Source organism: Megalops cyprinoides, chromosome 1, assembly GCF_013368585.1.
Source record: "Megalops cyprinoides isolate fMegCyp1 chromosome 1, fMegCyp1.pri, whole genome shotgun sequence".
Lineage (NCBI taxonomy): Eukaryota > Metazoa > Chordata > Actinopteri > Elopiformes > Megalopidae > Megalops > Megalops cyprinoides.
This window is the reverse complement of record NC_050583.1, coordinates 38801264-38872662: the sequence shown is the minus strand read 5'-3', so window position 1 is coordinate 38872662 and position 71399 is coordinate 38801264. Positions and strand designations below refer to the sequence as shown.

The 71399-nt window shown below is 44.6% G+C and overlaps 3 protein-coding genes across 3 annotated transcripts in view; all 3 read left to right on the top strand.

Annotated features, from left to right (window-relative positions):
• The window catches only part of med1 (mediator complex subunit 1), a 12175-nt gene extending 181 nt beyond the window's left edge, over positions 1-11994 (top strand). Inside the window, exons 2-17 of the mRNA XM_036540794.1 lie at positions 668-774; positions 888-966; positions 1191-1245; positions 1406-1538; positions 1811-1839; positions 1979-2050; positions 2773-2847; positions 3396-3469; positions 4127-4216; positions 4315-4426; positions 5302-5426; positions 5567-5691; positions 6177-6378; positions 6783-6878; positions 7164-7269; positions 7531-11994. Of these exons, the coding sequence (XP_036396687.1) occupies positions 668-774; positions 888-966; positions 1191-1245; positions 1406-1538; positions 1811-1839; positions 1979-2050; positions 2773-2847; positions 3396-3469; positions 4127-4216; positions 4315-4426; positions 5302-5426; positions 5567-5691; positions 6177-6378; positions 6783-6878; positions 7164-7269; positions 7531-11374 (5324 nt within the window). The 3' untranslated portion in view covers positions 11375-11994. The remainder of the gene's footprint in view (positions 1-667; positions 775-887; positions 967-1190; positions 1246-1405; positions 1539-1810; positions 1840-1978; positions 2051-2772; positions 2848-3395; positions 3470-4126; positions 4217-4314; positions 4427-5301; positions 5427-5566; positions 5692-6176; positions 6379-6782; positions 6879-7163; positions 7270-7530) is intronic.
• Positions 11995-13411: 1417 nt separating this feature from the next.
• Positions 13412-24162, top strand: LOC118781613 (F-box/LRR-repeat protein 20). Its single transcript, XM_036534619.1, has 15 exons — positions 13412-13874; positions 16356-16417; positions 17190-17244; positions 17616-17690; positions 18032-18126; positions 18502-18570; positions 18661-18756; positions 19522-19648; positions 20929-21003; positions 21621-21751; positions 22246-22306; positions 22625-22669; positions 22767-22823; positions 23444-23656; positions 24007-24162. Exons 1-15 carry the CDS (start codon positions 13833-13835, stop codon positions 24112-24114), a joined length of 1311 nt encoding a protein of 436 aa, XP_036390512.1. The 5' UTR covers positions 13412-13832; the 3' UTR covers positions 24115-24162.
• Positions 24163-40387: 16225 nt separating this feature from the next.
• Positions 40388-71147, top strand: LOC118790167 (SH3 and cysteine-rich domain-containing protein 2-like). Its single transcript, XM_036547029.1, has 11 exons — positions 40388-40721; positions 57291-57648; positions 58678-58772; positions 63456-63540; positions 64113-64228; positions 64508-64577; positions 65194-65234; positions 67416-67504; positions 68871-68922; positions 69570-69707; positions 70647-71147. The coding sequence occupies exons 1-11, from the start codon at positions 40632-40634 to the stop codon at positions 70743-70745; spliced, it is 1233 nt and encodes a 410-aa protein (XP_036402922.1). The 5' UTR covers positions 40388-40631; the 3' UTR covers positions 70746-71147.
• Positions 71148-71399: the final 252 nt, after the last annotated feature.

Sequence of the window (71399 nt, the reverse complement as noted above, 5' to 3'; positions counted from 1 at the left end):
CAACTGCACAATTATGTGGTCTGTATGGTGTCAATAGTGAGAGCTACAGCTAGCTAACTACTACAATGACATTACTTGCTAGGTGGCTATAGTCGAGAGTTAACTGGCTAGTCAGAATTACTGTGGAGTGCAAAATAAAAGTGCTGCGTGTAACGTTGTTATCAGTTAGCTGACGCTATTTCGAGCTACTAATCCGCTGAGTATGTTTTTTTCTTTGTTTTGTAAAACATAAACTCTTTGACTAACTAGATCTCGCTAACTAGACCGATTTGTTTACGTTGAGTAGATAGAACAGACTGGTTGCATTCCAGAACAGTTGGTTTTGTGTCACATTACCACTAATTTCTTCTTTTTCTGCCTCATCATAACGGTTGCAATAAAACTGCATTTTATAATTATTGATCAAATTCCAGATCCACAGAAAGTATTTGTTTACAGTTGTGTCATAACTGACGTGGTGCACGATTAAAATTTGCTTCCATTTTTAGTTGTACGATTGGAATGGCTCTTTTTGATTTGTCAGTGTCTAGTTAAGGTTCTGGTTATCATATATGCTGCATGTGGAAATAAAAAAAATCTTGTGCACATGCATTTTGTCAGGTGTATGTGAGGTTGTGTGGGACACTTGTGTGTGGCAAAGGCGGTAATTTACTCTAACTCTCCCCAGAGGCGGAGAAGCAGAGTCGAGTGAACGCCCTGCTTGAGAGACTGCACGCCAAGCACAACGCTTCTCGGCCATGGCAGGAGACAAGCAAGGTGGTGCGGCAGGCCATGGTAAGAGGGAGGAGCAGGGAGAATCTTCCGTGCGGTCGCATAATGTGGGAGAGTGGAAGGCCAAGGGAAGTGTGGGACGTGCTGAATGAGTTCTGCTTTCTCCTTTTCTGTAGGAGAAGCGTGGAGTGATAAATGCTGCCGGACACCAGCTCCTGCTCACCTGTCTGGAGACTCTGCAGAGAGCACTGAAGGGTAAGGGATGTGGGGAGAGGGGTGGGAGTATTGGGGAATGTGGAAAAGCCACTTTTATATGTGAGCTTATAATCGAAACAAGGAAATGTTTTCTGTGTAGAGTTTGCTCTGCCCTCACTCCTCCCAAAACTATGCAAATCACCCTTGTTTGAGTTTGGGGTTTTGGTGCTCTTTTGTGTCTGTGGATGTCTACTTGGTCTCACCCCTCCTCCTCTTTGTCACAGTGTCTTCACTGCCCTCCATGACGGATCGCCTGGAGTCCATTGCTCGACAGAATGGGTACGCTCCGCCCCGCTGGCCCCTCACCTGTTCCTTCACTCTGTCTCCACCAGCACCTCCACCTCTCCTCTTGCCCCCCTGAGTCCTTCTCTCATTAAACTCTGAGCCATTGTAACAGTTAGAGTAATTACGGTCCCATTGCCCCCTCTCTCTTTAATAGGCTAGGGTCCCATCTCAGCCCGTCTGGGACCGAGTGCTACATCACCTCTGACATGTTCTATGTGGAGGTGCAACTGGACGCAGGGGGGCAGCTAGTGGATGTCAAGGTGGCGCATCATGGGGAAAACCCTGCGGTAAGTACAGAAAAAGAGGAGGGAGAGGGTAGAACAAAGGAATAGAGTGCATGCACAAAGTGAGAATGTAGTGGAAATTTCCAAGAGACTGAGATAAATCAAGTACAGCAGAGCTCAGTGTAGTCCCTGTCCCAGCAGTGGAGCAGTGAACACCAAAAGGGAGAGTGGGGATTAATCCTATTGGTTGATTTCATGTCTTTAGGCTCTAGAGTTTTATTTGTGTTTAATGTCTTTTCACTCATTGTGCTAACTCTCTTTCTCTGATGTGCCAGAGCTGTCCAGAGCTGGTCCAACATCTGAGGTAAGGACTGATGAAAATATTGTTTGCTGTCCTATTGTTGATGCAGTTGGAATTCTTTGGTCTCCTGTATCTTCTATTTGACTGCCTTGAAATTGATGTTTGCATCAGGTTTGCTAAAGGTTTCTCTGTGTCTTCACAGAGAAAAAAACTTTGAGGAGTTCTCCAAACACCTCAAAGGATTGGTCAACTTGTACAAGCTTCCTGGAGACAAGTGAGTCCCGCTGTAACATTTCCACTGTCCTCCTGTATCTAGAGTTTTTGTGACAGCATGCATGACAATATAGAGGCCTTCTTAGTTTCATTCCAGACAAGCTGCTTCACTCCCAGGTTCCCTGAGAAATGCTGATCTCAGATCAGTCTCATATGCAATTATTCTCTTTTGGCAAGAATAAGGGTCATTCTTAATTTACTCCTTTCCTGTCCAAATCCAGGAAGATGAGCACAGAGAGCAGTCTGACTCTGGATGGCATAATGAGATTTTTACAGTATAAATACATTTTCTTTGTGTCACACCCCTGGGGCTTACATTATCAAAATCCTCTTTGCTTTAACATGTCACAATTTGGAAATAAGATCACACCCACTTGTAATACTTACATTATGTCTTCATTAAAGGAAATTATATCTTCATTGTCAGAAAAGAATGTTGAGGACAAACAAACTTTGGGATGGAAAAGATCTGGGGAGGGGGGGTTTAATTTTGTCAGAATTCCTTTATGTGTTATGATGACTTGACATAGGTGTTGTGCTGACTGGAGCAATATATTGTGGTGCAATTAAGAATGGTACTTAATCCACTGTGTTCATATGACGACTTCATTTAATGCTTGTGCTTATTGCTTTTTCGCAGTTGTACTATAGCTTTGTTTTACATACAGTGTTCTGTGTTATTCAGACTTTAATCTCTTTCTCTCCATCCCTCACTTTCTTCAGCAAGCTAAAAACAAAGATGTATCTGGCTCTCCAGTCTTTGGAAATGGACCTCACCAAGATGATGCACATGTTCAGGTGGGCTTGCAATCATTTATTTAACTTATTGTCAACAATAATCGTTTTTCTCAGTTTTTCGAGTTTTCTGTCTGTCTGTCTCAGTGTGTCTCTGTTGCTGTGTCTGTTGTCTACGTCTATGTAAAATATTTGATCCTGGGATTATGAATCTGTGTCTTAGATTGGTATTTGGAATTTTGTTTATTTAGAAAATCAATTTTTTTTCTTAGCAATATCCATAAAGAAGAGCCAGAACTTTGCATAAGACAATGTTATTTATTGCTATTAGCTTCCCTGAAATTTGAAATTACTGAATTTCCTGAAGTTATGCAACATTGGTGCAATGGGTCATTATTCACCTATAAAGAAGAGTTTCATTGATTGATGGGGGGAGGTGGGGAAGAGTTTGATTACTCAAATATCATATTGTTCATAGAATGTTTCTTAAAATGTTGTACACTGTGTGTAATATAGATTAGAATATGAGATGAGTCAATAATGCTTATCCCTCATTTTTGTTAGTCTAGTTTGTTTTGTGTCCTCATTGTGTAGTGGTGTGTGTGTTCCAGGTTGGCCACCAATGCCAACACAGTAGAGACAATTCTGCATGGGAGCGTGGGTCTGCTTACCGCTCGGAGTGGAGGTACACAAACCCCACACCACATGCTGTTAAACATGCCTTCACTATCCGCAATAAACGTACTTCCACTTGCATATCTGCATTTAAACACAACCCATGCCTAGAGTACACCAACGCAAGAAATGATGTAAACAATCTGTGTTAAGTAAACATATATAAACTTGAAGAAAACATACATGTGACAAACTGTATGTAACCATCTGAAATCAAGCACGCTAATACAATAAATGTGAACACATCACACATACTGGACACTGAGCACTAACAGACCCTAGATCAAATCACTGAACGCATAATTTAACAGGAGACACACGTGGTACCAGATATGCCCTCATGACCTTAATCAAAACCACCCAACACACACTTAATATAATTCTTTGGCGCCAAACACACTTTGATATGAAGGCACCTCAGACCTGTCTCCACAAACAAAGTGGGCTGCACCCTCACACCTAGCCTGTGGACAGACTATGTTAACACTTAATATAAAATCTCTATAGCTAAAGAAGTGGTTATATTACACGTGTTTGTAAAAAAATATATATATATGTTTAAAGTTACATTTACTATCACCAATATTAAGTTGCTTATATGTAACTTGATTGTTGTAAAGAAGGTGTGCTCATGCCTGATTCTGTGTGATTCTTCTGTCTCCTACAGGTCACCTAGTGTCCCTGCAGTGCTACGTCTCACCATATGATGTGTTTGAGGAGGGGACAGGCGCGCTGCTGAACTTCACTGACTCAACCGGTCAGTCTAGGAGGGACTGTACCTGCTTATTGAGAAAGATACACTTGTTTCAAGCCAACAAATGGAGTGGTTTTTGTTTTCCCCTGTTTCGTCTGCAGTTCCTCGCTCTTTGGGGGTCAGTGTGTCAGTGACAGTGGAGGGCACCTCCTCTGTCTACAAGCTCCCTATTGCGCCGCTGATCACAGGCTCCCACCCAGTGGACAACAAGGGGTAAGAGAACAGTGTGTACTTCCTCTAGGGGCCAGACCATGTCGTAACACCACAGGGAGCCCACAGCAGTGTTGTGTCTCTGAGAACACGCTGTCTGTGCTGTCCTTTATTTGAACTGAGCGCTGTCTTAAGTTGAATTAGGTCTTTCCATTTGTGATGTGTTGAAAAGAGACAGATGAACAAAAATGAGAGGAAGGTACAGTGTTTAATAGTCTTTCAGAACAAAGATTGCAAAGACATGCTACTTCACAAAGATCAAACAGCAGATTATTGAATACGTCTGCTTCACATCAGACAGTCTGAGTGACTGTGCCATAGAATCTGTGAATCTCAATGTGCAAGTTAGCTGAGGGCATTAAAAGAGAGTGACATGTGGCACTTAGGGTGTAACACCTGCGTTTTTCAAGCAGGAAGTTGAGGTTAACAGATCATCTCAAAATATCTTACACGAGACAGCTTTACGTAGATGGAAGGGCGCATTGTATATGCTCAGTGTAAAGAACAGTAACGTTTATTTTCCCACCTGTCACATAATTACTGGAGAAATTTGTGTTTTGACTTCCAAATGAAATTACAATCAATACGTTTCAAGTTGATTTGATGTGGTCATATGTTTCGAAGGTTTACCTAATGGTGAATTCCTCTTTTTCTTGGGGATTGTCATCCAGCCTGAAAAATGCACTGAGGATTTAGGGTGTGGACCATTTGTGTGTGAGTCAGAAAAGGCCTGGGGCACGTAGACAGCGGATGCTGCTGTTGTTCCCAGCTCTCTATAGATGGGTCTCAGATAAGGTGCACACAGTAATCAGGACTGAATAAATTGTGTCTGTTGAGGCGGTCAGTAATGTTGCTTTCTCCCTGTCTGTTGTTTACAGGACTCCCTCCTTCTCCTCTGTGACCAATTCCAACTGCGTCGACCTGCCAGCGTGTTTCTTCCTCAAGATGAACCGGCCCACTCCCTTCTCCCTGTCCTTCATACAGAGAATGGGCAATGCTACGGGTGAGAGGGGGAGCTGGCGTGGCTGTGTGTATGCGGACCGATTGTTTGTGGTCATGCAGTTAGTCAGAGTGGTTTGCGTGTAAGTGTAGTTGAAGAGCCGGTGCATGCATGTGTTGTCACTCACACTCTCCTCCTATCAGGTATCCCTGTGTTTGAGACCGCCCCCACGCTGGCGCCCCTCTATGAGCTCATCGTACAGAGCCAGCTGCAGGAGGAAGGGGGAGGTGCCCTGCCCCCACACACTCATGCTATGCGCTTCTATGCAGTGAGTGTCTCCAGTTCACCTCTCTGTGTCTGTCGCTCCCTGGTAACTGTTTCTAGGTTTCTGTCACAGACAGCACTATGTTGCATCTTGGAACGCACCGCATAGCAACATGCTTATAACCTTCATTCACTCTAACCAGACTGGATGTCCGTGTGCAGAGAGAGTGCGGTAGTCCAATGTGAATTTTAACTCTTGCTAACCGTTATAAATGTAAATAAATGGAGTGTTTGTAGACTGCTGTTATCAGGTGACTGAAGTGTGGATATGAGTTTATTACAAACAGAAAAAACAGTTATTTAATCTAGTGCTGTGAGTGATATACAGCAACCAAACCATAATAACTAACACGTAAATTATTAACAGCATCGGCCTATCTCAACCGTAGTCTTGAAGCTGACATCAGTATAACATTGACCCCACCTTTGTGTATGGATTGTGTCTCTTTTGCCAGCTCCCTCTGTCTCATTCCTTTCTTCTCCCACCAGTCTCTGCCTGGCCAGCAGCACTGTTACTTCCTGAATCGTGACGCACCCGTGCAGGATGGACGTTGCCTACAGGGGGCGCTGGTATCCAAGATCCCCTTTCGACACCCAGCGCAGGTGCCCGCGCTGCTGGACGTCATCCGGCACCAGGCCGCCTACAACACCCTCATCGGGAGCTGCGTCAAACGCACCCTCATCAAGGACGGTGCGTGTCCCCCCTGTATCCCCAGCTCCCTCCTGTCACGCTCAGCGTCTGTGTGAGCATGACTGCTGATTCTATGCCACAGATATGATGACACCGTTCCTTTTGGTACCAACACAAGTACCAATGGTCACATATTTTACGTAAATTCATAACTTTGTTCAGTAATCTCAAATATAACAATTGCAGCTTTGGAAATTGAAAAAAATAGAAGAAGTTGATTTGTTGCGCAAGATCATATAATTACCTTACCTTATAATTTTATGCACTTTGCCATCATGGGGAATGAATGATTGAATGACCTGTCTGTCTAGTCCTTGAGCACCTCCCAGGCATTTTCTATTTGATGTGTGTCAATTGGATGAATGAATAAGAACTTAATGAGTGAATGGATTTTCTCCCTTCAGACACACCCGGACTCCTGCAGTTTGAGGTGTGTCCTCTGACCGACTCCAGTTTCAGTGTGTCCTTCCAGCACCCAGTCAATGAGTCCCTGGTTTGTGGTGAGGATCTCCCTTTGCATTAACATATAATCAACACGCTCATTAACACACCCTTTCACAACGCATCAAATGGCCTCGTGCACACTCACGTTGTCATGATTCACGAGGTCTCACATCAGTGAAAGGAATTCACTTCAGGACACAGGGTGGCTTTAAGATGATTTACTTGAGTTGATTCAAGATGCATTGCTTTTTTCTCCCCTCATCCCACCTTTACTTCATTCTGATTTTTTCTTCTACTGTTCCTGTCTCTTTCTCCAATTCCCTTCCTTTCTTTCTCTCTAGTGGTAATGGAGGTGCTAGACTCAAGGCAGGTGTCTTGTAAGCTGTACAAGGGCTTGTCCGATGCCCTCATCTGCACAGACGACTTCATCACCAAGGTGGTCCAGAGGTGCGGCTTCCGCCGTGTGCGTCTTCTCACCTTTTTTTCATTAGGCAGCTAATTAGTCGTGCCTGTCACTTCTGTCTTTACTCAGTTTGGTGACACCTGTGTGCAGCCTAGGTTGGGCAGGTTTGGAAGTAGACCTCACAGAGAAGGCAGCCCCACCTGGCTGTCAGTTGTGTGTTCTCTGACACTGTGCCCCTGAAGTGTGCTCCCTCGCACTCTTCCCTTATGATGTGTTCTCTCACGCTTCCTCTCCCCCCTCCACAGGTGCATGTCCATCCCCGTGACCATGCGAGCCATCCGCCGCAAAGCAGAGACCATCCAGGCCGACACCCCGGCCCTGTCCCTGATCGCTGAGACTGTGGAGGACATGGTAAAGAAGAACCTGCCCCCTGCTGGTAGCCCTGGTTACGGCATGGGCACAGGGGGTAGCGGGGGCAACCCCATGGGCCTTCCTGGGCCTGCAGGGGGCAATACGCCCACGGGTGGGGGCGGCAGCGGGGGCAGCGCCGGGGGAGGGGGCTCGTTCAGTGGCACGATGCCCTCGCTGTTTATGACCCGGGGTGCAGGGTCAGGAGGGGAGGGCATGGGGCAGATGGGAGGCGGGGGGCAGCAGCAGCAAATGCAGCAGCAGCAGCAGCAGCAGCAGCAGCAGCAACAGAGCCACTCGGATGACTTCAGCAAAGTGACCCAGAACCCCATCCTGACCAGCCTCCTGCAGATCACAGGCAGTGTGGGCTCCAGCCCAACCCCCCAGGCCCCGTCTTCTGGGTCGCAGCCCCACCAGACCCCGCCACCCACCTCATCCCCTGCCAGCAACACCAAGAACCACCCCATGCTGATGAACCTGCTAAAAGACAACCCTTCCCAGGACTTCAGCACCCTCTACACCTCCAGCCCCCTGGAGAGGCAAAACTCGTCCTCCGGGTCGCCCCGCACAGACACCCTCGGCGGCAGCAGCACCGGAGGCGGCAGCAAGGGCAAGAAGAAGCGCCCGCGAGGCACGGAGAAGGGTGGCGTGGTGGGCGGAGGGATGGGGCTGAAGCAGCAGCCGGGTGGAGCCATGCAGCAGCCTCCGCAGCAGCCTCCACAGCACCACCATCCCCACCACCCCACTGAGGACGACTTTCACCGCGAGCTCTTCTCCATGGACACGGACGCCTCCCACAACATCTTCGACGTCAACCTCCCGGGGGATGGGCTGGACACCCCGCCCAGCATCACCCCGGCGCCCAGCCAGTGCGGGACGCCGCCAGCCGGCCCCGGGGTGCCGTACCACCCCCAGCCCCACCCCCAGTCGCAGACCCAGCCGCAGCCCCCAGGCTCCAGCCTGACCCGCATGGTGAGGCTCTCCAGCTCCGACAGCATGGGGGCCGACATCAACGAGATTCTGTCTGACCTCCCAGAGCAGCCGGTCAAGGGGGGCGGCAGCAGCAGCCACAGCCAGCACCACATGGGAGGGGACGAAGGGGGACCCCTAGGCACCCCGCCACGAGACTCTTCCAGCTCGGGCCAGGGCAGCGCCGTCTTCGAGGCTGACCTGTTCAACGCTGGCAGCAATGAGAACCCCTTTGCTGATCCGGCAGACCTGATCGGCGAGCCTGCCACCGCGGCCACGCCGACCAGTGATTCCTCCTCCACCAACTTCTTCCCAGACACTGTGGATTTTAACCCCGACCTTCTGGTTGGGCCGGGCTTCCCTACCGCTTACTTTGATGACAGCCCCTCCAGCCCTAACGACGACCTGGATCTTGTAAAGGGCTTTGGCGGGAGCAGCCAGCAGAACACCCCAACAGGGACTCCCCAGAACCCCACCCCACACGGCCGCAGCACCCCGGACTCCTCACTCAAGGACCCTTTTGACATAGGAATGGTTTTTGGGGGCAGCGGCGGAGGGGGCAAGCCGCTGCTGGGCCCGGCCCCCGACCTGGGAGACCCCCACTCCTCCCATTCAGGGGGAGGGCAGAGTCCTCTCGTGATGAGCATGGGAGGGGTGGGGGGCGACTTTAAAAGCGCTGACTCCAAGGCTAAGCAGCAGCAGCAGATGATGCGGGGGAAGGAGGAGAATGGCGGCGGGGCCAGCTCCGGGCTGGGAATGGCAGGAGGGAGTTCCTCTGATGGAAAGCAGGCCAAACGTAGCCGTACCCCCTCCAGTGAGGGCAAGCCCAAAGACAAGCCACCCAAGCGTAAGAAGCTGGATCCGGATGGCAAGTCTCCGTCTCACAGCTCGGGGGGTCGGCCTTACACTCCGCCCAGCGGGACCGCAGGCTCAGGAGGCTCCATGGGTGGGGGAGGATCCAAATCTCCTGGCAGCTCTGGCCGGTCACAGACACCCCCTGGGGGTGCCACACCACCCATTCCCAAAATCACCATCCAGATCCCAAAAGGAACACTGACAGGTGGCAAGACCTCCTCCCACGGGGGATACACCTCCAGCAGCTCAGCAGGAGGAAGTACAGGGGGCACAGGGAGCAGTGGGGGAAGCAAAAGCCACCATTCCCACTCCTCCTCTTCCTCCTCAGGCAAGATGAAGGCTAAATCCGAGGGCTCCATGAGTCAGGGCAGCAGCTCAAAGCCAAATAGTGGGGGAGGGGGAGGAGGAGGGAGCTCCCAGTCAAAGAGCTCCTCGCAGGGGCTTGGTGTCGGTAAGCCGGGGTCCTCCCCTATCACCAAGCATGGACTGTCAGGGGCAGGAAGTGGAAGTAGCGGAGGGGGAAGTGGGAGCAAGATGAAGCCTCAGGGAGGCAAGCCTCCTGCATCCCTCATCAACCCAAACATCAAGCCTAATATTTCGCCCTCTCACTCACGCTCTGGTGGTTCCGACAAGCTCTCCTCTCCCATGAAGCTGCAGCAGACCCAGGTTCCCGGCACCCCCCCGTCTTCCAAGGCAAAATCCCCAATGGGCTCTGGAGGTGGAAGCTCTGGAGGGTCCAAATCATCTTCGGGGGGTGGCATGGGGTCCCAGAAGCAGCTGGGTGGTGGTTCTTCGTCCGGCTCATCTTCCTCATCCTCCTCATCTTCCAGTTCCTCTTCTTCTTCCGGTTCCTTGTCCTTCTCTGCAGGTTCCCAGTCACAATACGGTGGCAGTTCAGGTGGGGGAGGTGGAGGGGGTGGGAACAACCCCAATGTCAAGGGCAAGTCACCTAGTCGCAACAAAAAGCCATCACTGACGGCCGTCATTGACAAGCTGAAAGGTGCTGGAGTTGGAGGAGTAGGGGGTGAAGACGGCGGAGAAGGAGGTTGTGGTGCCGGTGGAGGAGGAGGAACTGGAGGTGCCGGAGTTCCCCCCAACATTGTACCCCAGTCCTCAAAGCATGGAATGTCATCCCAGGGCGGGGAGTACCTGAGCAAACGGGAAAAAGTGGAGAAAGAAGGGAAATCCAAGGTGTCTGTGTCAGGGGGTGGCTCGGGAGACAAGAAGCCACTGGATTCCAAGAGCGGGGGTGTGGGCAGCACAGGGGTGGCCAAGATCATCATCAGCAAGCCAGACGGGGGTTCCCCCAGTATCAAGGCAAAGGTGACCCTCCAGAAGCCAGGGGACGGGTCGGGTGACGCCATGCGCTCGCAGCTGTCCGGCCTCAAAGCCTCACCCTTGTTCAGCGGGTCCACGCCCAAGCATGATCGCTCCTCCCCCAGCCACAGCCGCTCCCCGGGGTACACGCCCCTCAACCCTGACAGCGAAAGCGAATCCGGCAGCAGCTCGGTGGCCGAGAAGTCCCACCAGAACAGCCCCAGCTCGGACGACGACCAGGCCCTGCGGCCACTGCAGGCCCCTCACGAGTACATGAGCTCTGCGCCAGTCAGCTCAGGGGAGAAGCACAAGAAGCACAAAAAGGAGAAGAAGAAGCAGAAAGAGAGGGAGCGGGAGAGGGACCGGGACAGAGACCGGGAGCGCGACAAGGAGAAAAAGAAGTCCTCCTCGTCCTGCACCCCCTCGTTGCACACCATGAAAGCTGACAGCTGGTCTCGCTCACCCATTTCTGCCCCAGACCCCTCGCTTTCCATGCTGGGGCCGGACCGCCCCAGCCGCCCCAGCCCCGCCTACCTGCGCACTGAGGATGATGACCTCATGGACTCCGCCCTCACTGGCAACCTGGAACCCTTCAAGTAGAAGCGGTTTTTGTCACTGTGTGTCCCTCAGCGCTCAAATCGCACAGTTGTGTCGGGTGGGATTCAGACTGTGGCTCGTATTCAGCCCCATTGTCGTCTTTCCTGAACAGGCACTCAAGATTGCCTCCAGAACATGTTAAGGTACAAAGAGGAAGGGGAGTTTTACTCTTTTGTTTGGAGTCAGACATTTTGAAGCCTTTCAAATTAGACTTAGAGGTACAAGAATTAGAATACTTAAGTCCTCTACATAATTAGTGTCGACTTTTTTTTAAATGGGACAGTGTTTTAGTCAGTATATGGACAATCACTGTGCTGGACTTAAATTGAGAGAGCATCTTGTTACTGTGCAATTAGTGTTGTGAATCCGATCAAGACTGGCGAACCCACTGATTGAAATTCGTACGTCAGTGTAAATTCAGGAGGTTAGCAGTTTTTCTGTAATAAAGCCTCTCCCAATGTCAACTGTTTTTGTTCTGCACTGTGAAAACTGAAGTGTATGATCCTCTCAGCTAATAATGAAAAAAAAAAGATCTGACTATATTCTATTGTATTTGTAGTTACTAGAGCTTTCATCAAAATACTACTGAATGATTCTCTATTTTAAAAAAAGTGAAACTGTAGCATGCCATCATATTTTTTAAAAAAACTGTATTTTTCTCCCTTTTCCTGAAACATTTTTTCAAGGCTTGTAAAGTTTTATGTTGGCAAATATCTTGTACAGTGTTACAGACTTCCCAATCTCATCGAGACTTTGGATTTTAATACTTACGATCTTTTATCATGTTACTTTGCTTCTAAGAACAGATTAGTGTAAATGATTCTGAAATATTTTACACTGCTCTACAGGAGAAACTAAGTTTTTTGTTTGTTTTTAATTGGAAAAGGAGTAACTTTACTGGTTTTAAATAAATATATAATTGTAAAAATTGTCTTTGGTTTGGTTTGTTCCTTAATCCATGGTTTGTGGCTGATCCTTCTTGTGCACAGTATGTGTATAATGGCTGCTCTTGATGCATATTTGCAGAATCCCCCGATAATGGAAATGTGCACAGGTAATCACACCCCAAACGAAGCAAACCCACCTTTCCTCAAAATTTCATTATATGAAATTTTGAAAATATAACAGAAGGCAAGCTAATCAAAAGCAATTTGTTTATTACAAACTCAATGTGGGAAAAAAAACTTGGTTTTTGAACTGCAATATCACAATTCCTGTTATGGTAAGTATGTAATATTTACAGAAATGCTGTTAAACAGATGATGTGGAGGCAAACTTCAGATATAATCAGGTGGTATTGCAAATTGTTGTATTTTTAAAGTACATAGGCTCATCATTATTTACTGATGTTGTACAACCAAGTACATCTCAATCATTCAACCGTGCAATGTTACATTGCAACGTATAATGAACGCTTCACCCTTCTTTCTTTGTGCCCAGCCCCATGCTTGATTCTCCCGCTGAAATGACATCACAACATCATGCTTGTTCTCCGCTTTCATAGGCCCCAGCTGCTCGGGGGCGGAGATCACCGAAGGCGGAAGTCCTGTTGTTTAAAAATAATAAGAAAAGTTGATACGTTGTATCCGCATTGTTTACCCACAGAGTATATCGAGTGAACATTATGCATTTAGATATGGATTGCATTCAGATAGGAATTACTGTTGCTTGCTCAGAGACTAAAGGTTCAATGATTTGAGACAATCATACGCATACCAGGCCTGTCTTTGAAAGGCTAACAAATAGAAAACATAAATGTGTTTAGAATGAATTGTATTTATAGGTGTTAAAACACCTAATAACCGATGATACAAAATACATAAGTACAATGTAGTCCTAGTTAAAATTTATGGTAGGTTTTGTAGGTTTAAGCGTGTATGGGATTCATGAACAATTGTGTGCGTTGTAAAATACATGCTGTAGGCCTTACAATAAAATCACAATACCCAAGCCCCACATGCAGAACGTATTGTATTACATAAAGAGCATTTAGGCCCGATTATATTAGAAGGGCATCGTGAGAAAGGAGGGGAGGAAGGGGAACAATAAAGTCAGTTTTACGTGGCGTAAATAACCTGTGTAATTACCAACGTTCGAATAAAAACACAAGTTAAACCGGAGAGGTAACTCTTCTATACAATGAACGGACGGTTGTATGTCACTACAAAGCTTATACTACCGATTACCGAATAAAGTCTAATGCGATCGTATATGAGAGGGAGGGGAGAGAACAAGCGAGCAAATGAGATAAGAGGTCGGCTGGTATGGCTAGGGAAGCAAAGCAGTGGCAGTTTGCGTTCGCTGTTTAACACAACCAAGCCTGTAGCAGCAGTGGTAGAAACAACAATAGCATGGTAAATGTTAAACGGCACAGACAGACGGCTACTGGTATTTGCACACTGCTGCGTTTTTAGCGCAGGATTTGATTTTTCGGAACCCGTTGGATCATTCACCGTCCGGGATGGGGAAGGAGGTGAACGGGGTGTCGCGGAGCCGGTTTGAGGTGAGTTTCTGGCCCATTAAAAGGACTGACAATGGCATATTGACTGACAGATACTAGAAATAAAGATTAGTTATAGATAGTAGAGTGGAACTGCTGGGATACGCGTAGCTCACTTATTGTTGTACTTTCTGCTCCTTTCCATGTTTCAGCTAGCTTCCGTAGCCAATATTTGGGTTATAAATTATGCATTTGCTTCCGAATACATCTGCAGTCCGGTCGCTGTTGTTTGGCTTTGTGTTGTTTTGAAACAACTACTGTTCCATGGAGTTGTAACAGATGTTGTTCCACAATAACCGTTTTTAGGACAATTACGCTGTTTTACAGATAGTTTGCGAAACGCACGTATTACTAAATTCTTCCCTCAGTTTTCAGCGTTCGGAATAACACATCGACAACCCAATTTAAACACCTTCCATTTAGTAATGAGCACGTAATAAAGCAGTGTGACAACTGGGCCTTCCCCCACTCCGTCAGATGTAGGCTTTTTTTACAGAGTCCGCGACAGAGTGTTGTTTCTGAGCATGGGACTGTTGTGTGGTGCTAATGGCTGCTGCGGCTCTGGGGCTCTGGGCTGCAGCAAATCAGCCTGCGCGAACCTCGGCCAGAGCGACATTAAACTTCCCCATACGAGCAAAAAACCAAAATAAACTGAACGGAAAGTAAGGCTTAATTAGGACCCAGGGAGTACACATACAAACGAACACATATTGACTTTAAATTAATGTCTCTTACGGACATTCTGGCTGTCAAACTTTCTATTGTGTTGGGGTCTGTTGCTTCCTTGCTACCAGGAATAGCAACAAAATAAAGGATGGTTTTAGAGAAACTATACTCTAAATCCTTTCAGTATTCCGTATCTGTCTTTGTCCATGCCATTTCAGTGCTCGGTCGAGGGCTACCCTGACTCTTGTTCTTTAATCCCCAACCAGGCAGCGTGGGATTTGTGTGGTTTTATTTATTTTTAACGGTGCAACAGCTGACGACTCAGAAGATCCAGGCCGTATACCTTCTGTCCCGACAGCTGCGGCCGACAGATACGTGATCAGTATTAGTAACAAATATTCCAGTTTCAAATTTTATTAATTTCATAGCGTAGTGTTCGGAGTTGTGTCAGTCTTATTTGCAGTTGTTTATTTTACTTAGTTAATCTCTTAAGGTGGCTAGCCTGCTTAAATCGTATAAAGTGCATTACATCCTAGTGTTACACTGGAGTCAGTGTTCTCCTTGTTGGTATCACGGGTAGGATAGCAACTATGTACGTTAGGCAACGCAACTACTGTTCATGTGCTGTGTTGAACATGGTATGTAGTTATTCTGAGGTTTACCTACTTATCCATTGTACAAACAGTAGTTTATTCGCATTCCAATATTTCCACGTTTAAACTCAATTCAGTTGAAAGTATCCGATAACCAGCTCGCTAACATATGAAACCTCGAGTGGGACACAAGTGAATTTAATACTTTATACAGTAGTCGTGGTATCTGTGTCAGTCTGCTGTATAGTCTGGTCTGCTTGATTGTGAGGCCTGGATGTTGTGTAGCCTCTGAACATAAGTCATCCTCTCCTGCTCTGTCCCGATACCGTTTTCAACAATAAATATTTCACATTGAAAAGGCGATGTTCCATAGTGAGTTTCAGTTTTGGCAGCAGTGATGTTTAGCAGCACTAGTCTGGCAGATATGTCTGGGGCAGCGTTTGTCTGTTTTTGGCACATGGAGCAGAACAAAACATTCTTGTGCAGTTTTCTTTACACTTCTTAACATGTATTAACATTTTCTTTTATACAACCTAAGTGGCAAAGTATCCATTGAGCCACAACTATTATTACTGTAAAGTCTCTCATCCATAGAAAGGCAAATAGGGTGGTGGTGACAAGCTGGCGATGGTGAAAATATTGTTTTGGGAATGTATCTTGGCTATCTTGTAACTGGCTCATTGATTAATTGCTAAATTTCTCTTAGCAATCTCTTCTATCAGCATTCGCAATAGATCAACTAACTTCAGACAGTATGTGTGAACATTCAAAAAATTTAGTCCACTCTTGACTTTTCACATTTTCACTGTCTTCTGGCCAAGTAGGCCTACTTGTTGAACAAAAAAAGGTAAATAAATAAATATATAGCTTAAAAAGTGATAAAATAAGTGATTCCATACCTTTTAGGCCAGACTTTGCCTGTACAGGTAATGAATAATTGGCACCCAGGATCATGAGCAGTCTCAGAAATTATTTTATCCATATTGAAGACAAGGCCTCATTCCCTCAAGCTCCCTCAAACTGCAGCATGTCTGGGCAGATAACAAGCCCATAGGTAGTACTGTCTGAGGTCTGTAAAAATGTGTCACTTTTCTGGCATTACTATTAGCATAAGAGGAAGACATACACTATTTCTCCTGTTTTATAAACATTTTACACGTAGGTGTTTGTTACAATATGAGGGGAAAGTATGGGCAAATTTTAACTCTTTTTATTGTTGTTGCAGATGTTCTCAAACAGCGATGAGGCAGTCATCAACAAGAAGCTACCCAAAGAGCTGCTGCTACGGTAAATTACATTGCTTCTCCAGAGGACAGGGCACCTCTCCCAGTCTCTGGAGAGGATATGGGAATGCACCCCCACACTTGACCTATTAGTCCCTTCTCAGTACCTGTGCACTCATTAGACTGCAACCAGATAGAGAAACAGGGCCCTCAAAAGGGGCTGACACCACACCAGTGATCTTCTGTGTAGGACAAAGCACCTTACCTGTTATTTCTCTTAGAGGACCAGGTAGTCTACCTGTGATATTCAGTAAAGAACCAGTCACCGTACATGAGCTGTTATCAGTATTTTCCTGTAATATAACTTTTTTCCTCATCTGAGAATGTAATTAGGACTGTGGCTTTAATGCATTCAAATCAATAGGCCAATAGCCCCGACCAGACACAAAATGAAAGCATAATTCTTGCCTTGATTTGCCAGTTGTGCTGACTGTGTCTCTCTAATGAGTTGTGGGGCAGACAATGTGTGGATGAGACTTTAAATGGATGAAATAAATAGAAACCCAGAACATTCCTGCTGGCTGCTGTCTACAGTATGTTGTGATTTCATTATAACAGCAGCTGAACCTTCACAACTGCTGCCTCAGAATTGCTGTTTGACTGGCTGGCTTGACATGGTGGGGACCAGTATGTGCTACTCAAATATGCCCTGCTATCCCCCATTCGGTATCACTGTCTCCCATTCCTTTCTATCTCCCTTTCTCTCTCTTTTTGTCTGTTTCTTTCTTTTTCTCATGATCTTCATTTTCTCTCTTGCTGTCTTTTTTCCCTTTTAGAATCTTCTCATTTCTGGACGTGGTGACATTGTGTCGCTGTGCCCAGGTGTCTAGGGTGAGTTAGTTTTCCTTTTTGTGGGCATGCCTGTTTTTATGTGCATGCATGCATGTGTGTGTATGTGTGTGTATGTGTGTGTATGTGTGTGTGTGTGTGTGTGTGTGTGTGTGTGTGTGTGTGTGTGTGTGTCTGTCTGTCTCTCTGTCTGTCTGTCAGACACACTCTGAAAAACAGACTAACAGGCTGTCCCAGTAGGAGTGGTCAATGGTAAAACCAGAAGTTTTCATCAGTGACTGTTTTTTTGTTTTGTATATGTGTTTTTGTGTGTATGTATTTTGGTGTGTCTCTGGTGGTTTGGTGGTGTAGGATCAACTGAACGTATTCTCTCTCTGTCTCTCTCTCTATTTATTTTTTTTTCATCCTCACAGTCCTGGAATGTATTGGCTCTAGATGGCAGTAACTGGCAGCGAATTGACCTCTTTGACTTCCAGAGAGACATTGAGGTTGGTGTCCTTACTCCCTCTATTCCACCTTTCTACTCATCCCTCTGGATCTCTTCCCTCTTGTCTTCACCTTCCAGTTCACTTACACCACGCCCTATCTACATGCTGCAGATTTGTTCTTCAGGCTTGTCTTTTTATTTGAGTTAAACATATCCATGTATCCATGGCTACTCTAACTATGATGTTTGGGGCAACTATGCATATGTGTGCTCACAGTGATAGTGCTGCAGGGCCATGTGTGGCGTGTGCGGCCTTCTGACTGCTGTGTGTGCGTGTGCGGCCTTGTGCACGTGTGTGCGCATATGTGTGTGTATGTATGTATGTATGTGTGTATTTTTCAGGGCCGTGTGGTAGAGAACATCTCCAAGCGTTGTGGTGGCTTCCTGAGGAAGCTCAGCCTGAGGGGTTGTTTGGGCGTCGGGGACAGCGCGCTGAGGTGAGGACGAGCAGGGGCGAGAGCTGGATCAGTAGGTGGAAGGGATTGGATTGGGCAGGATGTAAGGAGGGGTGTAGGAGGCAAGTGGGACGAACTTAGGCAAGAGACAATCAGAGAGGCACATGGGTGGCACTGCATCACTGTGAGGTAGGGGAAAAAAGAGAACGGGGCGATGGGGAGGACAGTAATCAAAAGCAGGCATGTCACAGCACTCCATTTTATCTTGTGTAATACACTGTATGTTTTGAACCATGCATTTCGTGTGTTTTGTTAATTTACTTTACTGTGATAGTATAGGCCCTGGGCACTATCGGGAGAGAGCATGAGGATAGACCACAGAAGGCAGAATTTCAGGGTCCTTTTGTCTCTTTGCAGGACCTTCGCCCAAAACTGCCGGAACATTGAGCTCCTCAGCCTGAACGGTTGCACCAAGATCACTGACACGTGAGTGCGTTTGACTGTGAGCATGTTGACCGCTCCTCCCCGGGCAGAACAGAGCTGAGTCCAATGCCCTACCTTCTGCTCTCGCTGCAGGACGTGCACCAGCCTGAGCAAATTCTGTCCCAAACTGAAGCATCTGGACTTGGCCTCATGCACCTCCATCACCAACCTGTCTCTCAAAGCGCTCAGGTGAGCTGCATGTGCGGAGCACTCTGCTCCCAGCACACCCTGCACCTCCTCCCAGTCCCTAGTGTAGCACCTGCATAACAGACCTGCCTAGAAAGATTGAGGTGAGTCATGCAATACTGGGCACACACATGATTTGCACCAGAGCACTGCAGATTGTGGGGAGAGTCATGTACAAAACAAAACAGGGCATCTTAGCAGGGGTCTTTGACCACACTGAAAAAAATGACATTTTGAACCCCGCAGTAAATTGTGAAGCAAAGCAGACCCTCAGAGTGTCTGTGTCAGCTGGAGACCAAGCCTGTACAGATCCACTGATTTTTATTTTATCTAGATTGGCTGATAGTGGGCACAGTGCATTTACAGAGCCATCCAGATTGTGTGGTGGTTCACAAATCTGCCTAGCTTCATCTCCAATTGGCTTCAGAGGCCTCTTGCATTTGGCTTTTGAATTCCGGCTAATTGCCCTCTAATGTATCACCTCGGTGAGAAAACAGATGTGAGAAATTTGTTTGGTATTACAGAGGGGAAATGCTATAGCCTGCAAATGCCGGAGTTTCACAGTAGCCACAGTATCTGCATTTTGATCACAAACAGATGAGTATTCAAATATTGAGGGTAACTGTGAAAGCGCCCAGACACACGTGGGATGTGCTTTGTTTGCTTAATTCAAGGTTTGATTCAAAGCCTGAAAGAATGTACCACCAGTTGTTTTAAAGGTGAGGAATTGGAGCTCCCCTTTAACGTCTCTGTCCCCTCTTACTGCAGTGAAGGCTGCCCCCTACTGGAGCAGTTGAACATTTCCTGGTGTGATCAGGTGACCAAGGATGGGATCCAGGCCCTGGTCCGATGCTGTCCAGGCCTCAAGGGGCTTTTCCTCAAGGGTTGCACACAGGTACAACACAGGACACTGCATAAGAGCTTATGCTTTCTGGGTAAATCTGTGCCAAGGAATCAGAAGCCCCTTTTGTCATTATTGCAACTGGAACTCACAGGAACAAACAGGTTTATCTAGAACTTAAGCACAAAATTGTAAGCCTTGGTGCTAATCTACTTCTTCCTTCTGAGAAGGTAACGCTGGTACAGGATGTCAAACAAGATAAAAAGACTAGCTGCAATGACAATATGATAGTGGTGGATGGAGCACAACAAATCTAGTGTTTGCACAAAATGCACAGTTGAAATATTTCAATGTTTCACTTCACAGATCAATGATGTGTTGTGTTGTTGTTCTGAAGATGTGATTTTTACAGTTGTGCAAACCAAACTAAGCTTAAAAATGAATGACATATAACTAGGTAGATAGCTAGCTGTCTAATCAACTACATCCACTGTATGACCTTGAATGTGTAGAGCAGATGAAAGGGTCAAGTGAGAAAAAGAAAATTTGTGGTTGGCATGTGATCATTTAATGTTGCTGCAGAGGATATAGAGCTCCTAATCAAGCAAGCAGCCCTCACTGTAGCTAGCTATCTACCTTTCAAACAATAAAACATATCAAAAAAGAGTAGCAGTGATAATTACTGCTGTTTTCTGCTACCCCCCTCAACATGAGACGAAATAAGTTCATGAAATAGAAAAGTATAACAGATAGATTCTTTACTGCCAATCTGGCTAATTAGCTTGCTAGTTAAGTTTGTTAAACTGTCAAACATCTGTTTAATGTTTAATCAGTCAAGAGCAGACACTCTGCATTGTAAATAAGCAACTTCATTGGATTTGCACTCCTAGTCTGAATTAGTCTTCAGCTGCATCTTTGTTTATGCTTATTTACTACTGTTAAAGTCAGCTCAACATATGCAGTTCCCTCCTAGCTCGGGAGCATGTGCAAAGCTAAGCAAGAGGCCGTAAAGCTCACTTGTGGCCCTGCTAAGCCCTGAAAAAGACATCTCCTGCAAATTCCAATTCCAAGTATGGAAAATGGGGCTAGTGTCACCTTGGGAGCTGGGAGCTTAGGAGTAGCCTTTAGGAACTGGGCTTGTAACTAGCGAGTTGGGGAACGCTCTCGTTAGCCTGTTGAGAAAGGTATTCAGATTGGTTCGTACAACAAATGCCCAGCTGTATGAAAGAGTTAAGGTTGAACATGTATGGGTATCTGCAAAGCATATAAATGATATTAAAGCCACAATTGCTGTAAGTATCCCATGTCTCATTTTCTTCTTTTCTTCTTTCCAGTTGGAAGATGAAGCTTTGAAATACATAGGGGCACACTGTCCGGAACTGGTCACTCTAAATCTACAGACATGCTCAGTAAGTTCTGGGTCTGACAGAAGCCCTCTGCTGTGTGTCGGGGTTCTGAAAGGGCATCACTGTCCTTTAGAACCACACTGCCTGTGCCTCTAGTCAGCAGCTCATAGTGTAAATTTCATCACCATTTAGGTTCGATGCCCTGCTTGTTGCAATCGATTTATTTTGCTGTCCAGCCTCAGGTATTAAATGGATCATTTTCAGTCTGAAATCTTGTCACTGTTTTCATATCATTGGTTTGCGTAAGGGCCGTTTCAGGCGGCCATTTATCATGCTTGATGACAGAAGCGGAGAGGGGTTGGCCAGAACAGCAAACATTTGCTGTCTAACCTACATAGCCAATAGTGTGTGAAACCACCCTGGATGACACATTTGTTTTCCTGGCTCTGTTTGCTTTCCTCCTCATTCCTTTTATCCGTCGCAGCTCTTTTACCACCCAGCTTGCTCAAAACCTTCACCCCCTGACCTTCCCGCCCTTAGACACTCGCTCTCCTTTTTCAGCGATTTACGCCTTGGCTCTCTTACTCCCCTCTTTTCCATCTTTCATGGTTATCCCAGACCCCTCCATACTTATGCCATGTGTATGTGTGTCTGTTCTCTCCGCCCATCGCTGTGAGCAGCAGATCACGGACGAGGGCCTGATCACAATCTGTCGGGGCTGTCACCGGCTGCAGTCCCTGTGCGTCTCCGGCTGCGCCAACATCACAGACGCCATCCTCAACGCTCTGGGTCAGAACTGCCCCCGCCTCAGGTACTTGCCGCAAGGGTGCTGGCCGACACACCGCAAGTAGCATTATCCAGGGGCACGACTGACACACCAACATTCTTCGCACAATGAACCATGTTTGAATGAAGCAGATTGAAAAAGTTCTGCTGTTGTAACTATTCTTACTACTCCTTTAAACAGTTATGCACAAACATTAACACAAAAATAAAACACAAATAATAGTAATAAACCTTTTTTAAGGGACTCGAGGTGTTTAAGGAAAGACTACAAGGCTGCTTCTTCACAACCATACAGTGTCCAACAGTGCCTGTTCCCTGGCTACGCCCCTTGCTGGCACAGCTGTGCACAAGTACATGCCTAAGTCCAGGCTGTGGCCTGGTACTTTGTATCTGACCCACAGGCTGTATCTCATAGCCATATGTCATCTCAAAATGTGAGCAGGGGCTGTGTGGATAACTCGGAGTATTCCTGCAATCTCTCTTAACTCTCTCTTTTACTTTCCCTCTCCTTGGTGACAGAATACTTGAGGTGGCTCGCTGCTCTCAGCTCACAGATGTGGGCTTCACCACGCTAGCACGGGTGAGTCTTCCTGCGAACAAATACACACACATGTGGGCAAACACACATCAGCACACCGGCAGGCAGGCAGGCTGTACATGAGTACAGTTACATTCTGCTGCAAGTGTGTGATTCCCATTACATCGGTAATACAACCCATCTGACAACTGACTTAGTTCATTTGGAGCGTTTAACACTCTTAGAAGAGAAACAGTATGGCAGTGTTAGAGTAAGCAAGGGAGTGTGGCTCAGGAATCCATCTGTCATTTTTCTCCAATATTGGAACATGCGTGTCCACGGAGTCCACTGCGCTGAATGATTTCTTGTTTTCTCCATCAGAATTGTCATGAGCTGGAGAAGATGGACCTGGAGGAGTGTGTACAGGTAGGCTTCTGAAAATGCCCACGGACCTGACCAATCAGGAAAGAGCGTTGATCTCTGACCCTTCTCTCTCTCTTTCTCTGTCTCTCTGTCTTTTCAGATCACAGACAGCACGCTGATCCAACTGTCCATTCACTGCCCTAGGCTTCAGGTCCTGGTGAGTTCAGGCTGGCCAACCCTCCAGCCTGGCTATTAGCTCATTACTACAGTGTGCCTGTGCTAATGGACATGCTGCGTGCAGCACAGCATGGCTTGGACAAAAAAGCAAGTCACATGACTGAGCCCTTTCAGCTGTTTCACAAGCCAGGGAAGAATCGCAATGGAGGCAGCTCAACCTAGTCCACTTCCTGTATGGAGAAGGAAAAAAAACCACCCTGTGTTGTCAAAATGTGGGAACAGAACCATCTGGTGGACAGTATTGGAATATGTATTTTGGGTTCAGTTCACAATAGGCTGTCATGTTATGTGGATTTTTATTTTAACTTTACTGTTTTGGATGTTTGTTGAAAAAAAATAATATAGCATATCAGACAATAATAATATTTTTATTATGCTAGTGATCTCTGAAGGAAGATATGCTGCTCCTCTGACCATTTTATTATTTTGTTATATGTTAAGCCATGAAATTCCTTCACACCGTCTGGCTTATCTTAGTGTCATTTTCGTTGCGGTTAGTTCAGAGGGACTGAGATCTTGATTTCTGAGATTGCGTGGATCGCATTAATGTCTGTGTGGCGTTCCTGCTGTGTCCCGCTCTTTTGCTCCCCACGTTCTCAGAGCCTGTCCCACTGTGAGCTGATCACTGACGACGGCATCCGACACCTGGGCAGCGGCCCCTGCGCTCACGACCGGCTGGAGGTCATCGAGCTTGACAACTGCCCGCTCATCACCGACGCCTCGCTGGAGCACCTGAAGACCTGCCACAGCCTGGACCGCATCGAGCTGTACGACTGCCAGCAGATCACCCGCGCGGGCATCAAGAGGCTGAGGGTGAGCGGCCGGGTCATTCTGTCACACAGCTGGACACCCTGCAAACACAGTCATACCGTTAGACCACCGCTCTGTCACACGGCACCGCCTTAGCGAACCATCCAGTTAAACCGATAAGCGGTGAAACATAGAAGGAAAAGGTGATTGAGCTAAAGTTTTATTCCACGCACTCAATATGTCTGTGGCTGGCTACACTGGAAAAGGGCCACATAAAACTTCAGAGGGGAAAGAGAAGCCTTTAGGTTGCTTTCATGTTTATTTCCATTACCCAATCGTGCAGACATGTACGCAAGTTTCAAACCACACATTGCTCTTCTCTAAACTGTCTTTTTCTGTGCTTCTCTGTCCAGACTCACCTGCCCAATATCAAAGTGCACGCCTACTTCGCCCCGGTCACTCCGCCCCCGTCGGTTGGGGGAAGTCGTCAGAGGTTTTGTCGCTGCTGTATCCTGCTATGATGTTAAAGCCCAACTCCCCACCTGGGTTATCCCTGCCCCAACACCCCCCCCCCCCCCCCCCCCCTTATTTTGATATGTCTGTCTGCCTGGCCAATATATGGTGTGGGCCTGGTCATGTGGCAGCATGTGCTCCAAGGATCGGTGGAGGGAGATAGAGATGATGTGACACAGTCTGACTGTACGCCTGCCACATTCCTGAATCCACACATTCGCAATGGACGTTGCAACATTCCCCGCTGTCCTGGTGTCATCAAGAACAATGAGACTGCCTCCCCTCCTCTTGCCTCTCCAAAGACACACACAGTCATTTACTTCATCCTCCTTTTATTTGAGCCAGCCATTAGTCAGGTGTTGGACAGCATCCTAGCAAATGCATATCTTGTCCTGTGGCTGTTATAGCGAGTAGAATGTAAGAACCAACTCACTGTTTTACCTTCATTCAGCTGAATGTGCGGTTTTCCCGTGTCTTCTGTCACCGTGTGTATACTCAAACACACACAAAGCATACTCAAATTCTCCCTTGCTCATCCTTATTCCACAGTTTGAGACTCCATTGCGCTTAAAAACGAATCATATTTTTTATAACAGACAACAAACAGGATTTACAAAAAAGGAGGAGTCATGAGATGCCAAATGTTGCATGTTACAATTCTAGTTTTTTAAATATAAATGTGTATATATGTAAGTAACGTAGGAATCTCTGCAGGCCATTTACCCAACTCTGTGGAATACTGTACTGTAGATGGTAATGGAGAGATCAGCCTCAACTGAAAGTAGTTGCACTTGAGGGCAGTAGACCAACGTTGGGTTCAGTGTTGGTCCCTAATCAAGGGCACCAGACCTGGGGCTAGTTGGTCTCTGTGTAGGAAAAACAAATTTCTAAATATGAATAGTCCCTCTGGCCTCTGAGTATGTTGCTGTCTCCCAATACAAGACTGAAGGAGGGCTAAAAATAATGATGGGAAGAAAACCCAATCATTGCCTTGTGTATGTGTATATATATATACTTAAAAATGACTGATCTGAATACAATCAAGTTTTGTTTTGTTTTGTTTTGTTTTTTTAGCCATGGAGTTTTGCAGTGAGGAGAAAAGGAGGACATGCGGCTCAAGTAGGATGGTGCTTGTGATAGGAGATGTATTTGCACTACAGTGAAGCACCAAACACCCCCTTAGAATTGGAGGCAGGCAGCTGGGACCCCCCCATCCCCACAGACACACACACACTATATACATAGTTAAATGGCAATTGTAGCACCTAAATACGTGTGTGGGAGAGGCTTACTTTTGTGTGTGCAGGTGTTGGCATGTCTCCCCGCGTGGTGGGTGCTAGAGGAGTAGTGGTCCCGGTGCCCTGTCTCCGCCCTGAGCTGCCGAAAGCCTTACCTGCAGCAGGACGCCGTGCGAGGGAAGTGAAACAGGGAGGTCGGGACAGAAATGAAAATGGCAGGACTTTAAGAACGTGAGTCCAGGACACGGGGTCCCTCAGGCTGACTGTGGGCCCTCTATTTTTTTTCTGTCCTCACCCAACCTCCTCCCCCTGCAAGTGCAATTTCTCCTGACTGATGAGCAGGGCTTGATGGGATAGAACAGGGACAGAATAACGGAAAAATAACCAAATGGGTCAGCACCTTGGAAAACAACAAAAGCAAAGGGCAAGCTGAGAGTTCCCATCTGGAAAAACCATATCCAGCTTTTACACTTAAGGACTCCGTATAAACATCATTTAAGTCAGCTGTTTGCAGATTGACATCATTTTAGAAGTGCTGTACTTGAAAAAACATCTGGAATGAGTATTGTATAGATATATTTTATGAGGCTGTCAACAGATGTGATTTCTCAGACGTTTTGCTGGTTCGATGCTGTATGGGGCTCTTTTATGCATGTCTGGTATTCGCTGAAAGAATAGGTGAAGGGTGTCATTGTGCAGCTTCTCTGTGTATCCAGAGTAAGCACCCTTACTAATGAATGTGAGTGACTTTCTCACACGTTCTCCATTTTCTTCTGGTCTTTTTTCCCCTCTGTTTTTTCTGCTCCTCTATGATCTGGTGGATAGAAACAGACTTGCTGTAGTGGTAATGGGAAGGTCTGTGTTGCGTTCTCTTCCCTGGAATCAGAGCCTTAGGGGGAAGAGGGAAAAGGGTGAAATGTTTGTTGCCACTGAGCTTGTTGTTACCCTTCATGATCTTTTGGTTTAAGCAGCTCATCTCAGCACTAAGTAGACACCTGTGCTCTAGCCCAGGGGTTTGCAAATTGAGAACTGGGTCGCAGGTTGTCAATCACTGGGTCATTCCCCAGGTATAATGTTGCATCTAATCATGCAGTGGTGACCCCATCAGGTGATAAGTGGCACTGCAGGTGTCTGATCTGCCAGGGTCTGATGCCCTGTGGGGAAGTTATGTCTTTTTCCAGGGCTCCTAGGTGAAGATCTAGGTCTAAGGCTTTGAGAGGAGAGGGCTACAGTGGCTTCCATCTCCCTTATCATTGAATTCAGTCATGGCCCTCTGTCCATAAAGGATATTTATGCAAGAAAATTGGAAGCAATTTTGTTTCAATGATGATTGTGTGTATTGTGCATACTTGTTGATAGAGTACTACTATGATAATCTTCATAGTAATATTCTGTGAATTTTTTTTAAACATTGAAAAATTGGTACGGTACAGTTACAGTGCATCTCAAACTGACAGCGAGACTGTCTGAAAAGTTAGCCATAAATTGTCTGCAGTTCACATGATTGTTTCTGCATTTGAGGCAAGCATTAAAACAGCTTACGAAAACAAGCAGAAACAGAGCAATATATAAAAGAATAAGTATCCATAAAATGTCTTTTCATCTGGCTGGAAAGGGCTGCTGTTCAAAAATTAAAGTAGAGCAAAAGTGAAAAAACAAACAACTCATCACTCATGAATGATAAGCAAGCACCAGAGGGGCATGAAGCTGTCTTATTCACGCTTTTGGCCCGGAATAATTCAGGCTGAATCTCAGATTTATGAAGTAGAGGGACACCACTTGCGCTTGGGAAAAACCCATGCCCCTCCCTCCCCACCCAGACCCTATTACCATGGAAACCATGCCATGGCAACTGCACTTGCAACATTGCAAGGCAGTCACTCAGAGACATGCAGCTAGACAGACAGACAGCTGGACATGCAGTCACCTTCAGGGACATATGTGGACATTTGTTCTTTCTCCAACGTAGACTCAAACTGCATTGCACCTGTGCACACCTTTTCATACAAAACGGCACATTTATAAGTAATAGCAATAATATGTCCTGACAAGAAGAGAGTGTTCTGTCATTTGAATGATTCTCTTCTGAACTAGGCCGCTGAGGCACACTGTTCCTTGTCTGCAGGCTGTCTGCAGTGTTGTGCTGATGTAGAGTAATGCTAATGGAACATTACGGATAACGTACAGAGAAAGAGAAGACACAAGAGGCAAACGGAAAAACAATCACTACCCACCACAGTGTAACTCAGGATTGCAGAAGTATAATGTCCCAGCTGTTTTGGTGAAGCTCATCCTGTTCCATACAGGTCTGGCATGTTATGCAACTGCCCCTACTTTTAGCTTATGTTAAACCAGAACTGGTTAGTAACAAGCATTTTTTTCCCTGTCATCCTCCAAAGTGAACTCAGACACACTCATTGTGTAAGCCCATTCTACATTGTCCATGCCTTTGACCAAAACCGTTCATGGCAGTGATTTTGCCTCATCAGACTTTTCTCATAGCCGTTGTAAATTTCACCTTAACAGCCACTGCACTGAATCACTGCTTCACCTCTCTGTTGAGGGCCTCTTTCCTCTGGTTTAAAGCCTACTGCAGCTGAGTATTAAAAACAGAATCAAGGTGTACAAATACTTCAGAAGGACCACACTTCACATGGTCTGAGTGAGTGGGAAGTGTGTTCAGAGTGAATAGGCCTATACACCCCATCAATTTGTCACAAAGAATGACAAAACAGGTTTCATCTTGTATAATTTTCCCAAGTTTCCAGTGTGATTTGTGCTCTGCTTCTTCTCGTTTTCAAGGGGAGAGGCATAACCTCCCTCATGGCTGTGCAAAGCCCTGTGAATGGAGGGTTGTTTAGACCACTTTTCGTGAATTCAGTGTGTAGACCCAGAGTCACTCCTAATTCTCTGTGTGACGGCAGGATGACGAATGTTCTGTGGCTGATGAATAGGGGGATGACGTTCATCTGCAGCAGTTCTTATAAAATTATTGTAAATCTTTCTTTTTTTTTACAATTAACCAATCTAAAGAATATATGTACAAATAAATATATAACTATGTTATTAAGATCTTTGTTTTTATTTCTGTAAAAGTTTTGTGTTCTGCCTTGTGGTTTGAAAGGGGTCATGAAGCTGACCAACGAAATCCCTTGGACATGATTTCTCACGTAGAAGTAGAGAAACTAGCATCTTATGCAAAATGTAATGTAATGCAAAATGAATGAATTCAGTGAAGCCAACTGGCTGTTTATCCCCACCCCCCACACCAACCCCCCCTCCCGTGGACATACACACACACACACACACACACACAGATGGATATGTGCTATTTTTTGGTTCATGCTACTCAATTCGATTGAAAAAAAAAGTATAGCAAATTGACTCCGCTTTTTTCTTGCTGACAAGCAGCAATTGAGCTGTCTCAGTGATACACAGCTACAGCCTCGAGGCTCCAGGGGAGTGCCGTGTTTCCTCTGTATTTTCATGATGTATTCTCTCAAGTGCCTTCCTTTCTGTCCAAGCAGACTGAAGACAAAGCTGAGGGGGTGGCCTTGTTGTAATGCACAAACGCTCCAGGTGGTGTCAGCAACAGCTCATGGAAAAAAATAATGAAAATCCAGTACAGTCAAGAACTCTCTGTCATTAAGCAGCTCTAGCAAGGTGCTGAAGAGCACCGGCAGGCTGCGAGGCCACTGTCTAAAGCGAGTCACAGACTTGCATTGGAACAGCAGCTCGTCAGCGTCAAAGTAACCAAGCAACAAATAGACATGCATATTTTTCATGTTCTTCAAACAAGTGCAGGTGTTTGTTTGTCTGACCATGCGTGCCAAGCAGCTGAGTTGTGATCAAAGAAGACCGGCGTATGAACTGGCACGCTGCCTCCCGTGGGGATGAACAATGAAGTCAGTGTGGCGGACAGTGCCGGGACCATGAGGTGACTAGGGGTGGGAGGGTGATGTGACGCAGTCAAGCCCTTTGAATGGCACTTTTGAAGCCTGATTTAGTGCCAATGCGAGTGCCATTGCCCGGTTGCTGCTGTAGACATGTTTTAATCCGACAATGATATGATTCCCTCCCCTGCTGTTCTTGCTCTTTGTTGAGACATTTTTAGCTGGCCCTGAGACACCTGGAGCCACAGTTTGAAAAGGAAAGGGCTTGACGCTGGAACCACTAGACTGGTCTACACCTTTTGTAAAGGTTGTGAGAGTTTATGTCTCCGAGTGCTGGCAAAAAAGGAATAGAAAGAAAGAAGAAACGAACCTGGGACCAAATGCCTCAAAGCAAGATCACACTGATCTACCATTGCTGTTTTCAGCCTGAAATGTCAGCCAAATAATAAGACTTTGCAGTTTGCCTTCTACTCAGACATCCAGCTTTCAGGTTAAAAATATCTGCACCGTATAGCTAACCTTCCCTCACATAACCCTGGTGCACAGAGCACTTAATTCCTGCTGTGAATGGGTCCTGCTATAAGATCCCAGGCTATTTATATAGACTTTGGTAAGCAGATCAAGTCCCCTGTTGTCAGGGCTATGGGATTATAGTTCACACTGAGGACTGTGGGAGGCAGACGTTGGGACTTTCTACTTCTGAACTTCTTATATAAGAGCTTGGAGCAGGGCATGCTCATGTGCCGGTGAAAATGGATGACCATCACCCAGGGCATGTTTCAGATACCATGGGTCCTAATATGCAGGTTCCATTCCTCGTCCTGGAGGCTAGTTTGGGTCTCATGAGGTCATGGGCATTGTGAGTTCATAAAGAGGGGCACCAGGGCACGGCCGGTCCGCCGTGGCCAGTGGTAGCGTCTCTACTTTTCTGGTCCAATAATCACATATTTCAGTTCACGTGCAGCCTTGCTGGCGTGGTGATAAGTTGTGTTGCCGAAGGATTTGGTTAAACAGGCATTCATTCAGTCCTTACAAGGGACCCTGCCATCAATCGCTTCCCACAAGGAAATGCGGCAAGCCAAGTTATTTCTGCGAAGGGGAGCAATGTAGCACGCAGTCACTCAGGACGCTGATGCGCGGGTTTATTTTTGGGAAAATGTTCCTCTGCATTTCAATGGGTCCCTGTGCTCCAACTCAGCTGGCTGTTGTTGACGCTTGGGAGAAAATGGATTGAAAATTATTAAAACGGGCTGATGTAGCTTAATATAAAACTACACAGCTTGCTGGCTCTTCTTAGTTCTTTTAATAGAACAAGACTCAACCCCCTACCTGGTTTTGCCAACTGTGCTGAAACTTTGATGTACGACCAAGATGAAGTAATTACGCTGTGTCGACTCACAGAGGTCCGTTCACGTGCAGCTGCACACAGCCTTGAGCGAGGTACTGCTTCTCACCCAGCATGGATACATACACACGCACACACACACGCATTCACACTGGATTCAGTAGCCTTATATTCCTGTCCTGTGCTTCAACCCTTCAGATCTCACTCTCACAACCTTTCTTTCTCTCTCTACATCTCTACATCACACACACACACACACATACCCACACGCACAAACGCACACACATATGCTTTGGCTCTGTGACTGTCATTGCGGCATGCCAGCCGGGCTGATAATTTGCGTGACAGTCGTTTTCTCCGTCTGTCAAGAGCGGCGTCATGAAAGAATCCCTGAGACTGCAGTCTTGTCACTCTCTTCTTTTAATTTTTCTACAACCTTTCTTGCAGCTGCCTCTTGCAGTTTCTCCTCTCATACCCAATATATGCCTTTCTGTTCCCGACATCCCCATTTGTCTTCCTCTCCCGCGCTCCATTTGGCTCACTCTTGGCACCTTTGGCCCTCCTTTTCCCTTTCCCTCTCCCTTTTCTCTCTCACTCCAAATGTTTTCTCTCCCCTGTATCTTGTACTGCTCATCCTTCTCTCCCTTTTCTGTCTCTCACTCCAAGCTCCTCTCTTTCACCCCCTCTGTCTTTTGTCTTTTACTGCTCACCCTTTGCTCTCCCGCCCAGTGAGAGAGCCTTGCTCGGGGGGGTGTCTCAGCCACGGTCGGCCCCATCTGTGGCAGCCCCCGATAAGCAGCCCTGTTCTCTCTGCCTGCCAGAAAGGCTCCGCAGTGACAGAGAGGGCAGGGAGGCACAGGGATTGGACTGCCCCAGTCTGCCTTACATCACCGTGGCTTATTCTTATCTTGACTGAATACACCGTCGGCGCTCTCTTACAATATTTCCACACTCTCCTACAGAATTATCAATATTGCATTTTGCAGCATGGTAGTGCACTTTAAATCAAGTGGTTGAGTTGTGTGTGTGTGTGTGTTTGTTGCATTAAGAAGTAGGGGAGCTGCAAGATAACTATCAGTCAGTTTGTGTCAAGCCTGTGGTTACAGAAGCATGCCAGCATCGGCAATCCAAGAGCAAGACAACATGTATCATTTCATAATGAATATATTGACAAAATACTCTTCTACTGCTGCTCTTTGAATGATAATATCATTCTTCTTTGTGGCAAAAGATCTGCTCCAAGCACTACTCCCATCTCTCTATGCATTCCATATTAAAACTTTACTTTTGCCTCATAAGCCATTTGAGGGGAAAGTGAAGTCTGCATGTCTTCCAAGCTCATTGCCTGGATAAGGGAACATCACTGTGGGTAATTTGCGTGTTAGTTAAGCTTTATGGTGTTAAGTTAAGCTTTTTTGGGAGGAGGGGAGCGTGTTTTCAGACTCGGATTGCGTAGTCTCAAAGCATATTATTACACACAGTGCTGCTGACAAACGCCAGCAATCACACAGTCCCTGCAGATTACTGCTGGAAAACTGCAGGCTTTTCAAAATGCAGCTAAAAAAAGGCAAGTCAAGAGAACAGAGGGGAATTTTACAGATGCTGACTGGTGGCACTTGTTACATTTACAAAACTTCTTAACCTTTATTCTTCAGTGGTGGGTGACAATGACGAGCCGTTCCTACACCAGTCTTCTCTGCTCTTAATCCCTGCTTCCTGTCCTTCCCCCAGGGCCTCGGCAGAGTTTCTGGGATCCCACACAGCCTCAATTCACCCTCCACTGGCAAAACAAAAGCAACACTCTTTCAAATCCTCCCTTTTCATGTTTCTCTCTTATTTCTCTCAATTTGTGTTAGAGCAGTATTCTAAAAAAACAAAAGACTTTAAGATGAAAGGAAAAAATGAGATGTGCTTTGGTCTCTTATGATGCTTGAGGTTATTTCCAGTAATGGATGTGACGTTGTTTGGTCTGTCTTCACTGGGGGACTTAGATGGAACTGGTCAGACGGCACTCCTCAACCCTTCTCCACAGCTGGGGTATGTTCACACGGGAAACTGCAATTGGAGCAACACAATATACTGTTGCGAAATAAAAACATCAGTTGGATAATTACAGACAACCAGTAGACATTTCATTCAAATTTTGTGATCATCTATTGAAGGATAGTTTCTGGTGAAACGCGCACATTGACTAGCACACCCGTGCACGCATACAGGTGTGCCCACTCTGGAATAGCAGGTCAGCCGAATGTTGCGGGCACTGGCCCTGGAACTGATATTTTGATGCGGCGGCTTTTCTGCGTGGTCATCCGTTAATTCTTCATCAGGGATGCGTCCCCCCCTGTCGTCATCCTGGTAATCCCCTGGCCTTGAGTCAGCAGCGGCGGTGGTGCACTCTCTCTGCATGTCAAATATCTCTCAGTCTGTGGCACTATCGCACGCCTCCACAGCAGCTTTGTGTGTGTGGCTCCCCGATGCCCAGAGCCCCGTTTCATTTCAGGACATGATGCGAAATACACGAGCTCGTACAACAACGGACTGAATTTAACGTGACAGACAGCCAGGAGTAGAAGAATAACCAAAGGATGCTTGAATGGCCAAAGGAGGATGACTGTGCATTCAAATCATTTGCAAGCCTCAAAAGACCTCCTAAATAAAACGCCTTAATTTTGCATAAGGTGTGTGATTGTAGTGATGTAAGACGCCTTGAGCGCTTTAATGATTACCTAAAAGGATAAACGGCACACACACAAACATGCATGTATATACCGAGACACTTTCGCAAGCCTCCTCGAGCTGATCCTCCCTACCTACCAAGCAGCAGAAGCCAAATCTAATAGTAGAGCTAAATATAGCACACTGTCGTATTTGTAGAGCAAATGTGGTTGCGCTGTGCTATCTAGGTCTCTCTCTCTTCCCCCTCTGTCTCAGTTTGTCAGTGTTGGCCTTGTAGTGCTCGTCCCTCTCGGGAGCTTGTTATTGTGCTCTGATGTCACTCCACTTACACAATTCCATACTCAGCACAAGGACCAGTGCATGAAAATGTTAGCTATGTAATTTTATTTTTCATGTTTTTTTGTTTTTTTTTTGCAAATACAGCTTTTTTAATAGGTGGAGTTAAAAATATATTTGTCTATTTCATCTGATTTTTGTAAGCACATAATTCGTAAAAACATGCTATTTTATATTAGTTTGTTTCAAAGATTTTGATCAATTTGATACTTCTATCACTGTTGATGAAGTTTGGTGTACATCTTGTATTTATGAATAAATGAATATGACCATTGGGGTGTTCACATATTTTGTGATGGCTCAGACTACAGAACTGTGTATATGAAAACAGTGGAATGAACAAACCATTTCCCATAATGATGGTAAACGGATTAAAAGGCAACAAAACAAGAGAGATGTAATCGATTCTGTTTTAACTGCCATTTTAAGTGGTAACATCTCCATCACGCTCAAACACACACACACACACAGTATAGGCATAGGACATGTAACTCCAAGGCTGCTTTCTCCTCTCTGAGTGTGGTATCCCCCAGCAGTTCCTGGCTAATGGAGAGCCACAACCTGCTGAGCTCAGCGCTCCAGGAGCCATTAGGCTAAGCTTGCAGAGGGAGTGGGGTCACTGCTGAAAGAGGTGGAGGGTGAGTGAGCATAAGAGAAAGAGCAAGGTCAACTAAAACTGAAAATCTGATCTTGACTCAAGGCCCATCTCTGGTGACAGTGTTTTCCAATCTTTGAAGGTTTTAAAACATACAACAATTGTGCTGTAAACAAGCAAAGGAACTTGGAACAACTACACACACCTTCAACAAAAAAACCCTGAATGGACACTTGGGGATTGTAGGGTATTCTGAAATTAATATATCTCCCATCATGCACTGTAGTGGGAGGTGATAATCTGACATCTGCCTTGTGCTTCATGGGATGTAACCTATGTCTATATTGCTATAAGAATGAGGGAGCCAGGAAATGACTGTAAAACAGAAAGACACCAGTGATTAAGGCTGCACTTGATATTTTGGACAAATTTCTATCCAAACATTGACTATGCCATGCCACTGGAACCTACACAATGTCAGCTATTAGAGACACAATGATAATTAAGGCAAGTCAAATAATTATTTCATGTTTTAAAGAATTTAGTTTAAGCCATTTTTTGACACAGAGTGTTCTGGACCACACAGTGGCAGCAATCCATACAAAGACACTTGAATGATATATGCGAGTCATATTACTACTGGCATTTTATTTCAAAAAGATTTGTATTAAAATACTGTATGTATGTATGTATGTATGGTCTATTTACCAATACACATCTTATTTGGATAATAAAAACATTCTTTAAAACAAATTTTCATTTAATTAATTTATTTGTAATTGAAATGAAACATAAGAATATAATTGTCATGGCTTTTATGTGACTCCTTTTAACAGAGTTTACTTATACTTAGAAGGCATTAAATTTGTGTTTATTTCAAAATGACATAGAGCATAAAGCATGCCCACTAAAATATCTCCTTGTGGTTTGTACAGCCCCATTTCTTCCCAGTTTATCTGAAGTGGTTAATTTGAATGCCTTGAATCCTATTTATGGAGGCTATTTTTATTTCAGTGGTCTTGACTGTCAGTTCAGGGCTCACAAAACAATACAAAGTCTTCATGAGAAGAAATGATCTTGCACAGGCAGAGAGAGGATTCTGCATAATTTCAACAGTCTGTATAATTCACCAAGACAATTATATTGCCAAAAACAAATATGCAGTACACAACATGCTTACACCGGCATTTTTTTCACAGAAACTGAATGTCGTACACATGCATCTATGAGATACATCATAAGTACAGATGAGATGCTATTAAGTACAGATGCAAATATGTGCATCTTCCATTCTGTTTCTCACCCTATTTATCACACATACACATTCTCACTCAGACAGTGGAAATGGGACACCAAATCCCACATGGACTATTCTGCCGGTGAAAAACACTTCAAAGCAATAAATTAAAAATGAAGCCCCTTCTCTGATTAGCAAGCTAAGTGCGTTTTTTAAATACTTAATCATAATTTCAAGCTTGCCCTAAGGAGGATGTAAAGCAGAGATCTTTGTAGCAGCATGACATACAGTTGAGCCGTTCAGTTTAATTTATTTATTATTTTATTAATAAATTTAAATAGTTATTTATTCTGAACCCCGCAAGCTAGTTCTTTGGGTCAGTGTCACAATAATGTTAAAGAATAACTCAAGACTAAGGGGTGAAAAGACTGGACATGCTAAAACCAAAGTCTCTCAACGTCCCTGTTTTGACCCATGAGAAATAATATGCCTACTTCATTCCTCTTTTTGGGAATACTGAGTGTTTGGAAATATGATATGGCACAAAGAGTCAGATTTGCTCAACTGGGCTGAATTCTCCTCTCCAGCAGAGGAAGTCATCCGATGGGAGTGATTTTAAGCGTGAACTATGACCACTTTCTCTCAGACATTTTCAACATGTTCTTTATTAAAAAAGTAATGAAAGTGTGAAGCTGACTTGATGAGTCATGTGATTGTGATGTCCTTACATCAGCAGTTTTGTTTTCAGCCATGTCAGGACAGCAGGCCACAACAGCAGTCCTCTCATGTTGCCGCCTGAACCATCGCTGTGCCAGGAGATGCCTCTGTGTTCTCCGCAAGCTCTCATTTGCATCCGAGCGCCTGCGTGTCTGTAATGAGCGAAGAGGCGAGCCTTTCTTTACAAGCCACTACAGGGCTGCAGGCACCAGGGATCAATTGGAAAATAATGGGGGGAAATAATAAACAATTGTCACGCCAATGCGGGATACAGTCTCCCGTTGGCAATTAATGAAACGGAGGGATGAAATTAGCTTGTTTCCAGAGCGGGAAGTGCTTTAAATCTCTGTTCATGGTCCTGACTGACTGTTTTAAATGTCATTTTGGAGCAGTTAGGGGTTCAGACCAGTTACTCACCCTCCCCAAAACCCCTCCAGTAATAGCAATTTAATTCATTGATATGGATGATGCATAGTGTATGATACTGCAGACTCTGAGTAAACATACAGGCATTAGACAATCTATTCCAGAGCCCCTCCAAACACTGAGGCACCTGAAAACCCTTCCTGTTATGCTTGGATGATTCAGAGACTGGCAGTACTGGTCAAACCCGCGTGCTAAGGGATGTTATTCATCCAAATCCTTCATCAGCTTCCATTTCATGTTGCCGATGACGTGGCGAATGCTGTGGTGAAATGGGGACAAGCACCACAGCACAACCATATACTTACAAACACACACAGCAGAACTGATTTCCCTCACAGAGCGATGACAAACAAAAAAAGACATTAAATTTTCAAGATGCCTGGAGCGAGTGGATGCTGGCGCTTGCTGTCTGTTCGCATGCCCCTGGTTGTGAAATGGCTTCTTTGTAAGTAAATAAATAAAGAAAAATCTCACCCTGGAGGACAAATAACAGCACAGTAAAGCGATAAGGTCCTGAGAGAGAGACAGTGTGTGAGAAGGAGAGGCAGAGAGAAGGGTGTTATGCTAATGCGCTAGGGAAGAGGATGAGGTATTTTCAAAGGCTTTCAGCCTGCTTATTTTCCTTGGTTGGCTGTCTAATCCTTTGCTTTTCCTGTAGTGTCACTGCTGTATCTGACAGAGCTACACAACACACACACTCAACACATCGTCAACAACTAATTCAAACTCATATTTCCCTGAAGTGAGAAAATACAGCAGGAGACATTTTGCAGAAGCTTTTTCCCCTGCCTTATTTCTGAGGATGAGGTGACAATTGTCCATGGCAGTCCGTGTCAGGGTGACAGAACCATCTCTATTAGCATGAGGAATCGGAAGAGAGCACACTGACAGAAGTGCATTCATACACAGTTAATAAAACATGCCTTTTATGTAACAGCCTTGTTTTCTGTTCCCCAAGCTCAGCACTCACCCACACTAGTAATATAAACCAAACCCTTCTTCTTCCCCTCTGTCCACTAACATATCCAGTGGTTCAAATTTAATGACACTACAAAATGCACATCCTCACACACATGTGCACACACACACAAACACACACACACAAACACGAATATGAAAGTTGTCTGGTATTCTTTATTGTCATGTCAAGTTGTCATATTTTTACAATGTCACATGATAGAGATTCATCCTTATTTGTCTTTTTGACTAGGACTTTTGTTTTGTTTGTTGATTTTATCATGCCTGTGGGTTATGAACTCAATTTAGTCCTAACATAACTGTTAAACATAACAGAACTCAAACGTAACAGAACATAGAAGAACTCACATTGCTCACAGATACAAAATATGCAATGCCATCTTCAAGGACCAGGTAGTAGCCATGAATTACACAGGCATGTCTTGTTAATTTACAGTTATCTTGAAATGTACAATCTACAGGTGATGTAACTTCTGAATAAGCCATTGGCACAAGTCACTAGTAGCTAAGGTTACCACTAGGAGCTTAGTCCTCTATATGTACTACAAAGATAGCCACTGTCTGTTTAAAGCCTGCAGAGGTTCTTTGTTCTCAGTCTTCCTTGACACTTAATAATGTCACTCATAACGGCATAACTGAAAATGTATTCTTTTGGCCAAAATAACTGCAGGTTCCCACTGGCATATAAGACAGCCTCATGGGCCTTGTCGGAACACACCAAAAGCCAATTGACAGTTGACAGAATGTTGTTTTTGAGCCAGCTAGCACTTTCAACTGTCAGCTTTATGTGTCTGCACACATATGTCCACATGCCTATGGTGTGACATGGAGTCAAACTGCATGGCTCTCACCATATATAACTTTAGGCAATATTGCACCACTACAAGCAAGAGACTTTACACTCAGGTTAAGTTACACTGCCAACTTTAAGAGCTGTTCTGGGGTTTAAATAAGGTCAGTTTGAACATCATATACAGTAGCAGATGAGTGTGACAAAAAGCTGTTTATTTAATGCAATTACCTGGATCTATTCATAAACCTGGTACTAGATTTCTCTACTATGAATCAATAATAATAATAATAGTAATAAAAAATAAATAAACATTAACATTTCAGTCATAAACATCATTGCAGATTATAAAAATTACACATTTCAGTTTTCATTTGTTCGGGTCTGCTTTTTTTGTGGAAGCTCTCTCGCCACACAATCATTATTATATGGATAATGATTATTTGTTATTGTTGTCAAGACATCTGGATGCAGCCCCATCTGAGCCACTATAATTTATGGTGACTGTCAATCAAAAGGAAGCTGAAACAAACGGGGCTTCGCTCACATCAGGCTTGGGAGATTAATGAAAGCTCACCTGCTACAGAGCAATCTTCATCAATCTATTACCTGTCGGCATTGCAAACACATTCAGGTGTGAAAGAAAAAATAAATGCATAATAAAAAGTCGGGGATAAATAAAGGTGTGAATTGAACTGAATTGGATCTAAATTATGAGTGTAAATGCTTATATAAATGTATTTGCCACAGCTTCTCGCCTTATAAAAATAATTGTTTTGAACGTAGAGATGTATCCCGTATAAAGTTCGGTACATCCGGATCATGTTTGTGTTTAAAATGCCTCACTCTTCCCCTGAGTTCGATTCAATAGCTTCTATACTTAGCGCAACATTGAGTCATTTGGTGCATATTTAAAGCACCCCTTGGAGCGGGGGATGCGATTACGTACGAAACAGAGTTCTGTTCATAGGGCCTGTGATGGTAATGCTATCCAATCATTTCTCTCGGAAGATCCTCGCGACTGCAAACTGCATAGGGAATTGTTTCCCTCACAAGGAAGGTTAGAAAAGAAATTGGCCTCTGGTGGCAGGGTGGTAATTACATAAAATTGGCATCACTAAATGTAACTTGCCGCACAGCTGAGCATAGAGAAATATGGGTGCTGTCCAGATCTGTGGTGCTGAAACGGCGGAGTACTTGGAAACATATTTGTATACCAGGACAGGATTGTAGCAATAATGTGAGAATATGCCTAGAGTGACTTCCGCGTGGAAGGATTTGTACAATGTGTCAGTCGGGTTACCAAAAATGCCTAATACAACTTTCAAGTTAACGTAGTTTCGCCATTATATAACTATGTATTATATACCACATACGTGGGATAATTTAGGGTACGATATTGCCATTGGTATTTTTACAGAATCAAGATCAAGAAACAACAAACCCATTACAAACCTGATACATTTGTTTTAGTCCACCTTAAATTCGAACCAAAACACATACCTGAGCCTTTGCCCCGCCTCTTAGTTTTTACGTCTTCCAGCCTAAGCCAGTCTTCGCTTTGAACTACGTCACTACTTACGTCCCAGAGGGAGCCCGATCCAATCAGGCATTCGGGGAGTACAATGAGGCATAGCCAGGCGTTAGGTTAAATCAAACACGTTGTAAAGGCGCGCAAGTGATAGCAGATCCGCTACACGAGTACTTCAGTGAAGTCCCTGACTAGGAGCTACAGACGCAATCGAGGCATCTGGCAATTACGAATATTTGTTGACTTCAGTTTGCCAGTATTACCTCAGAAACGAAGATTGTCATGTAACGGAGTCTTTTGGGTTTAGAAAACCAAAACATCACAATTTATATTAACTTTTTTTTAAAGGAGAGTCGTTTCCGTTTTCTGTTTGCCATAGTCGATATTCGGATTATAGTAATCTTCAGTGGCGGCGTGTGCTCGTGAACAAAAAGTGACTGCTTTGCAAATAGTGATGCTTGTGTTTAAAGACGACTGAATCAGTTGCATTGCATAGCTTTTTTTCAGGAATATCCTGAATTAAAACCTCATTTTAGTCTCCATTCATACAGCGTAATTGTTGACAGTTTGGGCAACAGGATTTTGGTTGATGTAGCATGATTTGTGTACAAACGGATTGTGAAGAATGAAGCTGTTGGAGTAGATTCGTAGACGTTACGATGCCGAGTGCAAATAGAGTGGGAATACAACGACAGCGTTTAGCTTTGACCATCGACCCCAGCTTGCACCAGTGAAATCACAGTTCATCCCGTTAAAATTGAAGATGACGGAAAACAACGAAAAGGAGAATGAGCCGCAGAACCGGGACTTCCAGCGGTCGCCGGGAACTGTGTCCGTTCAGCCTGAGTCTAAGGTAAGAGGGGACCTACACACTCTATTTGCCCTCACCTGATCCGCTAGCGCTCTGTAACTGTAGCTGTACAGTACAGAAAATTAATACATTAACACAGTAATATGACGTGTTTCCAAAAATGTTCGTTTAACATTATAAAGAGAGTTGTCATTATTTCAGTGTGGCTACACAATATAGCAGTATACTCTGCCGACGTTAAATTAATGTATTAAAAAGGAATTAATTAATAAATTAATTTCCGCAAAGTGTGATTTCGCTGGACTAGTAACAGCAAAAGTGAGCAGATATAGAGCCATGGATCGTATGAGGTCATCGTCACTCTTCATTAGTAGCTGTCCATGTGATTTTTACCCAGTTGCATTGTGTTCCATTATACCGGTTCTTGGCATTGCGGAAAATTTCAATTTTAGGCGTGTGCGGGGAGCTGTGTAGAAACCACGAGTGACCAGACGCACGGACGCAGTGAATTGCGTAAATAACTGGAAGCAAGCTTAGCCTAACTTACAAGTTTTCAGACAAGGTGGTGTCATTGATTATGGCTCCAGCAAGCCTCTGAAGAAATTAGTTTGAACAGATAACAGGAGCTCCTGCATGAAACAATGCAGTCTACTGAGTTGTCTTCTGTTATTGAGAATACCCACTTTCACAAAATACCCTTTTTGAACTTCTGTGTGCACCAGAATTAAATCTACATTTATTTATTTATCCCATCAATCCAAACGGTCAATATCAGAAGAAAAATGTTTTTTTGTATCATTCAAATCAAATAGCCTGCCTCGTCTTTTGAAACGTAAGCGCTTCGACAGTCAAGTCCCCACACAATAATAGCGAGCCATTTCACAACCCCGTGAAAAATTTGCGTCAGAACACAAGGTGAAGAGTGTAGCATGATGAAACAGCGCCCGGCATTGCGAACAGTTATCCGTTAGACATCCTGATTGTAATGCTACATGTTCGATGCTGCAGAATATCTTACATACTTTCAAAGTAAAATGTGTCATTTGTAATCTAGAGTAATGGTTTAAATGCACGTGCAACGAATTATCTGTTACCGTTGACGGGATTTATGCAATACCTATCCGTTGTGTGGTAAGGGTTCAACAGGATGGGTGTGAGGAGTGGCATGTGTGGTTGGCATTGAATGTGGGTTTTTCGAATTAATGAGAGAGGGTCCTACCTAAAGCATTGATATAAAGTTTCTGGTAAGGGGCTTTAAGGAAGTGGGTTTTACTCATGAGGTTGTCGGTTCTGCCTTTGAGCCATAACTATTAAATTAAGTGCTTAACCACAGTTGATATTCACCTGTGTAAACTGACCATAAAAATGTAACTACGGCTGGATGAGAATTTCCCCTCGGTTTCTAAAGAGAAGATAAGAGAAAATAACGTTTTCGTTTGTAACCGATGTCCTTAAATTGATGGATATCGCATATCAGACAGATCAATCACAAATACGTTAACGTCCAGAAATATATAGCCAATGGTTGATCATACAGTTAAAATTCAAGGCAGAAAAGCGTTATAGACAGAAATGCCTTTGGTTTTTCTTGACCTTTTTTCGAAATTTTCTTATCCCCAAACTGATTTTCTCGCTGCACTGTAGCAAGGGGAATAGTGGAAGCCCCCCTTTGAATCAACTTGTGCGATTGATATTGCTATTCAGATGAATTTTGATTAATAACACGCCTCCATCAGTTCAGATGAAAATGAAAAATTGGAGGAATTGCAAGAATTTACATGTTATCGTCGATACGCATGCAGTCTTTTTTTCAGTAAAGCACAATCTGCTACTGCGTTTCAGTTACTCTTTGTCTCATTGGACCCATAACGCTACTGAAGCACAATCGCTGACAATTAAGAGTGGCTAAATGTGTCCATGATACTAATTGGCATGTTGCCAAGTCTGCACACTTACGTCATCATTCACGTTGGCCATGTGGTAAGGAACAACAGAGAGTAGGCTATATATTTTGCACGTGTATTTAATAATAGGCATTTTGATCGTAACAAATCCCAGTGTTTTTAACATTTTTTTTATTGTCAGTAAAAGATGTACCAAAAGATGTGATACTTCAGCAGCTCTATCTATTTGGTGGCCGTCTGACGTCATGCGGGTTTGAGTAATACCTTTTTCATCCTGCGTGAGAGGGACTGCAAGCACAAACATTTATGTAAGAGCAGTGTGTATGTGTTTATCCCACCCGGTTCCTTTCAAGAAGCAGAGAACCGCAGGACCTTTAGATGATGGGCTGATACAGAGTGAAGTTCAGTGCAAGAAGCTGTTTAATACATGAGGTTCAGGGCTTCACTTCTCATTAGCCTCTCCACAAAACCTTGTGCGGCACTCAGCTTATTGTATAAAGCTTTTATTTAGCAGAGCAAATGGCATTTGGCTGTTTCCATTGAGCAGAGACATGTTGAAAGTCTGAAGTAGGCTGGACAGTTGTGCGTTTGGGAGGGCTCAGAGGTTCAGTGACAGCTTAGTACAAAGTTGGTCCAAGCATGGCTGTTCCACACAGTGCTTTGTTGTATTCTAAGCAGGGTCATCTCTGCAGCTGATTAATCACCAGAATCTGTCAACAACAGACAATAACAAATAAATTACAGGATTTTATTGGGCTGATTGGAAGTTTTCAAGTTGAGTATCTTGTGTTAAAAAGAATTACACTCTTGGGGTGGTAGGAGGACAAGAAGAGTTTAAGTGGTGTAGTCAGGGAGGGAAGGATGCACTCAGTGATTAACTTTATTCAACAGAGATCATTTTGAGATAAATAAGATCACATCCAGTGGACTATGTGGCTTTTTTCCAGAGTAGAAATACCTTCTGTCAACAAAGATCATCATCTGGTATGTACTGATAATCACAAAAAAAGACAGCGGTGCTCACTTAGAACACCAGAACACTGAACTGAGCTTCCTTGTTTCAAAAATTTAACATTATGCCCCATTAAAAAATCCCCTGTACTCACTGTGCCTGTAGCTGCAGAGTTCAGAGGAGACAAACAGTACCCTGAGGTAGTGGCTGTGGCCGTGCAAAGAGGTTTACCTCTTTGCATAAAATTGTTGTGGAAAGGATTAGGGCTGGGGTAAGAGGTCATGGTTTAGGTCTTGGGACAAAATCTACCCAGAGCCAACCATCCAACACACCATCTTCAAGGCCTGCACTGACTGGCTGTTGTCCATTGGTCCATTGAAGGTTCATTCTTTAACATAGACTCTATTTGTCCATTGCTTGCCAGTTATGGCCAACTTTTTGATGATGAATTTACTTTCAGTTTGTTCAGTTGTATACAGCTATGCAGAATGAAATTGCATATTTTGACTGTTTTTCTTTTTGTAGAGGAGTAGTTACAATCTGTGTGATCCTTTATTGGTCTTTTTACAAAAAATGATTATGAGCACTACTACTTTGGATTGTATCCCCAGGTGAATGCAACACGTGTATTCTCTTTTTGGCTGAAGAACAGATTGGCTAAAGAACAGGCAGTGGACACTGCATTCATATATATATAAATGTCGACGTGTTACATTTTGCAGTTGGGCAGGTGAAAATAGCACTACTTGTCATTTTAGATTTATTAGGAAGGGCTATGATGCAGTACAGGCTTGAATGCTTCCACATTTGGGTGACTCTCAGAAGGATTAGACAGGTATGCTTGCAGCAGATGTCACCACAGCAGCTGTCCTGCTTGCAATTTGCATGTGAACCGTGTAATTTTTAAAAATTACCAGGACCACCAAAATGACCAAAACGGTAGGGACGGGTTGTCGGCACTTCACATGTAGTGCCAAGCATGGTATAACGGAACCCTGGCCACACCCGGGTTTCCAGAATCATAGGTTGCATTATTCCCCTTATCAAAAGCATTCATTGCATGACACATTATGAGCTTTCTGAGCAGATTGACCATAGAAGAGGGGAGAAAGATTTCTGTTGAGTTCTTCTGTGATAATATGACATTGATATGTTTTAGATTTTCACATAGGCCAAGTGTGGCAAGTGTTTTTGCCATTTTTTTGTATGATATGAATAGTTTTGTCAATATTAGAACTGTTATTTCTAATTATTCAAGGCATCTTCTTCAAAATGAACATTAATGTTGGCTTGGATTAGCTGGTGAAGATTCAGTAGTTTGTAGTGAAGAGTATATATGTATATATATGTCGTGAGATGACAGAAAGCAGTGGTAGGGCAGAGAATAATGCTACCTTGGATAGGCTCCAGAGGTTCTCCAAATTACAGAGTTCATCCAAATCAGCATTGTTGTTTTTTTCAAGTATTGATCCCCCCCTCAGCACATCAGACTCAAGGTGATTTCTTGATTTGTTGCTCCGCCGCGGTTTTAAAACGCAGTGCTCCTTGGCTAAAAACGGAGCAGCAAAGCAACACACTGCTCTGACACTACTCTTATTTTAGCTTCGTCCCAGCATTCCAGCATTCAAGCACAGCGGTGCCCAAGCCTGCCGCAGCAGAGCTGAAATCTTCTTATCTTTCCCCAGGTGAAAAGTTTATGAATGTTACGGCTATGGATCAATTAGGAAATTCACTGGCTCAGAAGGGGAATCCTCTTATTGACACTGAACTGAGATGATCCATTAAAAGCATGATACGGCTCTAATTTAATATCAGCCCATTGATTGAAAAAAAAAATACATAAAAGACACGGGAGAATCTCATTTGATACAGAGCTTTTAAAATCAGATGTGGAAGCAGCGCATTCGAGATTTCTTAGCGGAATATAGATGAGGTGCTTGTGTCTTTGATTTTGTCTGTGCGCGTGAATCTAATTTGTGTATGGTAATCACTGGCTCTGATAGGATCTTGCGAGCTTGCAGACTACACAGACGGCCCTCTGTGCACATTGCCCTGTGAAGCTACTGCGACAGGAGAAATGCTGAAATGAAAAGAGACCCTGCGCATCCAAAGCTATCCCTGTAAATACAATGACAGCCTTAATGTTTGATTCAGTTTAGGATTTTTTTTTTCCCCCTCAGAGGTGGCAGGTATCCAAAATCTGCCTCATGTGTGGTAGTGTTGTGGACGGGATGGTGATTAGTTGTCTGGATTGTCCTGATTTACTTGTTCCATTTGACTGATTGGAAAGAGAAACATGAGCTGTAGCGCATGGGCTGCCTGGCTGTTCCAAAAGCTGCATGATATTGCGCCAGCCCACGTGCCCCACAGGCAGATGAAAAGAGACCCGGTAAGTGTGTGTGTGTGTGTGTGTGTGTGTGTGTGTGTGTGTGTGCATGTATATGCGTGTGTGCATGTGCACATGTTTGCTTGTGTATGTGTGTGTGTGTATGTGCGTGTGTGTGTGTGTGTGTGTGTGTGTGTGTGAGTGTGTGTTTGGGGAGTAGATTGGCAGCCGAGATTGGCAGGCTGGCTTTACTGCATCTGAGCCCTGTAGTTTTTTTTAATTTAATTGAATATTTGTTGGTTATCATCTAAATTAAAAGAGAAGATTTCCAGCAGCAATTTTCTCAATGTAGAGAACCAGGGTTAACACTTACTGTAGCACACCATGTGTGATCTCCTCCTGCTCTGGCTGAATCAGAACAGGAGGTCCACAAACCTAAGGATGGACCCAAAGAGAAAGAAGGCGCTCAGCCTTCTTGAACAGATGAAACAGTTACTTGTCTTTTAAATGAGGACCTGTAGGAATGGCACTGCAAGAGCTCAGCTGTCTCCACTTAAGAGGCTGATGCTCATCAAGGCTACTCAAAATGGTGGCTGCTGAAAGAAGGACTCAATCAGTCTTTTTATTTTACATGTAAACCCACCGTTACTTTGCTCTGACATTATATTTTTTGATTGTGTTTGACGATTCTGTGTGATTGTAATTGTAATGAATGCATTTCTTTTTGTTTTAATCTGAGTTACATTCAGTACTCATCCACCACAAAACACTTGTACACAGCTGGGGAAACCTCACTCATTAAAGTATTGAACCTCCAACACAAAATCCTTGATTTATTCAAATGGACAGATATGAACACATTTTAAACAAATTCGTTGTCAAGCCACACTTGCAATTTAATTATGTATAATTTTGTTGCTGCCAACTTGCACGAGAACAAACTTGAATTTCAGTATGGCAGAAGGAGATCTGAAACACCCATCAGAGTTGTATCCAAAACGTTGTCAACAAGCTGTAGCATAATCACTTCCGCTCCTTCTGTTTCCACAGTCCGATAATTTTAAAAGGAAATTTCACATGGTCAAATGTAGTTAGCAAGGGCTCACATAAACCTGTGAAATTCACAGGCACAGTTCAGTTGCACTTGATTAAGCATCGATATAAAGGGGTGTAGGGAGGGTCAGTGACGCAGCTGGAATGGAAATTGAAAGAAAACACAAGCAACCATTTTGAACAGCACCATGCCAGCATGGTACAGGCTTGAATGTTCCCAGTTAGAACTGTATAACAGGAGGCGGGACTGCTAGTAAGCAGCATTCATTATAGTTGACAGTCTGTCAGTAGGACTGCACAGAGAAAAGATTCCTTTGATGTGCTTTGAAATTTCTTTGTTGTCACAACAGTCAGAACGTGTATTTGCATTAATATGTTTGTACGAAAGCGCGCAATTACGGTAATGTACAGTAGCACCCGTGTCAGAAAGGCACAAAATGCGTTGAGTACAGATCCCGTGCATAAATGCAGTAGCCCTTTCATGGACACTGAGAATGTCTGTTAGGGAAACTGGCCTATGACTCTGAACCTTTTGCTCTCTAGCTTTGTGAAGGCACACTCGGGGATCAGGGATCTCTCCAGCACCTGTGGAGACTGGCCCGGCTCCCAACAGATTTATTTAATCCCGGTTGTGATGCCTGGGGCCTCCAGCATGTGTGGAGAGAATCTCTCCCCATTGAACACAGTCATGAGGGCTTCATTAACTGCCAGGGGCCAAGGCTGTCATCAAGGAAGACAGATACAATAAGGAGAGCTGTCTGAGAGGTGTTTCTGCCTGTAAGAAATGGTTACTATTCTGGGTGGCCATGTCCAGAGAGTGTAATGCAAGCTGTAATGTGTAATCTGGAGCTGTCACTATTCATTTTTAAACAGAATTTGTTGTTCTTTACTGATACTGTTGGGGGGGGGCTTTTTAAATAACATGAATAAGAAAAGATTTTTTTGCATGAACTGGAGATGATCACTTTCCAGCTGTGTGTTCAACCAATGAAGGAATCAACTTACTATTGACATGGAGTATGGGAATTAAGAAAAGTGATCAGACCAGAAATGGGAGAGTAATTTTGAGTTGTACTGCTAAGATATACTTGATGTGTCACAGGCCTAAGCGAAACTGTTCTGTCCAGGATGCATGCATAAATCACTTAATGGACATATTTATTTATGCATTTATGTTGTTATGGCATTGTTTGAATAGATCTACTGAACTGCATACCAGACCGTTCTGCTTAAACACCAGGAGGATGAATGAACTGATGTGAGAAAGAGTACATTAAGGGACTACCTAGCACATTCGCTGGTCAAGAGTTCTTAGCACAGCATAATCCAGGGCTTGATTTTCAGCATGGAACCACCGCAATTGCTCACATTATAAAGCACATGGTCTTTAATGGCAACATTGTATATTATGTATTTATATATTTCACTGTAGATTTTGGAAATACAGGGCTTATTATTAAAGTAATTCATTGGATACATCAATATTTTAAGGAGAGACCATTCCCTGACAGCATGTCGCTTATCAAAAATAAACAGCGCATTACGTCTGTAACTCAGTTCTTTATCTGCAAACCAAGCAGTACACCCCTAGATGGGATCATTTAATCAGCACAACCGTTCAATGCAGCTATTAGGGAGCTCTTTACCCTCGCAAGCAGCTGGCAAAAGCTAATTCATTACAGTACGAGTCAATAAAAATAACACTTTTCCAATGTGTCTCCTATACCTTTCCTTACCCTTTCCTACGGTAGCTGTTTTCAAAGAAAATGAAAAAGCCATTGCTGGGTTGGGCTGAGCTGTGTTTAGGAGGTAATGTGGCCTCTGCAAAATCTAATTATTATGTAGCTGAAGCCAGGCTACTGTAAACAAGACATTAATTTCTCTTGTAATATTACTATGATAATGAAAATTTTGACTGACATTGTTGTCACCTCATGTATTCCCAATTAGCAATCTGTTTTCTCTTTGACCTGTCCATGAGAGCCTACATGAGGAATAACAATAACTAACCAGGACTTCCCTTTAGGCATTTTTCCTAAGCAGGTGGAAGTTTCAAACGTGGTGTTTACGGACTTATTTTGCAATGGGGTGGTGGCCAAAAGATCAAATAATTTCATATCATGCTAATATTAATATTTAAAAAAAACATTGTACAAGATCTTCAGGTCATTTCCATATGAAAAATAATCATTGTTGTATGACAGTATGCATCATGCATTAAAGCTACAGACTGTTTTTTCATCACATCCTAAAAAAACAGACTCCTTAAAATTGTTAATTATACCTGGGGGTCAGAGCATTGAATTTTATGCATGTCAACATTTATAATGTGAAATGATTGTCTCTCCTGGTGGTAAATGCTAAATGCTTCTGAAGTGCCATCTCAGATTGAAATGTCCCAAGAAACTGATTATTTGATTGGTACGGAAGGTTGAAGTGCATGCTGGTGTGGCTTGATTTTTTTTTTTTTGCTTAAAACTAAAAGGAGTGCACCACAGGTTAGAGAAAACTCTTGCAGACCATTCCTTCTTTAGGCAAAAGGTGTTAAGCAGCAAGCAGTGGATTTTAGCAGTGCTGCTGGCTGAAAGAGCGCCAGCATGGGGCAGCACAGTCTCCCAGTCAAGTTCCAGTCAAACCAGAAGGCACAGCAATACCTAGACTGGGACAGCAAAGTGAGTTGCTCGGTCTGCCATCTCTGTACAGCTGGGGAATTCGCTTGTCAGTGTTCCAAAACCTCCACGTTAATTAGCCATGCAAGTGGAGTCACAATGCCGCTTTGAAAAGGAGGTGTGAAGAAGAACAGAGTGAAATCTAAATTTAGGTATTCTCTAAACAATGACAATAGGCCAAATTTGATGATCATTGCAGAGCTCCCATCTCCAAAACTGAGACTTATGATTTCAGTGGGGCAGCAAATAAAGCTGCAAAACAAAGGAGAAAACCTAAACCTAAACCTAAACGGTTTGGACAGACAGGTTCAAGTTACATTAACATTTATCCAAATTGGTTTGGCTGTGATTGTGGCTATACATTGCTTTCTCATGCAGACTGCAGACTGTAATGATTCTTTTTAACAGAACAGGAGCAGCAGACTTGATGAGTGAGAAGTTTAGATGTTAATTAACAAATGCAATGCGTTGTTATTTTTTGTCTTAATTTTTTGAATGCATGAAATGTGTCCATGCAGCACTTACACACCACGTACTTACTTGCACTTGTGTTTTGCCTTTTTAAAAAACACTGCACTCACCCGATTTGCAGAAACAGTAGTAAATTGAAATAGAAAAAAATGAAACAAGCCCTAACTGTTAAACCCCTATATCAAACCCTAAGTGTTCTGACAAATCTCAGGACACACAGGGACAAGTTTACCAAAGGATTGCAGTGCACATTTTTGCAATTAAGCGCTGTTTCCTGGGGACAGCTTCACCATGCACCTTTGTCCTCACATAGATATACAATCTTTCATATTATTCATATGTATAACTGGGATATATAAAGTGCTATAACTAGGAGGGGGATTTGTAAATGGTGCCCATTAAGTATTCCTTTAAAGTTACTAAAGTTGATTTTATGTGCAAGCCTAATATTTATGCAGAGCTCTGAAAAGCAGATCTCAGCCCTTTCTGTTTACAGTGCTGCACATGGATATTTCATGTGTCACGTGAACAGTTTTTTTTCTAACAGTAGAGCAATGTTGGTTTTCTCATATGTCCTCTAGTAAAATGCTGTCCGTTGCATACTGTAAAATTTGTGCCTTTAACTGTGACAGTGGGATGTGTAGGTATAGTTATGTACATGCAGCCTTGATGCATTTGGAAATGCGCTTGAGCTTACCTTTGAATATTGTGAATTTTCGTTGGCAAATCCAATTTGTGATAGCAGAGATGTATTCCTCATTTAGTGCAGGCTCCACCAAAGACAAATTCAAAATAAACTTTAATTTTAATTTATTGTTCTCAAATCACATCTTTTTGACAGCGCTTAATTTATAATTTCTCCGTGCCCATAAAGCAACTCAGATACTTTAGCCAGATTTTAAAGCAGCTTCACTGATACAATGGCAATGACAGTCCTTACAGCAGAGGAGAAATAAGATGACAGGTTGGAGAGGGAGAAGCAGACAGAGAGAAGAGTTGGAGGAAGGGGAAGTGTGGATATCAGATGATAAGATGTAACAAAATGCGCAGATAATGATGGATTGAGACATTTGTGGAGAGATTAATAGAACTGGATAAATCTGTGAGGCACCACTGAAGAGATATGATCTTTGTTATCAGCATCTGAGCAGTGCTGTGTTTCAGGGTTGCTGTAGTACCCATAACCATGTTGTGTTCAGGCTGCTGTGCTGCATTTTCAGAGACAGACAGGGGATGTAACTGAAAGCTGTCAGTCTGTGGACATAGCGACTCATCCCGACGGTTGGAAGAGGATGTGGAAATATAATGAGTGGCTGATGGCAGCCATGATACAACTCCATCTGAAAGACCAGTTGTTTCTCCACCCATTTCCACAGGCTCTGGGATAATCTGTCATGCCTTTAAGTTGGGCCCTTGGGTAGGAGGCACTCCTAGACGAGACGATGAAAACCCCATTCAGAGCTCATTTCCCCACTCCGTCCCCTGGGCGCGATGTGGCTTCACACTCAAAGATAGAATCAGTTTCCCCCCCCCTGCAGTGCAGTTCACCTGTCTCCCTGCACCTCTTTGGGGTGACAGAACTAACCACTGGTGGGGGGGGGGGGGGAGTGAGGGGGAAGCGTAGCGATAGAGCCTACCCATTGACAGAACTGCAGCCCTCACTCAAAAGGTGCAGCTGCAGCCACACTGCTGGCGCTCCAGTGTCCAGTGTATCTTGCCGCTCCCAAATTTCTCCGTTCTCCTCTAATTAAATTATTGATTTTCTTTCTTCAAGGATAATTACTGTGCTGCTCTGTCTCCCGTTCTCCCTCTCACAGAGATGCGCGTGTTTGGAGACTGGGCAGCAATGGCAGGCTAAGAGGCTGGCAGGTACGAGGTGATAAGCAGGCGGGCAGATGTGACAGGAAGGGACAGATCCAGCAAGCAGCTATTTGGCACTGGCTGCCGTCATTAGCGCTGCTCTGTCACTGGCCTCAGTTCTTGCCTCTGCGTCTGAGGTCCCCGCTGGGAACCTTTTTTACAGGCATGCATATATAATGTGCAGTGCCAAGGCAATAAAGTGACATAAAAAAACACTTGACAACAGCACCGTCTGCCTCGCTCCCTCCCATGTTAATGATCGCTCCTGTCTGATTGGTCTCTCCCAGCAGGCCTGTCCTCAGATAGGCCCAGTCTTACTCCTCTTTGATTGGTTACCTGTACCTATCCATGGGTCATTACGTACGTTTTGACGCTGCTCGCTCAATAAGGATCTCGTTCCCTACATTTCACTGTCCGTTTTTTTCTCCTTTGATCCCTCTTGCACCGTCTCCCTGTTCTCCCTGAGTAGTTATCTTCATTTACATAAACTACCATCCAAGAAAAAAGGTTGAATGGGGTGGCAAATGGCTTCAGGACTCATTATGTGGAGGGTATGTGTATGTGTGCGCGTGTGTGCGCGTGTGTGCGCGCGTGTGTGTGTGTGTGTGTGTGTGTATGTGATTGTCTGCACACGAAGGCCCTGTGGTCCTGTCAGAGGCATTGAGCTCATCGCTGACCTATAAATCAAATTCCTGTCCGTACCAAGAACAGATGGGGTGGGTCAGCACATGCCTACAGCGGACTTCTGTTTCCTCACAGAAGAAATGAAATCAGTGACTTTGTCACTGTTTGTGACATTCTTGAAGATCATTTGGAGTGACTTCTTCAGCAGAATGTTGACCTAGGGCTTGACCATACCTCAGTACATGAAGATGAATGTATGTGTGTGTGTGTGTGTGTGTGTGTTGGGGAGAGGGTTGATTTTACTCTTCTGTTGTACTGAAAGAATCACACTATGAAGGAATTAGGCAGTTCTACAACCGCACTGTTTTCTACAGGCTTCACTGCTGGATTTATATAGCATATAAATTCACAGGGTTCTGTTTGATCTGAAGGGCCATTTGCTATAATGATAATATTGTGATTACCTTATTGTAAGTGACAGTGACTATAGAGTGAGTCACTGTGAAAGAGTGGTGGGGGGGGTGCCATTTATCAAAGCCTTGAGAGACGAGACAGCTCTGAATCACACATACAGTACCATGTAAAGTGACTAGTGACATAGGGAGACAGGAGCCTGGGGTTTCAAAAAAAGCATATGAGTAAACACAATGTGGTGATTACCGAGAAACGTGCCTCTGCCATATTTTCTTCACTGCATGCCCCTATGAGCAACATACAGCAGTGAGTGTAAGAGAAAGAGTGCTGGTGAGAGAGGTATCAGTCTCATTCAGGCACAAAAAGGCTCTGTTGCAATATGAAAAATTAAGCATAGGGTAGACATCAAAGTGAAGGAACATCAGAACCCCCAGATTTTGGAGCAGAATGGTTCAGGTATGGAACAGCAAAGAGATAGGGGGAAGAAAGCAGGATAAGGGAGGGGGGTAGGGTATTGGGAAAGTGTGGTCATGGTCTGCTGCCTGCAGAGACCCGTAAACTGACCGTGATAGAGCCGCACTTGTCTACTGGCTGCACACATCTAGGCACTAGGGCAGGGGGATTTGTGTTGCAGGCAAACACAGAGTTCAGGCTCTGATTTCAGACCAGCAGTGAGATACCAGCAGAGCCCTCTGCTCATATCTGTTGATCTGTTTTGCACACATCCTTATCCAGGGGAACTTCTGCAACATACATTTTTACACATCACCCATTTTAAATATTTGCGTCATGGCCATGCTGTTGTCCATGCAGTGTGTGTGTGTGTGTGTGTGCAGTTCATTTTTGAGTCGCTCACTGAAGCATAACACTCATGGTTACGGCTGAAGTGAATATACAATTTACCCTCTTGACTGTGCATATAAATCAGTGTTACCTTTACGTCGATGTGAAGAGTAAAATAAAATAGAGAAAGAGTCGAAGTGTAGGGACTGAAGGGCACAGAAGTGATAGAGGCCGCTCTGGCACGTGGGCCTTTCATAGCCGCATCATGGAGGAAGAGGCTCCGCTGCTCTCACTGCCGCGCACCTTAACTCGACACTCCGCTGCAGAAACATATTGCGCGAATGCTCCCACCTTAATCATTAATTTATCTACGCATCTCGCCGAGTTATTTTTAGCCACCTGCCTAGCATCTCCTGCTCCTCATCTTTGAACAGTGAGAGAACAAGGCCACAGCGTCTGGTGCGGTCCTCCTGTCTGCCAGCAAGAGAGAAGCTGCTAGTTGTCTTTTTTTTTATCTTATTTTTTCAAAGTCGAGTGGAAGGAACAGCGTGATGCTTCCTGCCAATCTCTCCGGCGTTAATTGACGTTGGTTGTTCGGCAAGGGAGCAGGTCCTTAATAAAAGCCCCGGTCCCTGAGGGAGAAACGGCAGGGGATCGCCGCAGTATAACTGAGGGTACACACACCTCCAGGAGCTGCGAATCGTGATCAGACAGAGAACAGAATATCACATTTTGGGAGCTGCCACTCCCACTGCACACCCACCCTCTGCCCTGAATAAGAATGATGGTGACGGTTCGACTTTGACAAGGTGCCGTTTTATCAGTCCGTGTAGCTGGAGGCTGCCACAAAAGTACCCATCGTTGGGGAATTGAGCTTTTTGCAGCGACTTGACCTGTCAGCACTATGCGGAGCAATCGGTGTCTTAGAAGGTTATACTCCACAAACACCTGCATATGCATATGTATACGACGCTGATGAAATGGAGATCATTGACCTGGGGAATTATGCAGAGAATTCGCTCTGAAATTAATCATTCATTTATGGCCTTGAGAAACAGCAGGGTTCCACTCAGTGCACACCGAAGGCTTAACAGTTTTTTCCCCCTTTGTACCGTTACACATGCAGCTTATTAAAATGGCACAATTATGCAAGCCCTTCACTTGGCACAAAATTCCAGCCCCATGCTTTCGTTTATTCTGAGTGATTTGCATTGCACAAACGCAACAATTTACCTGATGAATGTGACCGCGCATTTCCGCTCATTGATGTCTCTAATTTCATCTCTAAGTCTCTGTGCGGACACAGTCAGAGAATGCCCACGGCAGCCATGGACTGATCTCGGACGCAGTGAAGCTCTCAAATCCAAAACATTCACAGATAATAATACATGTATATGAATGTGCAGTGTAACATTTGCCTATTTGTAGTGAATAATGCAAATCCCATAGGCCAGAGGTCAAAGGCATTTTGCTTTAGCGTTTCAGTTCTTCATTTGGTATGTGGACACCAAAAAGAATCATTTGGTAGAATTCAAATTGCCTTGGTCCCTGATAATTCATGAGCTCCCTAAGGCCTTTTCAAAACAAATTTAGCCCATTTTTATTCTAGCATAGGAGCATAATGCACAAATCAGTTCTGGCTTGGTCTCAAGGATGAGCAGAAAAAATGGGAACATGTGATGCTTCAGTAATGTTCCTTGAAGGCCACTGATGAAATTAGAATACCACAGAGAGATAGCCCCACACTAACGAACAAAGCCCACCAAAATGAACTGGAGGTCACTCGTAAATGAAACTCAAGTTCAGCATTTTTCTCATTTAAGAGTGTACAGAATCATATGGCCATTGATCATCATGGTGAACAAGCTGGTTTTGCGCTTAGGTAGGAGGTGAAATACTGCCCCAATTATTGACCATCAGACAAACAAATAGATCATTAAAAAGCAATGCCACTACTCCCTATAGAAAAGCATGACATTAAGGTAGGAGTTAATGGGCAATCTCAATGAAAGGCTATTCTATCACTTGCACTAATTGGTGTCGGTGAGACCATGGATTTTTGCAGAGGGGCACCCCTTGAACACTGTAATGTCTGAGTGAAACTGGGGCCATGGTTGCATCTGTGAGCCTTCACAGATGCTAGGTAGGGAAAGATCAGTAAAGAGGTCTGTGAAAGACTCAGAGGCACATGCACACAAAAACACAATAGGATGCACAGACACACAACAACAGAGTGTCAGAACATCGATCTTCAATGCAGGATCAACGCCTCTGATGCCCAGAGATGTACAAGTACAAACAACTACAAATCAGTGAAACACAGGGATGGAACAGATGTCGAAAGGATCATTTGAGGAGCTGTTTCCCCCAACTGGCTGTCTGTCTGTGCTGAGGCCAGCTCTTAGAGTGAACACAGTAGTTACTGCTCCCACCATCTGAAAGGCACTTGTCGGCCCCCCACCCCCACCCCCCCCCCCCACCCCCGCCTCCCTGCATGGAGATGATCACAATGATGTATGACATGGTAGCTTTTATTATGCTACCCGTCCACTCATTACCTCCCACTCAAGCTAATCTTTTATCATTACCGGCATCCCGGTAATGCTAAACGAAGTGGTCGCTGGCAAACATTCAGACAGGGGGAGGGGAAAAAGATATGTGTCTATTCTTCAGTCAAGGGGGAACAGGCCGCTCAATAAAAGTAATCAAATCTGAATTTTCAGAGGTATCGAGTTTCCTGCGTTTGCCAGAGCTGGAAAATTGCAGATCAAAACTAAGTAGCTGACATTTGAAACTGATGCCAAGTTTGGGACATCAAGGGCTGCGCAAGGTTACCACATGGTCTCGGCCTGCTGCCATACCTCCTTTGCAGCAGGGGGAGTCATTACATTACATTACATCATCTTACCCAGAGCGACTTACATAGGATACTATTTTTAGATGTTATCTATTTATACAGCTGGATATTTACTGAGGCAATTCTGGGCTAAGTACCTTGCCCAAGGGTACAGCAGCAGTGACCAAGCAGGGAATTGCACCAGCGGCCTTTCAGTTATGGGCCCTGCTCGCTATCATTATGCTACACTGCTGCCCCATCATTGCACCTCGAGTCATTGCACCCCAAGGATCAATTAGACAATGCTGTCACAGATTAGGTGTGACAGCCAGGGTAGTGAGTACAGCGATATCATTTTCCACACAGAATTGTCAATCAGATGAGGAGCCCTGATGAATAAAGTTTATTCGCTGACAATACAGTGTGCACTAAATAATTTATTCATGTAATATTAGTTTGTTCTGCCCTTTTGAGTGAATGCCAGGAAATGCAATTGGCAAAGATTTTCCTTCTGCATGCTGTGATCCTGAGGAATACCAACTTTAAATGTGTTATGTAAATGGAGAATATGGGCTATGGTAAACACGGCTCTTCTGCTACGACTTCTTTACCTAATTTTGTCCGACCTCCCTGAAGCAGTTACGTCTGTATTCTCCTGTTTAGCACGTTGTGTTCTGTACACACACTGACTGAAATCCCCCCTGTGTGTCCCTGTGCAGTTGCAGCGTCTGAAGCGCTCCCTGTCCTTCAAATCAGTGATGCGCAGCAAGAGCATGGAGAACTTCTTCCAGAGGTCCAACAGCGAGGCCCGCCTCCCTCCCGACTTCATCACCGACCCCCCGCCCCCGTCTCCGCCTCTCCTGCTGGAGTCCCCTCTGGCCGGTGACCGCTCCCCTTCCCTCTCCCCTTCCCTCAGCCCAAACCCCTCCCTCTCCTCCCATTCTCCCTCCCTCAGCCCCTCCCCGTCCCTGTCGACCAAGCCCCCTGCCCAGCTCCGCCCACTGAAGATGCACTGCTTCCAAGAGCACGTGTTCCGACGTCCCACCCACTGCCAACTCTGCAAGCACATGATTGTGGGTAGGTCACTCCCACAGTCGTCAGCCTGTCTTAGGCCTTGACCTCTCAAACTCCTCTCCTGTAGAGGATCGCTCTAGGTGCAGAATTCATAGACAACTATAGACAATGCAGCAATAAACGGTCAAACACTGTTTTTGCTAATTTATGAGGAATCATGTTGAACATACTACATATAATTGTTTCTTGTTATTTGTGTTAAACACCTTCTTTTCACTTTAATAGACTGTAATGGCCACAAACAATATTTAATGTTTTACTCCACTGTGCGTTGATAATTTCTCTGTACTTGTCTGTGATTCATAGCTGTAAATCCACGTCTTTGTGCCATTTATTTTCGTCACCAGTTCTCGTTTTATGTATCCTTTCATTGTATGTCCTAAATAGTCTCTCTAAGTCATTCTCTTTCAATACCGCTTTTCTCTCTCCCCCCCGCTTTTCACGCGTAAAATTAAGAGAGTTCTGTGCGCGGCGGTTTCAAAGCTTCATCATCAATAGCTGAATGTCACTGGGCACCTCAACCCCTCAGTGCACAGGAAAGCATTCAATTTAAAACTGTTCTACATTTCATTCTATTGTCATCCTGTTACATCTGCCCAGATGGCTCTCCTTTGAAGCAGGTTCATAATGAGACACACCTTGATGAGAGCTGGTGTTTTGTTTTTTTTATCCAAGCTTCAAATGGCCGTTGCGTCAATGTGAAACTCATCACGCTCATACGCAGCGATCCGTCATCAGTGCAGCCTGTCCCGCGTAGGTGTGCCTGGAATGCGTGCGCTGCGTTGGAGTGCTGCAGCGTACCTGCACCTCTCTGTCCTCATGTCTGTGTGCCAGGCTGCATGTTTCACCATCTCAGCGCTGTCTTTGTGTAACAGAACGGACCAGCCTCCAGCATTAGCCCTGCCCTCCCATCCTTGTTTATGCTGTGACTGTAACACCCACCCCACACTAAGGATGTCTAGGAGCGCTAATCTCCTATCACCCGGGTGCAGGTGTGTGTCTGAGTAGTAATCTGGCCTTCTCTCCTCCCAGGTAACTCCAAACAGGGCCTGCGCTGTAAATCCTGCAAGCTGGGGGCTCACCTGTGGTGCTCATCCGAGCTATCCCAGCAGCCCTGCAACGGCAAGGTGAGCCCAGCCAAACCATGCTTTCCCTGGAAGTCACAAACTGCAGCCAGTCACCTGGCTAACCCAGTTTTTCTGATAATGTTTAGAAGTATTAGAAGTAGGTGGTCCCGTAGTGTGTATAACCCTAGCTAACAATAACTATGCTGACTAAGTGTCATTAGATGGAACTCACTGAACAGATGGAATCGGCAGATTTTGCATGGTCCACATTGCTCCATATGGTCCTTTATAATTACCTCAGATCACTTGTTTTACTCTCAACATTTTTCCATAAGCCTACGGTATCCTTATGCGGATGGAATTGAGAAACACTGTGGTATAGTGAGGAGGAAAACTGGAGAAATACCTCTCAACAAAACAAAAATCAGGGGTCGAGTGAATTACTTTTGATAAATCTGAGAAAAAACACATATTTTTGTTTCCTATGCTCTTGAACCCATAAATTACACACCTCATCTCTGTGTGACAAACCACGTGTTCCAGTGTTCCTTTCACTCGAGAGGCTTTGGAAGGAGTCATGCTTGTCTGCTAAGACCAGGACAGAGAGAGAAGAAGACTGAGCTGGGGCGCAAGGGAAAATGAAGATCATGAGAGAGATAGGGAGAGAGAGCAGAGAAAGTTATCTGTGGGGAGCTTGAAGAGCTACGCGGGGAACAAAGGCAGAGGGAGTGCTGGGGGGGGTGATATCTTCCCTTTTATTCTCCCTCGCCCCGTCACAGCCCCGATCACATGGTTTGCTCCTCTCCCCTCCAGTTGGCTAAAAAAAAAAAAAAAAAAAAAACGATATCTCCTCCAAACCAGCCGCTGCGCCTAATTCAGTGTGAAATTCCTTGTGTGAGAGAGCATGTGCGCGCTGAGGCCCGGCAAAGCCCGACCTCCTCTGTGGCCACACCATATCCATTACTCACAGACACACACGTCAGAGGGGATCAGCCTGCCATGGCACTCCGTGCAGTTTTATACTTGTATACCTAACCATTTTTTTTACACTTACATACTGCCAAAAATGACTGACACTTTGTCTTTGCAGACCTCATGCACATATTGTCAGCTATGTGAATGCGGAGTAGAGTCTCAGTCTTACATGTTTACATGTGAAATGCAGAGCTGCCCTAAGCTGAACGGGGAGCCAATGACACACTGCAGGAGTCGGAGTTTGACATCACAGACCGTAGGGTGGCTGCTTAAGCCAGGCTGTCAGCACTGTGGAGCGGTTGGTCCCTTTCTCCATTTTTAGTTGTAATCGCTTCTCCTGTGTCATCGGTTGCCTGCAGTGTCAGGTTTCTGTCTCAGGTGTCTCAGAGATTGGCCATTAAGAAGCATATGAATCCCTACTGTTCCCTACTGGAGGAGACCAGGTCCGGTCCTAAAATAGACAGCCTATCATAAGGCAGGAAACACCGCGTTCACCCAGTCTCCTAGCCAGTCCCTGCACTGACAGCGGTCGGTGTTTGTGAGCTCCTCTCTGTAGACGTCACAGTCTCCTTTTACCATGAGTCCTTAAATTTGCAGACTCGTATAAGAGGCCAGGCCAGATCCAGAGAGGTAATGAACAGTGAAATGACAGAAATAACTCAGCAGCACCAAACTGCCATTCTTGCCAGAGAGCCTTCAGCTAAGGACAGAAATTGGAAAGCTTTTTAGTTATTGACTGTTTTTAATTATTGGCAAGAGCATGCGTTCAGGACTGGTGAAATGAGGAAATGAATAGTACAGAAATTATGCAGCGCTTTTGAGAATGATTAGTTTAAAGGCAAAATAAAAGCCCTGGGAGTGAAAAGAGCAACACAAAGCCCTCCCATGAACAACTCGGCTTTAAAATAACTAATCGTTTTCAGGCTACAGTTTTAAGTTACACGGTAGGCGAATCGCATTATACCATTTACCAATGTATCTTTGTTCCGTGAACCAGTACAGAACCAAATGAATTACCTGAATTAAGCTGAAAACAGTCACAAGTTACATGCTCCCTGGCCAGAGGAGATCAAGCAGTAAATTGCATAAGCTTATACCCACAGTGCATGGGACAAGCCTCATTTCAATACAGTGGCAGTGTGACCTTCTCTGATCCTGCTCTGAAGGACAGGAGGGGGATTATGGCACTTCGCACAGTGCAGACATGGGGGTAAGAGCCCCCTGCAGGGCAGAAAGGAAATGTGCTCAGATCCTGAGAGAATGACCTGCCCCTCCCGCTCGCCAGCACTTCCTTATAAAATGCAGATATAGGAGTCCATACAGGAAAGTGGCACTGCGCCAGTGTGTCCACCTGCAGTGTCTCTGACATTGGAGTGGATACAGCGCACTCGACTTACATGCCGCAGAAAGGAAATGTCTGGAACTGCGGAGGCCCGAGTGTATGCAATTTTAGAGAAACATAAAACGCTCCTGAGAAAACAAAGGAGGGATGCGTTTGGTTAAAATGGATGAATACAGCACATTGTGAACATGGAAAATGCCTTTGCGCAATTTACATGCATATGACCTCCCTCTAGCCCATTTTAAAGACAATGCATCATTGGACCGAGCAGAGGTAATTCAGCACCAGTGTCTGAGCTCTGTGCATGTGTGCGGAAATCTCACTGGGAAAAGATTGGGGGAGGTAGACTGTATCTTCAAAGGGAGATGAAATGCAGGCGCCATATATGTCTATTACCATACACTGGCACAGCAGAGACAGAGACAAACAAATGGAAGAAGTCACAGTTTATATCTCTTTAAAGGCCTTTGCATTATTTATGTTAAAGCCAGAGAGGAACCACAGACTCCTGGGGAAGGTTTGCCTACAGCTCAGACACAGTGTGGCTGATTATGCAATAAAGTACTGATCCTCTTTTTTTTTGCAAAATTTTACATACAGTGAATACATAATAACCAAGAATATTTCAATCTGGCAATAATAAATTGGAATGCAATATTGACATACTGTATGTAGCAAGGATGTGAACCCTCCAAATAAATGATAACAATTAAAGTGAGTAGTAAGAGTATTAGAAGGGCAGAAGCAGTTCCATCATGTATTTAAAATAAAACTCATATTGATCTTTTCACATGAGCTATCAAATGTGCGCAGTCTAGCATGGTGTTGTAAAATTACACGTATTGCCAAATATATCCTTTCACAGAGCTCTAAAATTGCCTTCTTTTGTACCAAACACTGGCTCCCAATTACAGGATACAGTGCCTTTCTTCATTTTGTATTAAAATGGAAAACATAACTGTACAGTACAGAAAAGGATCCAGAAATACTCTGATTGGAAAAAAAAAATTGTTCTGGAAAATGTAAAAAATAGCAGACCCACAGAAGCATGCTGTGCAGCACATGGGAGAAACAAAGAAGGAGCTCCATTTGTACGTGCTTTTATTGTTGGAATGGAAACGGGGCCCATCTGAGGAGCTGGCCAATTTCACTCTGTAAAGAAAGGCTTTATCTGAGGAAAAACAACAAAATATGTGTTTATGTTTTTTCAACTGGTTTTGAAGAATTGCGTGTAAGCGTGAGTGGGAGGGCTGTTTGTTTATGTTTGCTTGTTTTTTTATATTTTTTTTTGATAATCAATAGGGCGTACCTTCCATTCTCTACAGAAACGTAAGTGTAATTCTGTATCGTACAATGTTTTGTGTTAGCAGGCTTTTAGAATTGGTAGTACAACCCTAATAGTCACTGTATGTGTGTTCTTTAAAGCTGTTGCAACCAGTAGATTTTGTGTAGCTAACTGCACAGGAGTTTACCAGCTCTTTTCAAAAACAGATTTGGTAGTGTACAACACATAATCTGTGATGATAACCCCAAATAACTTCTATTAGAGCTTCTATTGCTGTAGTATGCATTTTCATATAGCAAATGGTTGCTGGTAAGCATCCCCCCCCCAACCATAATCCATCTTTGTATGGTTTGTTGTGACTGGTCTTCAGCTACAACAAACAAATGTCATTGACCCCCGAGGATTGTTATAGCAAATATGCATTGTCTGCACTGAGCAGACATCTTCCAACAACAGAAACGTAATTGTGGTTATTGTTCTAAATAATCCAATTTGATGAGCCTAGATCCAAAAATGTGGGTCACAAGAGGATAAATCGTCTGTTCCCACCATTAAACTTTCTTTAATTAAACTTTTTTATGTCCTGATTTTTCCACAAATGCGGGGTGGATAGATAAGAAATTCTGTTGTTATTCTTCTATTTTTTTTTATCTTTTAGTTTGCATGCATCCTCTTTGTTTTAGTCAGGACTAAACATCAGTGGACCCTTCACAGATCATTTCTATTATGTAGGGTCTCATTTTAACTACCAGGATGATAAAGCACCTCTGTGTTGAAATGTTTTGAGATGAGTGAACACGACACAAAAAACTGCTCACTCTATGCTGATGCATAGCCTCACAGGCCCTATGGTCACCACCAGAAGTGGCATGGCTGGGTCATGTCATCATCTGCATAAACATTACCCAAAAGACAGATAACCTTTTTCATACAGCAATCAATAGTTGTCGTTTGAAAATGGCCATGTGTCAGTTTGCACCCTTGAGACCTTACACAGGCCAGATGGAATTTATCAGAGAAATTACCATGCCAAAGCAAATATTCAAGGTCTCTGTCTTTGTATCTTCATTGTCCTCTCCCACTCTCTCTCCCTTCCTTCCCCCCTTCCGCCCTTCCTCCCTTCCATGCCTGTGTCTGTCAGTCCGGGGCCTTCAAACGGAACTTCAGCTCCCCGTTGCTTGTTAATGATCAGCTGGGGGTCGTGAAGGAGGCTTCCACCAACCAAGGTAAGGGCGCTTATCCAGCACCGATCGCCACTTCAGGAAAGCTCTGCACGTGTGACCTGTGTCTGCCCTGCCTGCAAATTGTGTCCCATCATCCCTCAGTGCAACAATTACTCCAGCCTCTAGCTCTGACAGCTGGTCCATTATTAATGTTGTGCCTATTGGATTTCCTTAAAGTCACCTGTCATTGGCGATTCAACTTCCCAGAGCACGGAGCAGAGATTCCCCTGAGTACCTCCAAGGCACATTCCAGGAACTGTTAAAAAGCTCCTGGTCTGTCAGCAGTGCATTTCTTCCCAGCCTGCCCTCTAATCTGTGTAAGAATGCAAGGATATAGCCCTAAGCCCATCTCCATGTCCCAGTCCTGCATTAATGAATGTGCTCCCTGGTTCAGTGTTTCTCTCTTATGCACTTAAGTATGTCCAGTTATGACTTGAACATTAAAAAACTATGTAATGAACCTCTTCAGTGCCACAGAACCTATTTAAAGGCCCCAGGGGGACGTTCAGTTCCCTAATTATTAGAGACTTCATTCTTTTATGTGTGTGTTTATGTGTTTATGTGTGTGTGCACAGAGTCGGGGAAGGCACGTGTTGACCCGGTTTATGAGGCCCTGCGCTATGGGACGTCCCTGGCACAGATGAGTCGTTCAAGTTTTGGCAGCATCTCCGAGTCACCCACCCGCAGCATGGTAGGGGGCCCACAGTGATTACATACTTTACACTTTCCTGGGAGATAACTGGGGTGGAAATGTGTGTTCAGTGGGCGATGTCACAGTATATATTTTTTTGATGAGACTCACGCATGATAAATACAATAACTTTACTGCAAGTATAATGTAATTGGACAAGCATGCTTAAAGAATTAACATGGCATGTAGTATATGAAGTCCACTGTTAAATTTTAGGCGATTGAATATACTTATATACTTATCCCTCTCTTACCTTGTCCCCCCTTGTGACCACTGCAGGGGGAGGGAGGGGAAGACAGGGTGGAAAGCCAGCCCATCACAGAGGAGGAGAGTGTCCAGGAGACAGGGGGTAAGTCCTCCCCATGAACTTATCACATGGCCCTGCTCTGAACCTCACCCGCCCCACGGCCCTCACTCGAAACTAGACCTCAACATTCACCCGTGTGACCAAGAGCAGGACCCAACAGAGGCTTTTCATACATGGCTGCAAGGAAGGCCTGGTCATTATTTATTGTGCCGCAGTGTCAGTCCAGGAGGGTAAGCGAGGTAGTGATTTCATGGTGCTGCTGACTGAGGATCTCAGGGGAGATCATTACAGTGGGAAGTCAGTCAGCCAATTAGTGCTGCTATTACGCAAGTCCACAGAGCTCAGGTCAGGACACAGTCCGTCTCACACTGCACTATAGGCAGCTATGAAGGGTGTGGCATATCACCTTGCTCCCATTAACTGACATATTCAAATGATCAGATCCTCATTATGGAGCTTGACTGTACTATGTGTGTATGTGCATGTGTGGGTATGGGAAATGCTAATATGTGAGTTTTGTTATAGTAAATAATATGTGCATGTGTTTCTATGTGTGTGTGAAGTGCTTGCATATATTTAAAATGTACACTTTGTTACAGTAAACGTGTGTGTGACTTTGTGATTGTTCGGAGTGATCAGACCCTCTGTCCCTTTGCAGTGCTCACCCCCCCTGAGTCTGAGGACAGAGTCAGTCTGAAGGTATGGAGCCAGCAGTTATTTATTCTCTCCTTTCATCTGCATCCACTGCACCTCACAGCGAATCTGTGTCTCCTGCTGTCTGCCTCTTTCTTCCTCTGTCCATCTCTCACTCACACTCCAGTTCTGTTTAAGTTCCCATGTACGATGACTTGGATGAAATTGAGTTGGGATGCATTCCACCAGGTGGGCTGCCCCTCATACAAAGTGTACAGAGCTCAACTTTTTATTACAGATAAAATGCCTCATTCTTAAACTGTTCATTTTCACTCAGTCAATTTCTACAGTAAAATCATAATCAACTTTTATTTTGACCTCATGTAAACAACTGAAAATTTAGAATTTGTAAAATTTTGATTTAAATTTTAATTGATTACAACTCAACATCCTTCAACAAGACAATTGCGCGTTGAGACCGTATGAATGTTTCCATACAATGTCATTCAACAGTGACTACAATGACTTCACTGAATGCACATATATATATAAATATAATCGGGATACATTCTATAGTTACGTTCAGCATATATCTTCACTCCATAATTTACATTAGAGAGGAAACACTGTCATTTTAATCAGACATCTCTATCTAGCTGTGTTAACCACATTATACTGAATAACCCTTTCTCACAGAGAGGTTCACTCATACAAACATCTGACAACAAGTCAGTTTATAAGCAAATTATTTGGCTTTCAACAGCTAATGATAGATGCATTCACAAATCAAGATTAGCTAATTATGTATATCATTTACTTTTATATCTATAATTTCATCATTTTTAATCATGATTGGCATCACAAGATCAAGCAGTCACATCAATGTACATTTACAGTTTACAAATGGTGTAGCTCTTGAACTTGCTCCTTGAGAAGCTGCCAAATTGGGACCAAGCAGCACTAATTTCCCCTCCAGCTGGCACCACTCTGAACCAGTTTGTACTGCTGAGGAGTTTCTGTGTGGAGCAAGTGCATACCATCACCTCAGGCTGGTACTGCATTTACTGGAGTCTCCTCAAAGCTCAGCATGCAGATCAGGTTGGGGAAAACCTGCTCTTTTCCTCAGTGTCACCATTCAAGAAAGCGATTCAGCTGTAGACTGTGCCACTCATTTTTGTGTTCCTTTCAGCATCGCATTGTCATTGGCTGTTAAAATGCTTCATTTGGTCTGGCTCACGTTTCCGTCCTGCAAATGCTTCAGTGTGAATTTTACTTGCGACATATGGGCACGCCCCAATTAGAATGCTGTTAACTCAAGGTCAGCTTGTTCACTGCAGCGCACCCGTCTTTTCCTTTGGTTTATTGAATGTCTCCTCCAGTAGCTGCCAGGCACACTTTTGGCTCCAAACAGCAAGGAAAGAAGGCGTGTTGCAGCATGTGCACGACATATCCCATCAGTGACCTTGCTCAGACTAACTCCAGCTAATTGAATCACAGTATCATTGACTGGCTGCTTAGTTAAGGCTCAGTACACTCTTCATTGTATATGCACAACATGGCTTCTGCATATATTTTGGATTTCATTTCTGGGATTTTGCAGCATTGACATTTATCAACACTTAACAGTTAAACTGGAATTCTGACAAGCCTAATTACAATATAAAATGGTAAGCTGTATATTACTGCTATCATAAAATAATAGCACTGGCACTGCAGCCTACACCACCTGTGTCTTCTACAATATTGTGTGATTGTGTTCATAAGTGATTGAGTGGCTGGCAGGCTTCTTACAGTCTAAAATAGTATCCTGACAAAATGGACCACCCCTGTTCATAGGGGATGGATTGCTGCCAATTTCAGGAGCAAAAGCATGTTTACCACATAGGTGGTACTGCAAACTTGATGTAGTTCAAGGATATGGAAATTCAGCCTCACAGTTGGTGCAAGTAACCTCATTTTCATCCAAAGGGCCATCTGGAAACTTTTCTTTTTTTCTTGTAATTAAACCTGTCAAAGACCCTGCAGTTTCAGCATATTTTCTCCCCATGGTTAGTTAGCCACTGTGTCTCGCTTCCATTTAGTGTACAAAACATAACTTTTTTGGGAGGAGTTAATCATAGAGACTGGGGGAATCATACCTTGACACTGCAATTGTGATTTAAAACAAACATAAACCCCTTTTTTAATTACTCACATGAGTTAACACTCATATTGAGTGAATACTGAACTGTCTGGTTTCCTCCACAGGCTCCAAAGAGGATTGAGGTTCACTCCATCCACACCTATGTGGCTCTGTACAAATTCCTTCCTCAAGAGAAAAATGACCTGGAGCTGCAGTGAGTGTCTGTCTCTGTTGGTCTTCGTGTGCCCCTCAGAGTGTCTCTCCGTGTTCGTTTGCGTGTGTCTCCCTGTCTTTGTTGGTCTCTGTGTGCCTCCCTGTGCCTCTCTGTTAGTCTCCAGATGTCCCTTCTGTTGGTCTTCATCTGTGTCTCTGTCTGTCTCTTTCTCCCTGTTGGTCTCTGGATGTTTCTCTGAGGGCGGGTTTGCGTGAGTGTGTGTGTGTGTGTTCCTCTCTGTGTCTCCGATTGAGCATAGCTGTAAGGAGAGGCTAAAGGTAATGAAAGGGTCAATAACTAATGAAGTCCTCACAAGTACGAGAAAATGGATATTTGTGCATATGTGTACATGCCTGCCAATTTTAGCGCTGCACTGCAACGTGAACTTGAAAAGGAACAGAGAGGCAGTGGTGGAGGGAGAAAGGCGTACCGTACACAGGATAGAGAGACATATTAAAGTAAAACAAGAGCAAATAACAAGCACCGCTCCTGAGACGGGGAACAGGGGATGCAGGGGGAAGGGGGTGGGGGAGAGAAGAGGAAGAGGTATGGAAGAAAAGAGCGGGGGGGGAGATGGGGTTCGGAGACAAGCGGGGAGGGGGAAGCCAGCGAGCAGGTGAAAGAGAGGTATGCAGAGCTGAGAGGCTGTTTCGCACCATCTGGTTCCTCGCTGGGGGGTGTAAGGGGACACAGGCGCACTGTGTGTCCCACATGTTTAATGGCACAGGCACTAAGGAGAGTGTCAATGCAGCAGAACAGCACAGAGACATGCTGCAAATACAAACATTATCATGCCAAACACTGAGGTTCTGAAAATACTCCTCAATAGAAGATGTGTGCATTTGTGTGGGTGTGTTTGCGTGTAGGTTATGGTGTGCTAATCGATATATTTGATTGCAACAGCAGAATATATTGACAGCAATATTAGACGCACAGTGAGGGGATACCCAGGTCTGTATGCTGTGTGATTTGATTGACTTGGGGACAGGGGAGCTGCAAAGAGCAACAGCCGCAGTGCATAAATGAAGCAATAGAGGTATTCAAATGGCTGCTGCCATTGATCACACCTGTCCTTCAGTGGACAAGCTGTGCAAACATTGGAATCTCAAGGGCCAGTTGTTTGAATTAGAGGAGGAGAGAATCGATCCTCAGTCAGAATTTCGTCTAATTGCAGGAGCACTGAGGTCACCTGTCCCCCTATGTCCTGGTGAAGGGCAAGCCGTATTCTGTTTAAGGACATCTCCAGGGGTCACTGAAGGCCCATGCAATTTAAGAAAATGGTTGATGTATGTGCTTAATGTTAAGAATCCCTCTCTCTGTCCCCACCCCACCTCCTGTCCTGTATTCTCCCCCCTCTTCCTTGTAGACCAGGTGATCGTGTGCAGGTCACCGATGACTCCAATGAAGACTGGTGGAAGGTGGGTAAAAATTTGTCGCAATGCACCTTTTTATATTTTCATCTTTTTATAAGATTATATAACAGTCAGATTGTGTGTGTGTCTGTCTGTGTGTGTGTGTGTGTACGTGTTCATGTTCGCGTGCGTGCACATGTGTGCAGACATAACAACCAGTTCCGCTTTCACTTCCAATAAATCACAAACATAACAGAAATAAAACTTGATTTTCATGGAGGGCGCTTGTGGTAACAGTGGATGAATATGATGGATTTAAAAAAAATGCTTTGACCTGGAATGACACTTAATGAAACTTTAATGAGCTCTAGTCGTTCTTTTTCTTGCCTGGTGGAGCTATTCTGAACCTCTTGCTGAAGTGAGGCCGAGCAGAAACAAATGTCACTCCACAGAGAGACGAATTCCCAGACACAAGTACACAGACATTTATAGTACATGACACTTTTTGTAGTATATTGTATAATAGCACAGCTAAACCACGAGGTGCATAGCTACACAAAATACGTATAGCTTATAGCTCCACGGTGGAAACACTGACAGAAAAGGACATGTAACCTTGACTTCCATGGTTTCCACCCATGGAACAGGTAAAACAGGTAAAAGACTCACACATTTCTTTCACTTTGGACTCATTAGCCTGATTGTTTCCACAGGGGAAAAGTGGAGACAAGGTGGGCTTCTTCCCAGCCAACTTTGTGCAGAGAGTGCGCCCAGGTGAACGGGTGTGGAGGGTCATCCAGCCCTTCCATGGCAGTCGGGAGAAAGGTCAGATGACTGTGAAAGCCTCTCAGGTGAGATGACAAACAAATACACACACACACACACACACACACACACACACACACACACAAGGATTGTGAATTTTTTAATGGTTTTCCCTTTATGCAACCATCTTTTAGAATCAGCAATTACACATTTGGCTTGTCTTACCACGAAAACCACTATAGCTGTACTGGGGCACTGAAGCAAGACCAATTCAACCCTTCTCACACTAAGCCAGTGTTATTTTCTGCACTGCAAGTCCCACTGCAGCGCAGTGAAGAGTGTGCCAACTGGAAGGTTGGCACACTCCATTAACATTCAAGCAACCCGCAAGCAACTGATCGCAGTGTGCAGAGAACATTCAGATGAAGAGATTCTGCTGACCTATCGATCCCTATCCTCGGAGGGGCAAGGCCAATGTGCTTTTCCACTGTGGACTGATGAAATGGCTGGGACCGAACCCAGGCTGTAAAGCTCTGTCTGCATTCGAGATGAGTGCCTTACCGAGTGAGCCTCTCGGGTGCTCCTCTCTGCATATTTCTGACTTCTCCGTGCTCTAGCTTCTGCTTCTCTCCAGGGTCTTACTCTATGTGTCCTTTTCCTTTTCACCCTCAGCTTCCCCCCGACTGCTCTCTGATCCATCTTCCCCCTGTGTCTCTGACTGCTCTCTGATCCACCTTCCCCCTATGTCTCTGACTGCTCTCTGATCCATCTTCCCCCTGTGTCTCTGACTGCTCTCTGATCCATCTTCCCCCTGTGTCTCTGACTGCTCTCTGATCCACCTTCCCCCTATGTCTCTGACTGCTCTCTGATCCACCTTCCCCCTGTGTCTCTGACTGCTCTCTGATCCATCTTCCCCCTGTGTCTCTGACTGCTCTCTGACCCATCTTCCCCCTATGTCTCTGACTGCTCTCTGACCCATCTTCCCCCTATGTCTCTGACTGCTCTCTGCGCCTCTTTTCTGTCAGATCTGTGTGGGGAAGAGCGACGCCAGTGATGGCTTCCTGAAGCTGACCAGCGGGAAGAAGCGAGGCCTGGTCCCGTGCCAGTCCCTGGAGGAAATATGAGCCGTGAGGCCATTAACGCACCCCCCCCAACCCTGAAAACCACAAACCCGCGCCTGCACAGGACACCTTCAAAGCAGTCACCCCACCCAAAAAAGCAGGGACCCCCACTAAGCTCACAGGGAGGACAGGGTGAGATGCTGACAGGGGCAGCTTGGAGTCACCAGACCTCAGAAGTCTTACAAAAAGGAGGGTGCAGCTGAACCCCGCTACCTCGCCCTTCTCCCCACGCTCACATGCACGCCCTCACTCTTCGGCAACGGCAGGCACAGACAGCGAGAGCGGTAAGGCTTATGGGGCCCCACCCAACTGCATGGAAACCATGGATCCTATCAGGGCCAGTCACTGTAGTGACGACTTTTGGCCTCAGCCACCGTGAGCCTTCTTCACTATACCCAGTGGTACGCAAGGACCTAAAAGGAAAGCTGTCGGGCAAGCAGTTTTGTGGATTCGTTAGAGGGGATCTACTTATTCAAGCTGCTGAGACAACTGTTTTTGTTTTCCTTTCCATCCTCTGTTGCCAGCCTGTCTGTGCTGAGATCTCCCATTCCCTCCCTTCCTGGGTACAGGTTGACACTTACCGCTGGAGCAGTGGGGGACTACAGGAAGTAGAACCCCAGAACCAATGTGTCAAGCCATGGGGATATAACTGGCTGG

What these genes read in the sequence shown, in the direction of transcription:
- LOC118781613 (XM_036534619.1), top strand. Translation starts at nt 13,833, where the DNA reads ATGGGGAAGGAGGTGAACGGGGTGTCGCGGAGCCGGTTTGAG. An exon ending in TCCTCAAGGGTTGCACACAG is followed by an intron (nt 19,649 to 20,928) that starts GTACAACACAGG and finishes TCTTCTTTCCAG; the next exon opens with TTGGAAGATGAAGCTTTGAA. An exon ending in TAAATCTACAGACATGCTCA is followed by an intron (nt 21,004 to 21,620) that starts GTAAGTTCTGGG and finishes CGCTGTGAGCAG; the next exon opens with CAGATCACGGACGAGGGCCT.
- LOC118790167 (XM_036547029.1), top strand. Translation starts at nt 40,632, where the DNA reads ATGACGGAAAACAACGAAAAGGAGAATGAGCCGCAGAACCGGGACTTC. An exon ending in CTGCAAGCACATGATTGTGG is followed by an intron (nt 57,649 to 58,677) that starts GTAGGTCACTCC and finishes CTCTCCTCCCAG; the next exon opens with GTAACTCCAAACAGGGCCTG. An exon ending in AGGACAGAGTCAGTCTGAAG is followed by an intron (nt 65,235 to 67,415) that starts GTATGGAGCCAG and finishes TTTCCTCCACAG; the next exon opens with GCTCCAAAGAGGATTGAGGT.